This window comes from Lepisosteus oculatus, chromosome 6, assembly GCF_040954835.1.
Source record: "Lepisosteus oculatus isolate fLepOcu1 chromosome 6, fLepOcu1.hap2, whole genome shotgun sequence".
In the NCBI taxonomy this organism is placed as follows: domain Eukaryota; kingdom Metazoa; phylum Chordata; class Actinopteri; order Semionotiformes; family Lepisosteidae; genus Lepisosteus; species Lepisosteus oculatus.
In genome coordinates this window covers 50,081,733-50,141,477 of record NC_090701.1, presented here as the reverse complement: position 1 = coordinate 50,141,477, position 59,745 = coordinate 50,081,733, and the positions used below count along the sequence as shown (strand labels likewise).

The 59,745-nt window shown below is 38.7% G+C and overlaps 1 protein-coding gene and 1 long non-coding RNA gene across 5 annotated transcripts; one reads left to right on the top strand and one right to left on the bottom strand.

Annotated features, from left to right (window-relative positions):
* Window positions 1-5,748: 5,748 nt before the first annotated feature.
* rab2a (RAB2A, member RAS oncogene family) lies at window positions 5,749-44,610 on the bottom strand. The gene is made up of 8 exons (XM_006633908.3): window positions 44,407-44,610; window positions 24,889-24,960; window positions 24,457-24,524; window positions 17,558-17,640; window positions 16,982-17,074; window positions 16,529-16,640; window positions 11,166-11,234; window positions 5,749-7,032 (listed from the first exon to the last, which is right to left on the bottom strand). The coding sequence occupies exons 1-8, from the start codon at window positions 44,450-44,452 to the stop codon at window positions 6,937-6,939; spliced, it is 639 nt and encodes a 212-aa protein (XP_006633971.2). The 5' UTR covers window positions 44,453-44,610; the 3' UTR covers window positions 5,749-6,936.
* Window positions 44,611-44,641: 31 nt separating this feature from the next.
* LOC107078137 (uncharacterized) lies at window positions 44,642-53,934 on the top strand. Of its 4 annotated transcripts, none has more exons than XR_011189932.1 (3): window positions 44,642-44,728; window positions 46,976-47,431; window positions 53,432-53,934. It is a non-coding gene; the product is annotated as an uncharacterized lncRNA (long non-coding RNA). The 4 variants fall into 4 exon arrangements; XR_001479122.2 differs by having other exon boundaries at window positions 46,976-47,439; XR_011189931.1 differs by lacking the exon at window positions 53,432-53,934 and adding an exon at window positions 47,543-50,062.
* Window positions 53,935-59,745: the final 5,811 nt, after the last annotated feature.

Below are 59,745 nucleotides of genomic sequence, written 5' to 3'. Positions count from 1 at the left end.
CCAGACAGAGCCCATGTAAAGCTGACTCCTGTGACAGACGCCTTATCAGTCGCAGGGGTTCCCTGCTCTGTGTTTACTGGTTGAGTTAATCCCACCCAGTCCCTAGAAAGCCATGCCACTGTTAGTGAGTGGTATAGTATGCAGCTGGACTAGTGATGTTCAGGACACAGGGCTCATCATATACAGTGGAAAAAGGTTCTCAGTAGTAAGCACAACTCATTATTCCTGGCTCCACATTATTTTCTAAGCTACGTGTTCCAGAAATACAGAGATCATAAGAAAGGTCACACACAAGAGAAGGCCATTTGGCCTGTCTAGCCTGTTTGGTAGTAAATTAATTGTAATTAATTGATCAAAGGATCTCATCCAGCCGTGTCTTGAAAGAAACTGAGATATTAGCTTTAACAGCATGGCTGGGTAGCTTGTTCAATACTTCCACAACCCTTGACAGAGCAATCTATGACAGAAAAATAGCATGATTGAAAAGACTAGAGGTCTGAGTGACTTTGAAAGAGCTATCATCACAGGGGCTCTGACTAGTGAGGTCGTCAATAGCGAAGATCTTTGATGTATCAGGAAAGGCAAAGAACACTTTCTGCCAGGTGTACAGAAATCCACAAATAGGAGCATGTGTGGGCGGAAAGGACAAAGTGTAGGACAGGGACAAACGCATATTGATTCAACATGTGCAAGGCAGTATGGAGTTGATGGAAAGCATCTGTAATGTTCTTGGTCCATAGCAACAAAAACTGTGTGCGGTGAAGAAGTGGTTCCTAATAACAGGGCCAGTCAATACATAAACACATATACAAAAACAATATATTGTCTTTGCACCGTGAATAGTTCTGCACCAACAATACTGTCCCTCAACCTGTTTGCCTCAATATTTCTGCCCCTCTTTATATTACCAACTTTATAAAGCCTAATGCCAATTTCATTGTCTGTTTGAGATGCAGTGACATATGGAGGAAAATATTGAGTTCCAAAAGAAATTAACCATATTCCAGATCAGCCCTAGTTATAATCCTCTGTCACTGAACTGAAAAAAAAAATTACAGGAACAATCATTATGAACCTCAGCTATTTACCTTCGCTGATTTATTACAAACATGGAAAGTAATTAAGAATGCTGTATAGCTATGGGAATTGTGGCCTGGTAAAACAGTGCATTTCATAATGAAGCAGATATTCAAACACACACCGGAGAATGGTTTCTGTTCGTGTGGTACACTCTCGACATCATCAGGTCTATTGGCTGGTGCATGTTTAACCCAACATGCTCAACTTGACTGTAGTGGACATCATTCCAACCTTGATGACATAACAGTTGTAAAGCATTGGTTTCCCTGATGAAGCACGTGTAGCACAGCTGACACTCTGTTGAGAAAGTGGAGGTGGCTTGGGGAATACATCAGTGTTGCCTTTGTTGTATACAATAAATAAATCATTGGGCTGGGGTGGGTCTTCTATCTCGTTGTGAAGAATCATCTCTTAGAGACAGTAGGTGCCATTGTCATTCACGATGACAAAAATAAGACAAGCACACAGTGGAGGTGCCCAGATCCATGTGAATGACATTCAAAGATCTGCAGTTGTGCCACCTCTTTCTGGTCTATATCCATGTTTTCTAGAATGATAATGATAATGGCCTACTTATGCATTCCTGGCACAGAAGAATGCCCAAAACAGCAGACTGACACCGCAGCTCAGTCTAACCAGCACAAAATATCTAGATGTAGGCTGATACAGTTCCTTAAGGCCTGTAGCCAGAGTCCAGCTGCATCAGATAGTGTTTAACAGCTTTAACAATGTATGATGCTCCCCTGTTTGGAAGCACATTTCACTTTATTAGTCAATCCTGTGCAGCCTGACATGGCTAGTACTAAACAACACACCCACTATCTGGCCAGTTTGATCTCGGCGCAGTGCTAGCAGTTGCCAAAAACACTTATAACCTGCTGCATAGTGTTTTGGCACAAATAATTTATAGACTTATTTCACATGAAAAATTCATGTTTAGAGTGGAATGTAATGTTTTGAGTTTAGAACATCAGCCCCTGAAAGGTGCACATGGTAATTTCCCAAATGGGTTGTGCACTTTGTGTACAACTGCTGCAGTGGATTAAAATATTTCTTTTTCATAGGTCCTCTGGACTAATAAAAATCATTAGATTAAAACATAGAACCCTTAAATGAAATATTGTATTGCAATGCAATATTCTCCGTCTTATGTTTAATTGTTCCTGAACTTTATAATATAAAAAAACTTTAAAATCAACTGTACGTATTCATAATTTTGCATTCATAACCTGTATTGTCAAAACAAATAAATTACTACTTTGATTAAAACTGACCTCCAAAATCATAAACACTATTTGAATTGCTACAGGAATCTCCCCATTTACTACAGGTTGAGGACAAAAATAAATAGCAACATAAAGTTAATTAATAGGGCACTGGACCATCATGTGAAACCAGTACGTCCTGTATGCACCTTGGCATAGACTCTACCACCGTCTAGTATTCTGCAGCAAAATGCAACGCCATTATTTCACATGAAAGTGAATCAAATCACACCTGGTTGATGGAGGTGGAAAACACTGCCTTGGGCACCATCCCATAAATTTTAGACTGAGTACAGATCTGGTGAATGAGAAGGCCATGATATAAGGATACCATCACTGTCATGCTCATCAAACTCTTTAGCGACCAAGTGTGCTTTAACGCCTCTCTTGGCAGTAAAGAAGAGCTGCAACATGGGGTGAATGTAAACACTCTGTATCACGAAGGAGTGATCAGCATTGACCTTCTAGCAGAATGAGTGCACCCCACTCAAACACCAGAAACCTTCACCAGTGGAACCACTGTTGAGTCCTTTAGGGTGACATGACATGTGCTCTTGTGCGTTTGTTGAGAACAAACTGAAGGATGATTCATCAGACTATATCACGTTTCTCCGCTACTAAGAATCCACTGCCTGTGCTCTTTCCACCACTGGATTCACAAAACGTGCACTGCCAGGTGTGATGAGTGGTTTGCGCACTGTAACATGCCTATGGCATCCTGCTCTGTGGGGGTCCTGACAGATTGGTTTTGATTAATCTGGCTGCTCAGATCACAGGCTGAAATTTGCAGTCCATGGATTGCTAGTTCCTCTTCTGCTTTGCCTTGCGCTTTTAATGTATATATATATATCGTGATCTTGGAGTATGCGCTTTTGCCCACTGTTGCCCATCAATAACGACATCTTTCCTTTGGAGTTCCAGGCTGACATCACCTTAGACACCATTGCTCAGGAAACCAGCAAGTTGACCTATCTTGGTAACTGAAGCTCCTTCGCAACTCACCTCAACACCTCTTACCTCTTTCAAAGTCACTGGAGTCTCTTGCAGCCATACTAGTTGCAATATGTTGTTGTACAGCATTGTTATACACGAAGCTAAGCATTCTGGTATGTTATTTGCTTAATTAATGCAGGAGCCACACCCATGTGGAAGCCTATGCATTCAGTAAACCCTTTTTCCCCCAGGGTGTTTGTATTAGTGCTCAGTTCCTACACTTACTTTCTGAAAAATCCATATGGCTTTGGGTTTTATGTAGAATGAGCACAGTCACGAATTTCTGAGCCTCTTGGTTTGTCACGGATGTGTAATTTATTCATTAATGAGCAGTGTTTTTGCCATTTTACAGATACATTTACTGTGGGCGAGCATTATCTGTAAACTTTAATTACTAGGGGATTTTTTAATAAATATCAAGTAGCGAGTATGTTGGTTATAACTTTGTTACCCCATAGATCAGCTTTAATTGGAATGGTTTTATTAGTATCTTGACATTTCAGACTGAAAAAACAACTCTTTTGAATTTCACTGGACCCTAAATACCATCTATTAACCTTGCTACCCTTTTTACTTTGGTTGGACAGCAACTTGATAACCAATATGTTCAGAATTATTTAATTTTAATGAAAGTAACTGTAGATCCCGGTCACTAATTCTTCTGGACAGAATGGATGAGAAGGATTTTGCCTACAGCAGGAAAATGTGCAATCACAGAGCATTCTTCTAGTTCCTCACCTGCAAATAGCTCACAAAGTGATTTTCCAAGAAAGGGTTTAAAAGGATCAGATCTTACTAGCATTTTGAGCATTCAGAAGACAACACTGGCATTTCAAAGATCAATATTCCCCTTTATTTCTAATTATATTGAGAAAATCAACTGCAGAAGGGCTCTACAGAAGAACCATTGGTCCTTCCTTCTACATTTCGGTGTGAATTTACTCTTTATTTGTTCTTTTGCAGCCAATGCAGTATTAGGAATATAGCATGACACATTCAAACGTTAATGTTAATTAAAATAATTATTTTAAATACATAGAAATGTATTAGGCCAGGGAAGTCAGGTGCCACAGTGGTACTACTACGTATATACTGCTTGGTCACAGGTCTTGGGCCTTAGACGTTGAGGCATCTTCAGTTTGAAACTTGCAATATTCTCTCTGCTTGGGAGGGCCAGGTTTTTTCCCATCTCCCAGAAACATGTTGGCTAGGTTCATTAGCGTCCTCTCAAGCTGCCCTCGTGTGTACTCTCATGCATGCCACGTGATGGCCTGGCCCCTTGTCTAGGGGGTAGCTCTGGCCTGGTGCTTTCTGGGATCAGGTCTTTCTGAAGGATGGATTCATCTAAATTGCATCCAAAAGATTGGCATACAATATTTATTCTGTAAGCAAGTATTCAAGATGCTTAAGCAGCACAATGTACTGTACAATATAATTAAATATTAAAAGTAGCAGAACCATTTAGGGACTAACAATGTGAAAATGTATCCATATAATATTATCAAAGCAATGTTATCTTCTGCTACTGTCCATTTTTCTAATCCCCTGCTTTGTGAACAGGTGGCATAATTATTTCTCAACAATACCATTGGATTTTTTTCCCCCACTCAACATTCATAACATTTTCTTCTAACGCAATTACAGAGAGTAATATAAATTAACAAGAACTGGAATCTTAATCAACAAGACTCACCCCAGGAGGTTTTCAATTAAATTAGTACTCAATATCAAGAAATAGCATTGCTCTCAATGTTACAGTGAACAAGGTGTAATTGGCTTAAGGCATCTTGGATGACTTCCAAGGAAAATACCCCATGAGCATAAACAGAAAAATGGAATTAAGCACACTCCTGTACAGAATCACAGTGGTGCAATCATTCCTCTTACCTTCTTATTTAATCTGATAATGACAATGTTTAGGGACACCATACTCAAATGTGTTGGTAAAATCTTTTTCTTTCTGGCATCCCAATTCAATTTACAAATAGCAGGTGCAATCCTCTAAGAATATACAATACCACATTTGACGAGGGAAATATTACTCTGAATGTGTGTATAAACAAGTTGGAGAAACCTTCTATGGTATATTTGTGCCAATATATAATGGTAAGATTTAGCTTCTGACAAACTGCCTAAAATGTAATCCCATAATATAAAGCATGATTAAAACAGACATTTTGCACTTAAATTACTTTACTTGCATGTTTTTACATCTTAAGCCATGACAGGGAAATGTATTTATACATATGTCTGGATAGTGATCACTACCACTTGAGCCAAAGAAGCAGAACTCCTAGGGGTAGAAGTAGAAACGGTTTATAAAGGGGAAAAAACAAGCAAAAGAAAGGATACAGCCACATGTCATTTTTTCCCCACTTTGCCATCAAAATGAATATATATCAGGTTTGAATCTGTTGAACCACAGGAATTTATTTGTTTATTGTAACATGTCATTTTAAGAAGAACCAACACAGCAAATAAAGTTGAGGGTCACAAAGATACTCCAGTTTTGGCTCTTATCACACCCCTTTAACAATAGACAAGATGTTCACCATGTATCTTTAAAACAAAACCAACTTTCAAATAAAACAAACCTCTACACAACCACTTAAGACATCTAAATCAATGTTGATCTGGACTCAAAACCGTCTTGCAGATAAAACTGAAAATGAAAACTGACAATATACCATTATATCAATATTACATAGTTTGTTTTGCTGTATAACTGAAAATAACTGAATTCTTTTAAGGCAAACAGCTGATCCATTTCTGGAGGGGAGGTGATCCATTTCTGGAGATGTGGTTGAAAAACACCGAGAAACAAAATAATTTGGCATTAAAATAGATGAAGAATATTGAGCCAATGTTGCTATACACTGAGCAGTATGGGGATTATGGGAGAGATGAGGGAGAGGCAGATGGCAAGACAAAAAAATAGTCAAACAGGATTAAAAATTTGTGTCAAAGCAGGTTTTGAACTATAGCAATACTGTTGCAGTTTCAAGCTCTAATTGTACAGTATAGAATTTCAGCAAATTCAGTAAAGAACTCTAGCTTGGTCGTTATACACCAGAGCAAGTAATTATAACTATATACACAGAAGTGAATGATAAATACAGAATTAAAACAGTCCTGCTTTCTTGTCTTCTTCACTAAATGGCTGTCCGCTCTAATACAGTCCTACATTTTTCTTTAGAACTTCAGGTAACCACAGTAGCCAGGGACTTTAACCACATAAACTGATTAAAATACTAAGATGACCTTGTAGTGTTTTAATACAATTCAGCTTGAAGTCAAAAAGGGCACAGACAACGTAACAAAAAATAAAATAAAAAAAACATAAATCACGACAACCGACCAAGAAATCAAATGTAAATAGATATGGATACAATCCTCAAAACCCGGTCTTTTAAGCAAAAGTTAACCATCTCTGCTGGAGCCCAGACAGACTTCAAAGTTTTACAGGGATTGTGAAGGACTTGGGCGTCTCTCCTGATGAACAGCCATCTAGTAATGAGTGGATTGAGGGGTTGGGCTGGAGTGGGGAGGTTAAGAAAAGGTTAGTAGGCCCAACCAGTCAAGTAGAAAGTTAGAAGGCTCAGCAGCATCCTCCTCCTGCCTGCTGTCCTCCCTGGTTGCCTGCAAGTGTTGCATTGGTTGCAGCATGCTGGGGTCCTATCTTTATGCCGTTTGCCTGGAAAGACACACAAGGAATAGGTCAGCAATTCCAGAGACTAACGGGAATTCTGTTTCCAGGTGTTCCTCAATGGGAGTGCAGTAGTCAAGTGAGCTGTAGTGTTCTTAGAAGAGATTTCAACTGGAACACAGGAGGTAAGGGATAAAGCAAGGTTACAGCAAAAGCTCAAAAACTGAAACGGTCTTTTACTCCAAAATATACCAATTAGAGTCATGTAATCTTCTGTGTTTAGTGTAAAAAGCCCAAGAGATGCAAACCAGCCACATTAAGACTTAAATCAAAACCACGAGCCTTATATAAAAATGAAATTCTGCATTTAACTTGGAATTCAAATGAGGTCACTACTTAGGTCAACATAAAGCCCCACGTTCTTAATTTCAAAACATGTGCCAAAGAAATGCCACTCTGCATGTATGAGGCAACACAATTCACAGCACGTAGCCACAAATAACCACTCAAGTGTCCATCTGAACAACTTCATTGCATTATGTTATTACCCAACTATTTAAGACACCAAGCTAACATAAAATGCTAAGGATAGTTAAATTTGCCGAAACTGAAAAAATAAAGAACTTGGTTCTAAATTACAGCGACTGACTTAAAAATACTAATTGTATTGTTCATCTAATTTAATTTAAAAAAAACCTTTCTACTCTCATTACAACAAAGTATCAAGGTGAGGGGCTATAAACTAGTGGTGGTGGAGGGGAGTCCCCATTACCTATAAAGTGCTTTGATTGGAGTGTGTAATCTATACTGTGTAAATGTAAGGAATTATTATTAAATATAAATAACATTTAATATCGAATAATAAAAAATGTACATTTCTGTTTAAACTGTGAAAACTGTCAGATGATGCTCATTGCAACCTCAATATATTATAATATATTACTTACCCTACACTGCTTAACCTAACTGTGTTACCTTGACAATTAAAGTATACAGTACATATATATGAACTATAAATAACAGTTTAGTTACATATAAAACAAACATTGAAGTCATTGATGTGACAATACTATGCAAATGCTCATAAAACCTGAGGTAATATTACCTCAAGCCTATAATAATTTATATTATTCTTGTAAATCGTCCTGTTGGATGTGAACCTGACCCTTTATTGGCCTGCAGGGACTTAAAGGTTCTGCCAGTAGGAAAGGTCTGTAAACACTGAATCTGGGCTTCTGTCTTGGCGGGACTGCAAAGCAACGTCAAAAGACATCAGACTGCAAAATCGGGTCTCGAGTTCAGGTCCCAAAGAGCAAGATGTGAACCATGTGCCACTAAGAACACAGAATCTTGGTCACATTCAAGGTGTCTACTCTGCAAAATGTTCCTTTGAAAATTTTTGAAGCTAAATTATCACTCTATGAATGAACGTCACAACCAAAATGTAGCCTTGAAAAATTTGGAAAACAATTTATGTACACCTTGTATAAAACAATCATTTGACATCCTATTATCAGAATATTCAACAAAGGAATCCTGACAGGTGTCTCTGCACCTACAGTATGCTGAAGGTACCCATGTCTTATTTTTTTTTTTTAAAAGGGACCATTTCTACAATGTAGGAGCACAAAAAATCAAGCCATAAAAGGTTAAGTTACACAATTTTACTTCATTACTTTTTTAATTACATTAGTTTCACTAATTAAAACAATGATTTATTTATATTTACGTGGGTGTCAAACATCAAACATCACATGGCTATGATGCGTACTATACACAAAGTAAAGATAGATGGATTCATAAAATAAAATCTGTTGCAGTTACCAACTGGAGACAGATTAAAAACCAATTACTGAGCTAAAAAAAATAAAAAATAATGGAGTGTATAATGGCAGATTTATTTATGATAATAGATGCAAACTAAAATAAAATCTGAGGGTTATGCCCAGTCTTCACAGGCACTAATACATTTTGTTTTTTGGGAGAAGATATACAGGGGAAGGGCACAAGAGTGTTCCATGTCATCAATAATTTCAGAAATCCCCAAAGACATGGCAGCTGGCCAAGAACCCACACACACCACGAGCAGCTCTTTCATTTCTCAAGCATGCACGTCTGTCCTAACACAGACTCCCTCAAGTGGATTCCGGTTAAAATACAGCAGCTCACCAGAAGGAACACGGTAGTTACTGAAATTAAGCTCTTAAGGAAACTTTGCGTCACAGTAAATCTCATATTTATAATGTCTGGCAGGGCTTCTACTACAGCAGTAGCCTTGGGGTTTCTGGCATTACCTCTACGTTGACATCAGCTGATGTGGTTTTGACTCTGTGCCTTGACATTTCTTCCTAATAAAAAGCATGCCCAATAGCTAAATAGGTCTCACCTCCCCAAGTTAGCAGTAACCTCCAGAGGGAGCAGGAAGCAGTGACTTGGCTACTTGCCAGGTGAAGGTAGACTGGTGGCTTTTTACACAGTTATGTGAAGTGAGATACTCTTTAACACACCGCACGCTTATCTGAAAGAGTCACTTTCACTTTTTCACCTAAAAAGAATCAGCTCAGATCAAACCCTTCACACCAGCCCTTGATCTTGAGATTTTTAAAAATGAATCGTACTTCCAAATTGTATGTGCTCAAATATCCAGGGCAGACAGACTTCAGATGTTTTGGTTCATATTTTATAATATTAGCACTTCAGTGTACCTCCTTCCCCCAGTATGACTGATATGCTTACCATACCAAAAAGAAAATCACTGCTCCTCTGTCTCCAAATTTTGTCCCATACACCTTGTTGTTTGTTACCTTTGCAGATCAATTCTGAACAATTAACACATCTGCGAATGAAATCCTCTCCAAATGTGTGTGAATATCATGTGTTCAGAAGACAGAATGTGATTTATTACATATCACATCCATCCCCGAGCTGTGCATTTTTCAGATACAGAGAGGCAAAATAATGAGATCAATACATTTGTAAAGTTCACTAACACTTTGAACTGCACTTTAAAATGCAGAAAGGAATTCACCAGAAATATGCCGGATAAATATGATCCCATAGTATCATCCAACTTATGCTTCATCACGTAGTATAAAAAAAAACTTAATTATGAGTAAACCTAATAAAGGAACAAGTAAAGGTTTATTATATCAAGGTGAGAACCCAAAGAAGGCTACACAGCTAAAACTGTTTGTCTTTTCTTTTCTGCATGGAATAAACCTTTACTTGTTCCTTTGCAGCCCATGCATGATGACACAGCTCCCTACTTGATCTATTATTCCTAATAAAAGCAACATTGTTGGCTTGAGGACTATCTTGTTGGTTTTGATGCTCATCAAACCTCACACTCAAATGTCAGATATGACACAAAGAAGTCCTGGAAAATTGGGAAAACGGAAGGATATTGTTTTCCAAAGCAGTCATATGGTAGTGAAAAAACAGATGTGCTAAAATGGTAGTGACAAAGGTTTTTTTTTTTTGTTCGGAGGAGCAACTTTTCTTTACACAGTAGACAAGCTTGTTCACGACAATGAAATTATAATTAAATGCTGCTGTTCCCGTTCCTCGAAATTCTCAATCAGTAGCTGCAAATCGTTAACTTAGAAATCATTAGGACAAGTGGCAAATGAGAACTATTTTTCAAAGTCTTCTAAGAGTAAGAAAAGGAGCAGGCACTGTCTCTTCACACAAAGGGTGTGGAAACGACTTAGCCAGACATGGTCTCGGCGTCCATGCTTTCGCTTTTTCAGTGGCGATAACCACTGCTTTTTAAAATGTAAAGTGATTGGACAAACAATGAGCAAACAAACTCTAGGAAAAATTATCAATATGTAAATTGGACTTTCCCAAAATACAAAAAACAGAATGACTGTGAAATTATTTCCCATAGACCTAATGAAGAAGAAAATGTTAATGTTGGTGAAATAAAATAATGACTCCTGGAAAATTAATGAACAACGATAAGGCTGACTTAAAATTAGACTAAACATTAAACTTAGAAAATTAGACAGAACATATGTCTTATCTAGTAAAATTAAGGCAACTGGTTATTTAAAAAAGCAACGTGCTAACATTACTGCTGTACATCTGATTAAGAGGAATTACTGAAAAATAAAGCCACTTGGGTTAAGGAATTTGCCATACATGAACAGAATTACAGCACTCATTTGTATGAAACATACCTCATTATTAATATCGAAGACACCTTCTTGAATCTTCTCATAAATCTCCTTGGCTGTGTTAATAAATGCCTAAAACATAAGGGAAGAAACGTGATTAGAACATATAATCAAACAAACAGAAGGCAGAAATGACTCAGGCGTCACAAATAGCTCTTAAAAAGATTATGCTACTGACCTAAATAACTCTGGCTATAAGAAGAAAGTTCAGGATGGATAAATGCAACATCATGGCTTACTCTTAGTCACGTCTGCTTCCTATTGCATTGCTGCAAGTGCATGTTGTGCCACCAGAAGTAATTACAAAACAGGAACCGACTTCACTGTGTAATAAAAGCAACTCGACTAGAACATGTAAAGTGTAAATTAAACCGTGCAGTAAAGCAGATTCCCCGAACCACTGCACCTAGTGTCAATTAGATACCATTTAAAAAGAACAAACAGAAAAGCTCAGCTGAATGACAGCAACAAATATGGATTTTCCTGGGTTCATGTACAAAGACTAGTTACACCTTCCTCTCCTGACCTCCTATGCTTTATTGGTATGCACTGCGATAGAAAGAAAATAGCACAGTTCATCAAGAGAAATAAATGGGGCTTCTTTTCAGTCTTACCCTGGAAGCATTTAACTGCTGAACTTGCCACCAGAGCTTTGTTTCCTAATTAACAGGACTGATATGTTTTCACCTATAAAGGCCTTACAGCTCCCCAGAGTAATCAATCTACTGCAGCTCAATTACTGCACCAAGCACGCAGCACAGTCAGTGAAGGAGACTTAAACGACTGCGGCAGACACAGGAAGATATGAATATGCATAAACTCTAAGTGGGTGATCGAAACATCATACAGGGTCAGGAGAATTCACAGCAAACTAATGAGATGAATTAATCACTGAGGGTGTTCGGGGCTCTTCCAGAAATGAACACACTTTCAAACAGTTTCAGATCTTAAGTATGTGAGATTGGCTGGCTTTCAGCCAAAGCTAAATTGATTCTTTCTTTTCACACTCTAAAACATTAACAGCACACATAAGAGGGATTCCCTAACTTATAGTACACCTGTTATCAAAGAAGATGATTCACTCAACTGATTTAATCTGCCTGATCTACAGTTTATATTCCTTTAAGACTACAGCTTTCTATAGCGAAAACGACCTCTTGGCCATACAAAATCCAAAACATTAAGCATCTAACTGTTAAAGATTCTAATAAACATGCATTTATCTTGTGCTATGTAAAATACTTGTATTTGGTTATCAGTCACATAGTTGGACTTCAATGCGCAATTTATAACTTCCAGCTTGAGCTCACAAATAAGCAAAGTGTAAAGGCTTTAACTGCACATTCTGAAAAAGTAACCAAATGTTGACTGTAAACTACTTGTTTTGCATTACGTCCTACACACATCCTGATATTTAAAAATATTTTCCATATACCTGACTTTTAGTGACAAATGTCTGAACTACTACTTTCCCCAGACAAGTAGGCAGTGTGTAGAAACATTTTCAGGACTATGGGATAAAGATGGGATCAGTGCTTTTGAAAACAAGGGACTGTTCGTATAGAGTCGTTTTAAAAGTTAACGGCAACATTTTAAAATGTTTATTTTGGGCTTAGAAAAAATCATCATTTAGGAGTGCATTTCAAACACAATGAAAGTAAAATGTACATAGTAACTGTTAAACCTCTAATTTACATCACAAAATAGACAACATTTCCAGGTATGTGCTGTGTCATATTACCATCATTGTCCGTAATTCAGACAAAACTTCAGATGACATGTCACAGCCGTATGTCATTGTAAACCAGCAGGCTTCGTTTAGTTTTAGCAAGTTTCGTTTATTTTGTCCGTTTTGAGTCGAGCGGCTCAACATGAACGACACGATGTGTCACTAATTTTGTGCAGGGACAGGCAAGATGAAATTCTATTTCGTCAAACTGCTAGTGGAGAATAAAATATTTTTAAAAAAACATCTGCCGACATTTACTTAGCCCATTGGAAAAGAAGCATCAACAGACAGCATTTTGACGCTGAACTGTGTAACCAGTGAGTGACATCATGCAAAGGTGTCCCATCACCCTTTTTATAACAGAGCACACTTGAAGTCCACACCTGCGCTACGTCACAGAAGTGAGGACTTGGAGGAAGGGTTTAGGGCCTTACTTGCTAACTCTACATGCAGATTACGTTGGAACATTTCTGTTGTGAAACGTCTGCTGCACAGCCTGTACATATTCGCTCGTACATCATATTACATTAGTCATTACAGTGAAGAGTGAGCAGGAAGGGCCGCATCACGTAACAATTTGTGGGAACTCGAATGAAAGTTTGTGACAATATGGCAACTTACAGTACTTTCAGAAAGTTCACGATTTTGTGCATCACTAAATTAATTTTGTCACCGAGATTTAATAACCGGTCTGAGAAATTGGAACTGCAGTTCCCCTTTGAAAGAAATGTACACAACTGCACAAATCCTCTATAAAACGTTATATGTCTAAAACTGCATTAGAAAAATTTCCAAAGACTTGGACACTGTATTGTATTGCTAGAGTGTCTGTCATTTGTCGGTCATGTTAAAATTATGTATAAAATATAAAACTACTGTCCATTTTGAGGAAAGTCAAGAACATCCTTTGGTTGATTATTTTTGCAAAGATGATGTATTTCCAGCTTTGTTCCATGCTGGACTGCAGTAAACCAGAGACTACCAGAGTGAAAACTCTTAAAAAAAAAAACTTATATAAAAGTGTGTATAAGAAAAACTCCTTCTAAACATCCCCACTTTATTTGTTGTGGTAACTTAATAATGCCTTACATCCTAGTGTTGACAGCGCTCACAGCAACCACTGGAAAGGCACATGTTCAAATGAGGCTGGAGCTGTGTCATTTTCCACTTTGAGAGGATATGCTGAAAACCGAACTTTTACAGCCTGCTGCATTATTAAACAGTGTTTCCAAGAGTGCAGGATGCACTGTTCACCTCCATATTATGTTAATGCAAACCCTACCCGGCTTGTGTGAGCCGAATGAATGAAAGTATAAATAACACTCGAACGTTTAGATATGAGGGCAGACTGCAAAGATGAATCTGACAGTTTCCCGTTTCCCTGCTGTGAGACTGAAGTGTGGGGCTAGTTGCTGTAAACGGGTAATCAGTGTTGAGGAAACGTGCTGGGAAAAAAAGACTTCTGTTCCAGAAGAGGAAATTGACTCCGATAGGAAGGGAGCCTAGGGTTTGCGTTGTCCATTTTCTGCGAATGATTAAGATTTCTATCTACGTTGGGATTTTTACACTTGCACTACACTTCAAACTCAGAAGCAGTCAAGCTAACCGCCCACCTACCTTGTTACTCAAGATACTCAGCCTGATAACATTTCTGATGGACAAAAAAAATACTTTTCCAAAGTATACAGCAAAAGCCTTGGTGCGAGTTTTTATGAACTCTGAAGTGAACAGCCTCCTCTCTGAACCGAGTTTGAGCGGAGGAGGAAAGTTAATGTCTGCTACCATCTAGTGGCAAATTGTGTCTTCGCAACAATTTTCAGGTCTACATATTTAAATATTGTCATCCTTGAATACCCATGAACAGGGACTACGAAATCCCTGGCTTACAAGCTCCGATGCTGGTTTTAAATTATATGTCACCATATATTAGGCTAAATGTTACAAAAGGCGACAGTAATTGGTTTAATGTTGAAGTATTCTCCACTGGAAGGTCTTCTACCTGACTGGCTTGTAACGTTGTAGTATGTCTTTCAGATTTTTGCTCGATGTCCTTCATGATTAAAAATCTTAAATTTAAAAAGCAGACAGAAGGTGGAAAGTACCAGATTCTGCCAACTAAGAAATCCCCAAATACCCATACTGAGCCGAGTACAGTTCTCTCCACACTTTTCCCAATTTTAATAATGTGCATGAAATAATGCCCGAGGGAAAATACCCCAACACTTTGCTGTGGGTTTTGAGCCATAATATATACTCGCTTTTGGGTTTTTTTTACCCGTTGGACAATGCATCCTTTTTACCGTTAAGACTGAAATGGATTTCTAAAGAAACAGAAATGCCTTCAAGAACAGCGGGCAAGCCCACACATTTAGCTCACACTCCTTATATCTGAAATACTGGGCAGCAGTGTCCAGCAACTGGCTTGCAGAAAATTCTAGAAGTTTCTTTTGGTTATCTCTGCTGTTTAGTAATGTGCACAAAAAATATTTCCAGTGGAAATAGTGCAGATAAAAGAAAGTGAACTGGAGTTATGGCAGTAAAGAAGACATGAGCACTGTACACTTGGTTAAAGAGTGCTGTTGAAAAAACTACAAGCAAAATTACTTAGCTAAGCACCTTTACCACAACACACTACTGAAAGTGAATTTTTATGTAAAAGCTACATAGACTGGGTTTCACCATTTTGATATTTTTCCCATGATGTCATCATTTATTTTTCTGGCTAAATACATTTACAATACATTTATGGACAAAATTAGTCCATATTTGTATTAGAAGCAGCTCACAGAGTACATTTAGGGGTCAACACAAGTGCTACAAAATGTGTAGCTATGCATCTATCAATACGGCAATAGTGCCCATTATAATAATAGGCCACTGGGAACTCCTCTAGTTCTAGTTTAAATGCAAAGCCCATGGAAAGATAGACCTAAAAATAATTCAACAGATAACAAAAGACCAAAGCACTAACAATTCTGAAAATTCAGTTTCTATAAATTCAGGCAATGGCTCAAATGAATGGAGGAATGAATTAATTTGATATACAGATGCTCCTACTTGACCTCATTGTGGCTTCAGTTTCCTATATTGTGTTGTTGTGCTGTTAGAAGTACTGAGAAATAAGTTTCCCCCCCACTCTGAAGCATGCCTACTATTTACGAGAACTATCCTTGTGGCTACTTTCATGCAGATCTGTTTTCTAGTAAGTCTCAAGTAGACATCTGTAAAATACTAAGGAACCCTTGACTTAAATGAAAAGGGTATATTTACAGGAATAGCCTGTAGGTTGATAAGCTACCTAGTTATCTCTTGACAAGTTGTACACATATATATTACTTTTACTTTTAAAAAACCTACACTAACTTTCATAGAGTGTAGGAGTTTGAGAATGATGTTGACTCTTTGATAACTTTGTGGTAAAAGGATTGATTCATGCTATTGTGGTTCTTTATTCCTCAGAAGAAAAAAAAACAAGAATGATGTAATACTACTAAATTCCCTTTATTGTCTGGGAGAAGAAAGCGGCTACTAATTAAGAAAAAATAAAGTTTTCACGTTTATAAATGGAAAAATAAAAACGTAACTCTTCACCTATTATTTGCAACTTAGAAAAAACAACCAACATCGTGATTTTTACCTCTTCTACATTGGAAGCTGTTTTAGCAGAAGTTTCCATAAAGATAAGACCATGTTCTCTGGCAAAAGCCTCCCCTTCTTCCTTTTTCACTTCTCTCCGTGACTCCAAATCACTAAAACAGGGAACAGAGAGCCGTTTTTGAAAGACACTATGGTACAGCAAAACATTTCAAATATAAGAAAGGTTACAAGTGAGAAGAGGTGATGTGGTCCATCTAGCCCATGCGGTCGCTAACAGTTAATGGATCCAAAACTGTCTTCATTCACTACAAAGTCAAATTTATAAGATGCTATTTCCTCACAGATTAGAAGGAAGATCATGCCACTCCAAGGTTTAACAGCAAAAATTATTACGAACCTCACCAAATATCCAGACAGTGCATGATTAATCAAAAGATTAAGTAAAATAAATCTGTACAGCTTTTTTTAATAACTCTCAAACAAACTGCAATACCTCTTGTTTCCAATGAGCATGATGACCATATTGGAGTTGGAATGTTGGCGTGCATCTTCTAACCAGGTTGTCAAGTGGTTGAAGGTGTCCCTTCTGTTACAATTCAATACAGAACAGACATCAAAAGGTAGAGAAAATCCCAAATTACACAGTTCTTTTACTTTTAACACTACATTATATTTAATGGCAGCAGCTGGAAGAAAAATAAGCTTAACTACAGGTTAAGAAAACGCAAGCATAATCTGTACCACATAAAGCATTAAATGCTTTGTAAAAACAAAAAAATACCAGGAGAATTTCATCTTTCCAAATGACGCGTGTTCAATGGTACAAAAAGACAGCAGAAACAGAGCCATGCTACATAAAGCTAGGCTTGGAAACTATACAATCATTTGTAAAAAAGGGAAAACTAAAACACTAATACACAAATTTCATGGCAGACTATAAAATGATCCCATACCTCGGAACGCATAGGAGGTGGATTCTTTCAAAGTAATAAAAATTAAATCTTCCACATTTCTCTTGTATGAAGAGCATGAAAGAACTTAAAACTGACATCCACAAATGCAGTCTTACCTTGTGATATCATACACCAAGAGAGCTCCAGCAGCACCCCTGTAGTAGGACCTAGTGATGGACCGGAAAGACTCTTGTCCGGCCTGAAAGACAATTTATGAAACGTTAAGTCCTGAACAGCAACAGCCAAAAGAGGGGGGAAAAAAAGTCAGCATCTTTCCCCAACAGTTGTCTCTTAAACTCAAAACAGAAACTCATCCCTTTGCCTTTCAACAAATGCAGATGCGCGCTGCTTACTGACACTGAAGAAGGGCAGCAACACATGAAGGCCACTGTTGTGCCTTGTCATTCTCTCCCCACAAAAAGCCCTCTCAACTCTCCCAGGCAAATCCTTGACAACCCAATTTACTGAATGGCCTTACAATACATGAATCATTATCGCAGCGCAGAATGGACTCCTAGCAACTACACTCTGAAGGAGCCTCTGAAAGCAAGCAAATAAGCCAGAGCTGCACATTTGAATTCAATATCCCACTCCCTGGGCAGCTGTTGACATTAGAATAAATAAAGCCCATTGTAAATAAATGATGAATGACACTTTTATGCCCACCATCTGCCAGAGCAGAGGTTGCAGGAAGGCCAAGGATGACAACTTGGCATGTTGCATCACCCGTAGCTCCCATCACTCATCCACAAATTTTTCTGTGGTTAACCGCGTTCGCAGAGACAAAATCATACGAGTCTCATTTCAAAAACATATCAAGCACAGATGGGTGTGGATGCATATATTCTAAAACGTTATATTTTATACCAGTGTTAAAGAATGTTCATCAAAATCTAAATCGTGCTTCACGAGATCCGCATTTTGATTCTCAACACGCATTCCAAAAACCAGGTGAAACTAGCAAAAAAAAAAATCTTAGGATTGGATGACAAAGAAAACTACATATATATCAACGGAATTTTACCCTTAATAATGTGTGATAATTTACAGCATGCATGCAATTAGGGTTTTCCCAAAGTGCTCATAGTGTAGTCACCAGTGACTAATGTTACTGTCAAGTGATTCAGTCACTTTAGAAGGTACAGTATGTATAAAGAATTCTCGACAATGAAAAATATTAGGTACACATTAAACCTAAATAAGCTACTCTGTCTACATTGATTCAATTAAAAACATTTAATTTGATGTCTGTGCTCCAAATTTACCCTAGTTTTAAGGCAGTTTTTTTAATATACCTTTCCAGGTTTTAGAACTACAAAAAGAACCATTGATTGTACATTAAATTCAGAACTTAACCCATGTTTTATTATGGAAATAAAAACTCTAGACACAAATTATGAAAACAAATGGGAGAATGACTGTCAATGTTGTTTTGAAAATTCTTAGCTCTTCATGGTTGAATCCATGCTTGAAATTCACTACCTGACTGAGGGATCTTATAGAGACTGGTGCTTTATTCCAAGATCATGTGAACCACTATTATTGCATGCTGACAAAAGCCAGTCAACTAATCACGTAGCTTTTTCAGGTTTTAACAGCAAAAGATTTGCATCTTTCTTAACCGTGACTTTTCTTCCACATTATTTACTTCTTTCTTGGTGTTTTTTTGCTAACAGTATGAAGAGAAGTTTGTTTATGTAACATATATACAGTATTAATTGCGAGTTCAAACTGTAATGGCTGCAAGCTTTAAAGCATAAAAAAGTGTGAAAACTGAATATCTTTCCAAAGCACATATTGCTTGGGTCCCCTTATCAACTCTGGAAATCTGGAAGTTTCAACCTTAGTTTTGGTATTAATGATGGCTATATTTAAGATCACTTAAAACATGATCTTCAAAGGTATCTTTTCATCTCCATAACACTGCACATATTCATACACCTCTCCCACTGCGATACAGAAAAGCTAATATATACCCTTAAGTAAAGTTTAAAGTAATAGAAATGTAATTTTCTATATGCAAAATTTGGCAATGGGAACAGGAGGTATACAGGCTGTGTGATTAGCGATCAACATCACTTCAACAGCTTGAGGGACTAGTAACAGCACTTGTGCTAAGTAAGAAGCAGCTTGTCTCGTGTTATAACAGGACAGTTTTAGAGCTTTATCTAGGAAACTGAATCAGCAAAAGGCAAAATTCATTTTGTCGCTTGCCAAAAACCAGTGAAAATGCAGAACATTATTTGTGACGGTCGGTAGGTAACATAAAACAGTAAAATATCTTTTAGAGCTACTGCAACAGCTACCAGTTCAAATCAAGAACGATATCTTGCCATTCACATCAACGAATAAAGGAATTCCTCCACTCCACTGAAGCACATTTGTTTTTCTCTGATAGCATAATTACAAGGCCCTTAACACCATGTACACACATCTCCTTTGGAGACAGTGATCATAGGTGCAGTTGCAGTGAGACTAATGGTGTCACAGTCGCTGAGGGGGCTTTTGAATTGAGGAGTTCAGAGGATGAGTGAACACAATTTGCACTTTCAACTTTTTCCACACTAGAAACATCCCTATCAAACTAGATCTGTGACAAAGAAGAGTACTGGCATTGGACAGAAGTAGAGAACTTCAGGGTGAGCGATGCAATAGCATCACCAATGCACAGGATCTGACCTGCCAGCTGTTTAACACCTCTACTTTATACTGTGTTTATTAACGTTAATGCAGATAAATTGCTACCAATCTCCTTTTATGATTTTGCTATTTCTTACATTTGCTTCAAGAAAGCAGAGATATTATATCTACGATCCTGATAATCATTTTAATTGTATAATCTTTACAAAGATATTATCAGAAAAATGACTGTGATTTGTAGCAGGTACACCAATATTTTATTAAACAAATATGACATGTAAATTCAATATGCTGATTAACAAGGGCTGATCAGCAGCAATCTACTGAGAAAGTCACATTTTAGTAGCGTGTGGACAGTGTTTGAAGTAATACATTACTTCCAATGTATTACTTCTTGACACCTGAAGAAGGCTCCACGGCCGAAACGTTGTGTTCTCTTTCTTCTTTTTTTCAGCATGGAATAAACCTATTACTTGTTCCGTAATACATTACTGTATTGTTGCATGCTTTTTCCCAGGTTTAAGATGATCTCTTGTGGGATTCTGTCCCATTCCTCTTGTAGAAACTGACAAGCATTTGCCTGCTCACAGGTTTCCGAGCCCTACCTGCTACACCATTGTCCCAGTTCATCCCACAAATCGAAGATGGAAATCTAAGATGGAAGTCTGGTGAATAACTGTCAGATTCTAGAGCTGTTACACAAACAGTTTGAGGATGTGCTCTGTTCTGCTGGAAAGCTTCCATGTCTGGATGAGCAAGTGGGGGCCCCTTGCCTATCTCTGTAGCTCCAGACAGTCAGGTTGCCATCAATCACTGAAAGTGGAGTCACTCCTAGCCAAGACCTTCATTGGTCTGCTGTACACAACAATTAGTGCATCATTTTGCAAGGGGCACCCTTTCTAGGGCCCTATGAACGTTCTTCACAAAAACCTTGATTCATCAATGAAAAGGACTTGGTTCTACTGCTGGATTGACCACACTGAATATTGGTCCCTTTCCGCTTTATTTCCTTCTTTTCACCAGGCTTGACATTAAACAAGTTAAATAACCTCATCACATGCCCTAGTGATTTTCTCACTAATGAGGTAATTTAGTGCTGACAGAACAGTCAGTAGTTGCTTTAGTGCATCATGATCAATCATGAATCAAAATACTGGCAAAAACAACTTCCAAATGTATTATTCTAAAACATACACGTATAAAGTGGTTTCTTTCAAAACTCAGTATACTTCTAGAGGCAATAAATATCTGCAAGGGGTTTTAAATCAAGAATTACAATACATCTTATTATACTCTTTTAATATTGCCCACCCTGCTCGGTATATTTAAACTCAAAACAGCTTTTTATTACATATGTTACAGAGTTGAATTAATGGTTCAGATATGAAATTACCTGTAATTTCTCAGCAAATTACAATATTATAATTAATATTATTCAAAGGACAAGTCAAACTGCTGGTTCAGAAGTGTATGCTAGTGAAGGCTTCTAATTCATGGGTATTCTTGGAAAGCTTAATAACATGTAAATTAGAAGCAGAGTATGGGAAAATGTTTAATCACATTATATTCAGTGATGTGGGGTGAACGTAGTAGACCTTAACTTCACAAACATATTAAATACCCAGGAGTACAGTCTAGTATTAATTTAAACAACTAAGGAAAGACTGAGCTGAGCCTTGCATTTCATTCCTTAATGAGCTACTAAATAAAATTATTATCCCTTCTTTTAATGCTTGTATTTCCTACATGTGGGCCTGTAGGCCTGTCTCCAAGACTAACAGATTCTGTGGTTCAAGCTCTGTGGGGTCTCAATGATGAAGACAGCTGGGAGCCTCACCTGCCTTAACATGCTTCTTTGACACCTCTGTTTCCTAAAAAATGAATTATTTACAGGCCAGTACATGCAAGAACATTCATCCCACATTGAGTCTCCTGATAAAAAAAGCCTGTTCATATTCAATATATTCATATTTTGAACACAATGTCTATGCCTAAAGACCCCAAGGTACGAGTGTGTCACACTCCACAGCTCTTAGCTTCTTCATAGCTTCCCTTGTGTACTTGTTTAGGCTGAGATGCTTTTTATTTTGTTAACGTGGGACACCTTTAATTGCTACTGTCTAGTCAAATCTATCATAATTTCGGAACACCAACAAATGACATTTGTCAGCTGTGGAGCATGTGAAGAAGATTAGCAAACTACAAGAGAGGGTGGTGGATTCTCATCATCTTTTTTAGTTTTAGTTTTCATTCTAGCCGAGTTTAAAATTTGAAGATTGTCTGGGATTTATCTGTAAACAAAAGACAGCAATAACACAAGCAGGCCGAGAAAGAAAATCCTCATTTACCTCACAAAACATACATGGGATTTAAAGACAAATAACTGATTGACCATAAATAACAAAGGAGATATATGTGATTCCAAAGTCCTTTTCCTATTGCTCTGACTAGCACAGACTCTCCCATTTTGTGATAAAGGACATCAACATGTATATTTATTTTGAGATTCGGTTGAACTCTCTTTGTAAGGAAAACAGAACATGGAGGCATTTGGCTACTGAAAATGTATCCCTGAAGGATAAAAGTCCACTCCTGAGAATGTTCAGTACTTTTATGAATGGTTCACTTAGTTTTATACAGAGAAGAAAAAATACGGAGAACATATTTAGTCAATCAAGTATTGTTGTACAGACATTAATTAAATGTGTAAGTGACAACCTCTCTTTCTCCATCACATCCTAAGTCTGCTTGAGTAATAGAGCTTGAATAAAGAATTCATCCACTTCATAAACCTCCTCAGCCTTTGGGATTCAACACTGCATATCAATAATATGATCTTAAATTTCTCTTTAAACAATCGCTGTAATTTTGTGTGATTGGGGATTCATTCTTGGCTAGCTAAACTAGCTGCATAAATAATGCCTAACTTTTATTTCAGGAAATTTTTGACGGCACTACATACTTTGTCTCCACCTGCAGGCCAATTTGAGTCTTTACGGACCATCACAAACGGTGATACAACACTTAGCCTCAAACCCGCTAACATATCATTCTTAACTTAGTGACTTGTATCTGCTGTGCAGGATTTAACTGTCCAAAACTGAAAGTCACAGCATAAGTTACTGGGTTAACTGGTGACAACATGTTGTTCAAATTCCACAAAGAAGCAAGTTTTAGCAGTGGAATTTATCAACAAACCTTGATTTTGATTTTGTTTAAGATTTGATGGTCTTTGGGAAATTAATGCAGAACAAAATGGTGACTTATAATGCTACCCCTTTATTCACATTAGCGTGTTTTATTAAGAGATATATTTCAAACCTATGCTTCTTCTCTATTCTCTGGGACGGTGACGCTGTAAACCACCTTCAAATTATTACTATTGACCGGTTTTGCCAATACAATTTAGAGTACATGTAAAAAAACACCAATAATTTTAATCTAGTTTCACCTTTGTATTTGGAGTAATAAGATATGGAAATAGATTTATCAAAAATTATGGCTTCAATGTATTGTGCTGAAGAAGTACATTTAACCAGTAATAGCAGAGGCACTGTTACACAAAGGGTTGTGGAAGCAGGGAACAAGTCACCCAGCCATGCTGTCGAAGCAAGTTTCTTGAAAGAAATGTCTGTTCAAGATCCACAAATGGATGAGCCAATAGCAACCAAACAAGCAGGATATGTCAACTATACTCCACCTTATAACCTTGTAAACTTTCTTTTAAAATTAAATCAGCTAAGATTGAACTAAACCGTAGAACAGGGTTTCCCTAGACTAATTCTGAGGCAGCAATCTTTTCTGGCTTGTGTTCTCATACTTGAAGCCTAAATGCAACCAACAGTTTTTTGCATGTAACTTTTTCGGCCTCCTAAAAACCTACGCACAGTCTTTAAATACACACCTATTTTCAGAGTTGAACTTTCTTTAATTACTTCACTTATATAGCTTGGTGCTTAGTAGGAACAAAACAAAAACTCTATATTGAGTACATAAATTTTAAGATGTTCTATTTCTACATTTTAACTTGCCAACAAGCTTTTAGTGCAGAGGAAGATCTTATTTCAAGGAGAAGGACACTAATTCCCTTTAAAGTACTTTACATAGTACTAAAAACCAAGGAGCTGTTATAAATGCTGAATGATTTACTTATGATTGAAACTGGCTGGATAGAAAGTGAAAATCCATTACTGTTCATTCCTAATCTGTGGTTAAACAACAAACGCTGTGTATCTTTTTGAGGCTGTTTACCCCAGTAGAATGGATTTTGGGAAAGATATGGTCTAACTTGTTTCCAACTTTTATGCATAGTACAGATTAACCATTTGTCCTGCGTTAACATAATACAAAGTCAGAAGAAAAAAAGAATACTTACGGTATCCCAGATTTGAAGTTTTATCTGTTTTCCATCAATAGTGATCATTCTTGCTCCAAATTCTACACCTATTTGATAAAGTATTTGAAAGAAATTAATTAAAAACTTGAAATTACAATACTAGTCAAATTAAAGATTCTGCACGTCAGAGAATGTGAATAAAGTATTCTCTATATTACCAAGTTTATTTAAAACTAAAAATAATATTTAAAAATAACCTGTCTTCAGTTGTCACTCAGGTTCAGTTATCATGTAATCAAACCGTAATAATTTGCTATTCGATTTATAAAAACTATTAGGTATATTTTATATTGTCACATAAAAAACAATACGTATTTAATAAGAATAACATTTCAAAAAGCATCAAAAATGTAAGACACACCAGAACTCAATCACCATTTAAACCCCCCCAAAAAAATCTAAAAATCTTACCAATAGTGAGGTCATGCACAGGTTGAAACCTCTTATCTGTGAACTGTAGTAATAAACATGATTTCCCCACTCCTGGAAAATAAGATCATAGCATGCATCAGAAACATCGCACAACAAAATCTGAGACCCCTGTGAAGAACGAGCAGATAAGAAAATGAGACTAAAAATACAAGTGCTTCTCAATTTTCCAAGACAAATATGTGTTCCTCTTGAAATGTTTACATTGTCAAGCTTCTCCCATTTCTTATCAAACTATTTCGGGAGACAAGGACTTAAGACCTTCTAGAGGAAGAGAAATAAATACACTCAAATGTGAATGAACAGAAATAACACTGGCCAGCCTATTGGAAAGCCAAACAAAACTGCAGCATCTTTCTAATTGAAGAGAACTAGAAGGCACATGGTGCCACAGCAGCACTTACAGCCAGGGTTTATTAGGAGCAGTATGGTAACACATGCTTCTAGCTTTCACAGAGTAAGTGGTTAGGAAAGAAATGGAATTCATCCTCCACTCAGGACGAACAGATGCTGCTCACTGCTCCAATAATTAATTAGGGCTGAACCTCAGAAGAAATATCCTGTGGAAGATTCTGAATGCAGTGGGCTGATCCCAGCTAGGGGCGAGCATCGACAAAGAAAGTCATTTTTAAAGGAGAATTGTAGAATAGGGAATTCGCTGAAAACCTTCAAATGAAATTCACAGAGATTGTCAAAACAAGAACTCAAGAAAAACTAAATAAGTAAAGGCATTTAGAAGTAAATGCTTATGTCTAAATGCCGGGAGTATTAGGAACAGAAAATAATTTAAAGGCCCAGAATTAGCATATAATTACACGTGGATAAAAGGCACTATGACAAAATATGCCGCTAGTAGTAGATGGCATTCTAAAGAGAAGAGGAAGCTGGAAATTCAGGTATAACACGATATACCAAACAGAGCATTCAGGCACAGGAAGATAACCCTGGTGAATTAAGAGTCTCTATCTTTCCAGAATTTGACTTAGAAAAACACTGAAAAGGTTCAGTCTCAAGAGTACATCACAGAATATCAAATTCAGATATGAATGAAAATTTCATTATTTTCATTATTCCTATTTAATTAAATCAGAAATGCATACTGAGAGGCAATAAAACAAATGAGTATTGGGATCAATGTGTTAAGGACACTGTAATCATGGGAGACTTTAATTTGCTCACACGGACTGAGAAACATTTACCCAGGTGCAGGTGAAACTCAATCACAGCAAATGATTCCAACCTTCAACATTTTGTCAGAAAACCTATTGAAGGGAATGCATGCATTTGTTTAGCGTTTTCAAATGCAGATTCCATCTGGTCAAAGATGAATAAGATATTCCTTAAAGTACATTTTGAAACACTGAATAAAGTCTAAAATAAAGGTTTTAAAATGTGGGAAAGCAGACCGAGAAGATATGAAAGAGTTTAGAAGTAAAATGGAATTGAATGGATATGGAAAACAGAATCGATTTAGGTTTTAATCTTTTATAAGGAATTTTTAAATTGCAGGCACTGGGCATTCAAGGTAATACATGTATTTTGACTGAAAACTGGCTAATGGATGAAAAATAGAGAATCCATATATGGTATGGATGTGCCCATTTGGGTGATGTAATAAGTAGAGCATCACAGGGATTTGTAATTGAATCACTGCTCTTTTTAATTCATATCAATTATCTAGATTCTGGTATAGTTAGCAGACTAGTCAGGTTTACAGAATATTTTAAACTAGTAGGATCAGTAAACACTATGCAAGAGGTCAAGGAAATATCTGGCTGATGATTTAGTTTAGGCAAGTGCACATTATTATAATGTTTAATAATGTTTATAATGTTTCTTTATTAGCCCTATACAATTTCTTGCATTAGGAATTCATCTTTTCGCATACCCCAGCTTTTCTCCATGAAGACACAGACACACAGACAGGGAGAGAAGCTTGGGGTCAGAGCGCAGGGTCAGCCATTGCACAGCACCCCTGGAGCAGTTGGGGTTAAGGGCCTTGCTCAGGGGCCCAACGGAGTAAGATTCCTCTGCCGGCCGCGGGATTTGAACCGGCAACCTTCCAGCCACAGGCGCAGATCCTGAGCCACAGAGCCACCACTCCGCCCCGATATAGTAAGTAGGTGGTAAAGTACAAATAAGACAGTAAACACAGCTTCATGAACTTACACATCACATGTTTATTCTGATACCTTTATCATCTTCTAGACAATATGTGTAAGCAATAAAATGGCAAACATTGCTAGTAAATACCATCATACAATAATAAGTGTAGAATTTGAATTAAGGGATGATACAAATCATACTGTATCATAGTATACAAAGTTCATTTAAGAGTGTATAATTTTCCTGAGTAGATGTCTAGATGCATTCTGTGGCTTAAAGGAAAGTCCTCTCCTGACAGACCTAAAACACTGGATCTTTTCACCTCGAAAACAGAAGACTACGAGAAGACCTGATCCTAGCACTCAAAAGGCATTGAATAATCAATTTTTCTTCAGAATCACTGAAACAAGAACCATTAAAATGGAATGTGAGGCACATGCTCATGCAAAAGATTATAGAAATTTGGAACAATCTACCAGCCCATCTAAGAGCACAACAGGAACAGAATTAACTCATCTCATGTACAGCCGTTCTGATCCAGTCTCACTTCTGAAGCTGATATCCTGGCATCCATCAAGAAATGGATCAATTAACTATTAGCAAGCAAACAAGATAGGCTGACTGGCCTCCCATCATTTGCAACGTTTCTTATGTTCTTATCCATTGCAGCACAGCATATGATTAATTGATTTCTATACTTGTTCAGTGGGGTTAGGTGCTTCGATTCCACAAGGCAGTCGATACCATGCTGAAAAATTACTTGTGGCTTAAGAGTGTTTTGAACCCAACAGAAACAGAAAAAGTTAGCAATCGTAATTTTTTATTATCAAGAATATCACTACAGGCCATTCAGTAGTGAGCTGAACTTAACTCGTCGATGGTGATCCGATATTTAAATTGTTTCAGATCAACAAGGAGGAAAACATGCAGAATCAGAGGGCATGCTACATTGCCGGCTTATCACTCAAAGAAGGATTATACTTCAACCACTCCCTTAGGTAAGCAATGACCAATGTTTCAAAACCACACCCTCGCAATGCAACAAGAATAGTTTCAAACACACTTTGAATATGGCCCACATACATGTCTCCCAGGTCATACATTATTAGGGGAAATTCATAATTCAATTCATTCACGTCATAATTTTCCACTATATTCAACACACTTTGCTTAAAATTGAATACATTCCATTTAAAAAGAAACGGCAAAAACAACTTTTTCGGTGTTAAGAAACTGAACTATAAATTCTAATATGTATATAGAAAATGGAGAAGTCTCATATTCCTGATTTTAGTGAATGGTCACATCTTATTAATGGTAAACGGACCTCACACCTACCCTAGCACTGCAGGGAGTAAACAATCAACCCATGTGTGTTAGTCCTGATCTGTTCAATCTAGCACATCAAATGTTTATAAAAATAAACTGATAATGCAGATAAACGTTCCTATTACGTTTTTAACATTCAAAATGGCATTAGAAAAGATGATAGTCACCCCTAAATTCCTTTCCTTCTTTAGCACTCCCTTCCCTTCCCCCCTCTTTTCTAATTCTGTGCCTTCAAGTAAACTTTACTTATCAAAGGTCTTTAATTATAGATAATGTGATTAGAGATACACAATCCTGCACACCTGAAGGGGAAGGAACTGAACTTTTCTCAGTTGCATTTTACTCATGTTCCAGGAAGAGGGCAATGGAATAAACGCACTTCCAAGACTTCTTTTCAGCTTTGCGTTTAACTGTGCAAGGTGCCCAGGTTTTTAGTTAAATGAAAAATGGATCATGATTTTGTCCGGGAGGACAACTTATATGTGTGCAATATGTAATAAGTGCATCAGAATGAAAGTTCAATACAAGTACTGCAAGCTTCAGTTAAGGTGGATAAACAATCATTTTGTTTGTATTTAATGGTGATCCTGGAAATCTAGTTGGCTCAATGTGACAGAAATCAAGCTCTATTAAAATGTGCCCATAGTGGTATTAACAATACATGAACTAAATGAAAAATATCCGGCTAACTGTTCCATTTAAAAGAGTAATATCTTTACTCTTCAGTTCCACCCCAAAAAAAAACACTGAAAAGAACTTAATTGTTAACAAATTAAGATGCATATTTAATCCCAAAAGATCCCTAAAGAGTGCTTTAGAAACAGGCGAGGACACACTTCAATGGCGGCAGTCATCACAAGCCAGAAACCCCATCGCAGATCAGATCAGATGGAGACATGAGATACTGCTTCACCAACTGAATTAAGCAGGAACATGAGGGCGGCCATACTGTGCAGGCCCAATATGGAATGGATCCAGGACGGTGAGTTTAAAAAACTCACAGAATCCTTATGATAAAGTAGTCAGGAGCCGAGTTTAACACCTCTACAGCACAATGTTCCAGGGCACCTCACTGGGGAATTGAATCTGAAAATCCAAAAGGAAGAGAATCCCGTATACTGATCCACAACACCACTTACAGAAGGTCTGGCAGTCTACCACCCCAGTACTGCCAGGCTCTTATGGGCTGCCTCGTGGATGAGATCTGTGGATCAAATAGCTATTAACTACCATATGGACTATATGGGCCAAATGGCCTCCTCTCATTTGTAGCTGTTTGCAATGCAGCACTTTCTCACCATCTGCAGTAACCAGTTGCGCACAGCTGTGTATCACGCCTTACCATGCCTGGAAGCTGTTACTAGAAACAGTATTTGGCTGATGAACAAGAAGGAAAATAAGTTAAACCAATTCAACAAAATCATAAAAAGAACATTTAATTCAATAAACTGGCATTGATATAGCTCATGTTTTGTCCACCTACTTGCTTGTCAATCTGTTCAATACTTAGAGGAGTCTTGCTTATATGACGATTTCTTTCTGTATCGAACACTTAACCTTACATAGTTCAAAATAAGTGGATGAATGACCAGCTATAAACATGTTAAAAAGTGGAGCTCCTGGGTTATTTTGAATGGTAATGCCAGAAATTAAAAGAAATAGTAATGTACATGTCTTATATTGCCCTAGAACACAGCAACACAGTAGATTAGACATGTAATCAATCCTACTATAAAATGCAAAAACCTAAAATGCTTTAACTATAAATACATTTAATAAAAATGTAAACATTTATAAACTTACAGCTTTCATCTATACACAACTATAAACTTCATGTACTTTATATCAAGCATAGTAGTCTTGTCTCACTATTTCAGAACACGTGCTTTGTATACATATATTCCATCATGTTCCTTTAAAGTCACTGTTCTTGACAATGTTCTCCAGCTTGACAGCATGAGATTGCATACAAATTATTATCCTACAACATATTTCTTTATTGTACCAGAAATGGCCACTTATATTTATTTATAACACATTTGTAATGAAGACCTGGAGAACATTCATAGAGCAGGGTCTGCATAAAGTGCCTTGATGAAAGGTAGACAGCAGCATCACACCAGGGATTTAAACCCGTGACCCTTAGGTCTGGAATCTAGAATCCTCACCACTGCAGCACGTAAAATGTAGATGCTTTAATCATTTATATGCATAGATGCTATTTTTCAATATAAAAAAATAGGAACTTTAACCATTTCTTTTGTATGCGATTTTATGGCATTTTAGGTGCATTAAACGAAGTATTAAGATGCATTCACTGGCAAAAAAATGGTTTCAGGTTTATCCACTGATGTTTACTATGCAGACAAACAGTAAAGACAGTAAAACACCTCCAGGCTGTTCTAGTGGTCTCCAACAGCAACAGCTGTTGCTAAGCAGGGGCTCAAATCACTGCGCTTGAGGAAAAAAAAAAACACATACGTCACTATTGTATTTGGCCAACGAGCCACATGATTGTTTAAGATGACTTTAATGGTGGTGAAGGGTAACGAAAAGAGACAACGTTTCGGCTGTGGAGCCTTCTGAAGAAGGCTCCATAGCTGAAACATGCTTCCTTTCTTCTCTTTTCAGCATGGAATAAGCCTGTTACTGGTTCCTTTATAGCTTATGCATGCTGACACAGCTACACACCTGAACTACTCTTCTAATGATTACTTAATTCAAGACAAAGAATACCAAAAGAAAATCAAAGTATGTGTAGCTTGAAGCCGAATGGCAACATCACAGCAGCAACATAAAGAAAACTAAATCGAACGGTATGAATTATGAATGGAAAGGAATAAAAATAATTCACTGCTTGTTTTTTTTTTTTACAAATAATCACCTACTGCTTTTAAATACATGCTAGTTTAGCCTGAATTTACTTAAAGTTAAGACAAAGCTAACAAAATGCTAAATACAGTGCGGATTCTTGGTTGAGTCTGGAGTCCTGAAATTCTACCAAATCAGCTTTCTTTCCCAGAGAAGGATGGACTAAAACACTAATCACGGTGGATGTGATGATCAGAGATATCCAACGCCAAGCTTTTAAATTTGTTATTGAACCAGATGATTCAGTTGAGAAAAACTCTGGGACTGATGACCCAGAGAGCACCCATTTATGCAGCAGGGTATTTGGAGCAATCTAAGTAACGCAAGAATACAACAGCAGCACCCCCAGGGATTTGAAATACAGGTGACCGTACAGACGACATTTATGATTCAATGCTTTTTTATTCCCATTTTAACTTTTTTCATGTGTCATTTTAAAAGTGTTCGGTTACAGTGTATGTGACCATGCAAATCACTATTACATAGGAAATATAGAGTAAAACAGTCAGACTTATACATATTTTAAAGACAACGTAATATAAAATAGTCTTATCAAGAATCTACAATTGAATTGAAGAGAATATCAGACATTACATGCAGAGATGATAAGCATACTCTCTGAAGTATGCAAAGGTACAAGCAAAGGTTTATTTTATGGTGAAAAGAAAAGAGTTTCAGCTGTGGAGGTGTGAAAGTTGTATGTAGGCCTTCATACTGTAGCGCCCTCATCAGGCGGTGATGGGCACCGAGCGGACAGGCAACGGGGCTGGTGATGACTGCCCCAAGAGAGCATGCTGGGATATATGGGAACCTATGTGGAATAGTTGGGAAGAAGCAGGGACATTGTTAACTCCTGGGACTTGGAGGGAAAGACATGGGTTTGTGTATATGTCATCTGAGTGTACATGCGTGACTGTCCCATGTTTTCCCATCCTGGTCTGTGGTCTCCCGTTCCCACCCAGAACTGCCTGGCTTCTGTTAGTCAGGTATCTCACCTTCACTAAATAGCTTATATCCTTGCTTGCAGGCAAGAACAGTCCTTTAAAGAATGGCAAAACTGTTTTCTACATGGTGGCTTGGTAGCCAAGTATCTGTGCCAATAGCTGTGGTTCACATCCCACAGCCAGCAGGGGAATTCTACTCCATTGGGCCCCTGAGCAAGGCCCTTAACTCCGAGTGCCATATAAATGGCTGACAGTGTGCTCTGTCCCCAAGCTTCTTTCCCTGTCTGTGCACTCCCTGTCATGGAGAGCAACATGGGTGTGTGAAAAGAAATCCCTGATACAATTTCAGCCAATAAAGTGATCTAATAAAAGAGCACTTCCATTACCACTCTTCTGTGGTACTCTGTAGGTATGCTAAGTTCCTTCTCAACCAATTTTCTATCATTGTCATAGGGCTAAATGAGTACACAGGATGTTTAACCTTGATTGAATGACTAATGCAGAGGTGTCAAACATGCAGCCAGCAGACCAGGTCTGGTAATTCACACCTTTTCGGAGTCTGCATAGCCCACACACCAGGCAGGCATCCATGGTGAGGTTATTGTATCATCTTGCACGCACAGTGCCCCGTGTGCTTCCCCACCTCTATTCAAATGCTATGCCCTTATTTGATGCTACAGATACTAATTTGGCAGGGGCATGTCTTTGCACAAAAATGCTGGAACAAACACTGATAGGTGCACACACCCTTCCTCCAAACGTCAGAGCGACATCAGCTTCTGAACCACCACTGGTTTCACCAAAACTGTATGTAATGAGTTTTAATGATCTGAAAGGGATGCTTGTAAACATAGAAATAAGGGCCTTTTAATAATGTTATTAAAGACAAAAATAAACAAGGTCATGAGAAGGGGAGAAATTTAATTTTTTGGTAGAAATGTTGCAAAGAAACGGTAGGTGGCTTAGGCGAAAAAGCAACAGCAAAAGACAAGTGGAATCCACTGCTGTTTATCACGGAGATCTAGCAAAATATTACAAGATGTGGTGAGCTGCTTTTGCCTGATCAGAGAAAAACAGTCACTGAAGCTGTAGCTTATTTCACTAGCCCTTCACAGAGCTGCCGAAAGTTAGTGCTCTCCAGGGTCAGCAACCAGTCGGAACAGGCGAGCCAAGAGGTAGCTCACACTCTTGGTTTTACGATTTGCACGCCAGTTACTCACTATTTTTTTAATGTCAGTACTAGCCCTTACTTACATTTTTATTAATAAAAAAATTGATATAAAAAAATGGAGAATTAAAGATGTATTATAATTTAATATGTACATCTTAGAATTTAGTGTCATCTTTGGCCTTGGTTTCCTTTGCTGACACTTAAGCAGCACCCAAGCCTTTGAGTGTTCAGTTGTTAACCAGCTACAGGAGGGACAAAAAACGGACTTCATGCATAAAAAAAGACATGTTCACAGAAATCTGTTGATCCAAATGCTGGAAAAAAATCCAATAGCGGTCTTTTAGATATCAGTGGTTTTAAAACGGTCATTTCCGCACACAGGTATTGAAACATTGCATCTTAAAAGTTAATAGATAAAAGATAGAAAAGTAATTTGTGAAAGAATTGACAAATCACTCTCAACAAAATGAACGAAGTTTGACATCTCCAGATGGTTTTGTTAAGACCGTCTAAGAATATCAAACTTCAACCTAACTTTACTGCGGTTCATTACAAAGTCCTCAACGCCCATCCGCTGAAACACTGAAAAATCAATGTCGATGGTATGAAGGCTGTCTGGTTTAATCAGGAAAGAAAACAATCGCACCATAACATTGGAAAACCTGAAATCAAAATGCAAAACCCAATTTTCATTGCAGTTTGACCTTTTCCTGAGAAAAAGATCTTGATTCCATCAAGACAGTCCACAAAACATGCCAAAACCTTCCCACGTCTTTACAGTATTTCACTTTACACGTTCACAAGTGTGAAAAATGCTATTAGCGGCACAGATTGCGAGTTTTTGTGAAAACAATAGGCTAGCCCCATTAAAAATAATACGGTAAATAAACAAAATGAAATTAAATGTTTTTTTTCTGTGCCAAACAGCTTTCATCAGGAAGCATGTTGTAGAGAATTACAGAAGTGTCAAGTATAGTTTATCATTTTTATCACTTAATTTTGTACCTAATTAGACATTTACTGCATGTCATTAAAAATCCCTTTACATGCCAATTTCCTGACCTCTGGTTTTATCTGTTCCTCAAGCAGAGTTCATAAGTAAATTTGAGTAAAAAGGGAAAATAAAAACTGAAAACACTGCAAAAGGCCTCTCTGTAAGTTATACAATGTATCTGGATCACCACAGCAAATGAGTTAGTCACTCCCGACTTATGGTATTATATATTACTGTGAAGCAGGCACTTCCTTCGTTCCTTAAATCCTTAGGAAAAAAATGCCACGTACGGTACCAGAATTTTTTTAACACAAAAACAGTAAAGCATATGAAAAACATTTTCACATATTTATGGGTACAAAGAAGTGCTGCATCATGGGTGACGGTGATCACTCTGTATCATTAACTAGCGATCAATATTGGCCTCCTAAGGAAATGAGTATATCCAAATCATACCTAGAAAATGTGCCCCAGAAACACCAGAAAACTTCACCGGTAGAACCAAACACTCAGGGCTGGAGAGTTCTTTAGATCGGTGCTACATCTGCACTTATCCGTTTGTTGAGAACATGGTGAAGAATGATTCATGTGTCTATATCACATTTCTCTACCACTGGATTCGCAAAATGTTCACTGATGAGTGATGAGTGGTTTACGTACTGTAACATGCCTATGGCATCCTGCTCTGTTGGGGGTTCTGACAGATTGGTTTTGATTCATCCTGCTGCTCACATCACAGGCTGAAATTTGCAGTTTATGGATCGCCAGTTCCTCTTCTGCTTTGCCTTGCACTTTTAATTAATGTATAGATATAGTAATCCTGGAATACGCACTTCTGCCCACTGTTGCCAATAGCTAATGATGCCTTTTCCTCGAAGTTCCAAGTTGACGTCACCCTAGACACTGATGCTCACAAAACCATCAAGCTGAGCTATGCTGGTCACTGAAGTTCCTGCCAAACGTACCCCAGGAAGCAAACTGAAGTTCTTCGGGCCCTGGAAGCACAGGACGACGGCGCCGGAGAGTCTCAAGCTCTGCACAATGCCCCCCAGAATACTGGGGGTTTCCTTCCAGAGCCAGGACAACGAGACCAACAACTGGACTGAGAGGATCGCCAGGGTGAACGCCAAGCTGGGTCTGTGGAAAACGCGGTCGCTGTCCTACACGGGGAAAGTGATGGTGTTGAAAGCAGATGTCCTGCCGGCTTTGGTTTACCTGGCGGTGGTGTACCCGCTGCCGGCCAGACTCAGGCGGGCGCTGCAAGGGATGGTGTTCGGCTTCGTCTGGGGCGGCAGGTACGAGTACATCACGAGAAACCGGATGTGTCAGCCGGTCGAGGAAGAGGGTCGAGATGTCCCACATTTCCCCCTGAAACTCGACTGCATCTTTTACTGCAACCTCTGTTGGGCGCTGCGGGAGCCCATCAGCCACAAGTACCAGTACTTTGTCAGGCTGTGGCTCTCCGTCCCAATGAGGCACTTGGTCCAGTGGTCAAACACTGGGCCCAAGGCAGAGAGGCGACCGAAGTTCTACACCCACGCTGTCAAGTGGAGCAGGAGGTACGAGGCCACGAGACAGCCAGAGCTCTGCACCAACCACAGAGCTCTGTACAAGGAGGTGAGGGGGCATCTGGTCGCCGACGAAAGGCTGCGAGTTCCCAGACAAGTCTGGGAAAGGACGCAGCCTAAAGAACTGGACAACGAACTGAAGGACCTCAACTGGATGGCCGTACACAAGAGACTGGCTACCAGAGAGGTCCTCTACAGACACTCGCTTACCAGGAACCCGCATTGCCCCTGGGACACGTGTTTCGTCGAGGAGACTCAGGAGCACGTGTTCTGGAGCTGCCCCTTCGCTAAGGCGGTGTGGGGCAGAATGGACAACATCATGCAACTCCTGGGGACGGGTGCGGTGCTCAGTTACCAGTACGTTCTGCTGGGGCTGGCACCTACCGGACTGGAAAGGGGGACGCAGTTCCTGATGTGGCTGCTGCTGTCCCTCACAAAGAAAGGCCTGTGGGAGGCGAGGAACAATCTCATCCGGCACAACATCGAGTGGGGAGCGAGAGAGCTGGAAGAGAGGATCCTGGCGGACCTCAGGAGGAGGATGAAGCGCGACGTTGCTAAATGGGGTTTCCCCACGGCAAAGGAGCGCTGGAAAGGCCTATGGACCCTGTACAGGGATTAATGGTTTACAGCAAGCGGTAGGGTTTGGAGGGACTCTCATAATAGCGCAAATCCGCCCACCCTTGCAAGGATTGATAACGGACAATCACCGCCGTTCCGCCGTTGTTTTAATTATGTGGAGTGATAATGTGTGAGATGTTTTCTTTTTGAGATGTGTTTGTATTCGGAATAAAGTATATTTTATAAGAAAAAAAAAATCCCTGAAAGTCATTGAGGTATCCTCTTGCAGCCATGCTAGCCATAATCATGAGCAAAAAGGCCTGTCTAGCATTTCTATACAGGACCCTAAGAATGCTGGGGTGCCATTTGTTTAATTAACATACGAGCCATACCTGTGTGAAAGCCGTGCTTTAAATATACTTAATGTCCAGCATTTACTCTGGTGCTTACTTATTTGTCTTCTACTTGTATGGAGACATTTTAGGAGTTTTACAGAAGCAAAGACATCAAATGAAAGAGTAGCCTGCACATCCAACTGACCTGAACACAGCTGATACAAAATTTCCAAAAACATGCACTGTAAAAAAAAAAAGTGCACACAGTTTAATCATTTTGTCCTCACATATGTCTTCCCAATGTAGTTTTCTTGAAATGTACTGTAGATACCACATGATATAGCTGATTCTGTTTTATGGGTACAGATGTATTCATATCTAAATGTAAGGTTAAAAAGGCCCCGGGCTTTATTACACTGCATATTTTCTACTTTACCTAGTTTATCAGAAGTAAAATACCATGGCAACAGGCCATATAAAACACTTTCCCTTCTAAGTCGAAGTTTGCACTGTTTAACCTTTACACAATCCTAAAAAATAAAAGAAAAACATTACATGATGTTATGCAATATTATGAATATTACAAAAAATGAAAAATGCGTCAAAATATTACAAAAAATTCAAGCTAGAGACTGCTCTAGTCAACATTCTATGTAAATATCTTCTCAGCAGTACAATTTACTAATGGCACAGGAATAGACCAATGCAAGGGGGACGTTGAAGTTAGGTCATATTCTAGAAGAAAATGTCAATAAGCCTGCATCCCTGTTGTCTTAGCTGCTACATACCACATGGGCAGTACACAAATGACATATAAAATGCTCATTATGTACATACCTGTGGTTCTTTGCATAGCAAAGGGATTCCTGGAAATTTCTATGCAACTCAAAAATGGATTATTAAAATCTGTTTCCCCATAAGAATAGGGGGTGTTCCGTATATACTCCCACCCAGAGGACTTGAAACCCCAAAGATATACTAACTTAAGTTGTTTACGTACTGAAGTTGTACAGAAAAGCATTTTTAATTACATATTTGCCAGTTTCATGTAAAATGTGAAGACTGTTTATTGTCACAAGGCTTATAGATGTGTGACATGGACTATGTTTGGTCCTTCAATTGACTGTGAGCTTTTTACATGCCATTTTTTTAAATTAACACTTTTTCCATTTTAGGTATTTAGCTGATTAGTTATTGACTGTCATTTATTGAATGTTATTATTTTAGTTTAAAATGTATTAAAGCTGTCTTCATTTTTTTAAACCTGACCTTAAATGAATGTTTTACTGACAAAATTATTTGCTATTTACACGGTAGCTTACTTTTTTTCAGGGTTTTTCTGACCTAGTAATTTTATATAACATAAACATATGGTACAGACACTTAGATGAAGAAATTTCACGGACGTACTTAGTAAGAACGAGATGATGAGAAATGAGCAGTGATTGGAAGAACATTGAGACAGATTACCCAGCTGCCTGTGTGTCACCCAAGTGACATTTTTCACCCTGAAGTGTAACACGTACTGTCTCAGACACTTTGTCAAGCTGCCTCCTGCTGACTATGCTCAAGAGTGTTAAAGTGAGAACTTACTCAGCTTTACATGTTCAACCTGTATTCTTGTGCTGCATTAAACCGGAATCCTGCAGATTAAAAGCTTGGACAGCAAACCGAATGCTGCTTCTACAGTTGAACTTGAACTTTATTGCCATATGTAACCGGTACTGGTACAATGGAATTCTTACTTACAGAAAGTCTCTCGATTGTTAAACAAGCGTAAAAAAACAAGACAAAGTACAAACAGTGCATCAAGACAATGTACAAAACCAATAGACAATGTGCAAGTAAACATGTAGACAGTTTGAATGTAAACAATAGACGTGTAAACAATGACTGGAGATGTGCAATAGATAAGAAATATTTTTACACTAATATGAGAGCATTTTTCTCCCTTTATTAGAACTACAACTGTAATGTAATCTAAGAGTAGCATTATAAAATTAAATCATCCCAACAGTTCATTCTGAATCTTGAACAAGTAATACCGAAGATTCCTCAGCCAGATAATGTCTACAAATATATCATTTATTTATACTGTACAGTATGCAGTGTAAATCTGAACCTAAAATGTGCCTGTCTCCACGCAGTAAGACAAGCACAATGACAAGATTTAATGAACAACAGAAGCACTGCTTCCACTGCTTAAAGGTCCAGGATTCGATTCTGGGTTCATGCCCGTCTTTGTGTGGAATAGGCATGTTCGTCCTGTGATCACTAGGTTACTGTAACCATTACATACATATACTATATAATCAAAAACTTTAAGTATTGGATACTTCCATGTTTGTACAGATATTAAATCTTCTTAGTGCAGTTTCTAATGTGTATTCTCTCTCAACCATACTTAAGGAGAGAGAGAACAGAGGAGACAGATAAGTGTATTTCAAGTTTAAGACAACAGATCAGTGAGGGAACGCAAGTAAAATACATAATATTCAATATCAGGGACATTCCAGTAATCAGGCTATCACTCTCGAAACTGACTGCAGAATAGTCAAAACTTTCAATCCATCCTTCAGTTTCTTCTGCCCAATGGAAACCTACAATACAATAAGGCTCTAGAAAAAAAAAGGTAGTTTCACTAGAGCACTTTCCCCTACTAAAGTTTCTACCAGGGAGTGTGTTAATTGCCAGTGAAAGTGACAGTTTGACTCAAGCTGTTTTGTTCCCTACAAATGTATTGTTTAGAAAACAAAGTGTCACATTTTAAAAGATTATATACTGTAATCACAAACTTACAGAGAGCCTCTTTTGAACAGACCCAATAAAAGCACCAGGTCCAACCTTATCTGCAATCTTCCACACGTTGATAGTACGCCTGGACGTTGCTGTTTAGTCAAAACCATACACACAGTATGTATACAGCTCAGCTACCTGGCTCAGAACCAGTCTGTTATGAAAATGTCCCTCCATAATTAGAACATGCACATCCTGAATAGTGAGTTTTTACAATACCAATAAAATTAGTAGTTACATAAACATACTACATGACATGACTGTTTTGGAGTTAGTCACACGAATAAATTCTCTTCACATGAGTGAAGAGAAACCCGGGTTAAGCATATTTACTCACATGCTTGAATCCCTGCTCATGTTGTCTTTCTATGAATGTGCTTTATTGAGGAAACAGGGTAGGATGCATGGTGCAGCACACATTTTAAGAAGGTATGACAAATCAATTGTAACAAGGCTCTGTGCACTCCATAATGAATACTGTAGCAGTCACTAGTATGCATCGGGTCTCTAATTTAGGTTTTGAACAAAACCTGAAATGCAGTTTTTCTTTTCACAGCAGTGCAAAGTGGATTATTAAACACTAAAATGCCATAAGAAATTTTTTAAAAAGTAACCTGGGAAAATCAACCACACCATGCTAACACATGCTAATTCTAAATTAAGCCCTCTGACTATTCCTAATATCACTCTAAATAAAAGTTCAGTTTAAAAGCAACATTAGTTTTGGATTTGCTGGTTTTATCTTAATTGGTTTATGCAGATTTACTTATTATACAACAGAGATACCCTACATATCTTCAGCAAAATACCCCAATATCATCACATGCTCCCAGGTAATAAATCCCTAAAGGCAGATTCAAGGCACACAGCAGTCTGTACAGTGAATGTCCTAGACGATATTGAGGAGCTCTGCAGTACCTACCCCTCTACTCTTAACACTCCCACACACATAAGTATATATACTGTACAAACTGATCACAACAGAATACCTTTGAAGGTTTCAAATGAAAACAAGATGTATCCAAAAAAGAGTCATGTAAAGCCAGAGAGAAAAAGAACAGAGAAATCTGGTCTCCATGTTAAGATGTAGAGGCAAGACATTAGTTCTTCCGTGTGGTCATCCAGGAAGCCCAGAGTAAGCAAGACTGGCTTCCAGCAGCTCCCATGCTGCTAACTGATGAGCAAAGGCGTCCCTGTGGTAAAAATCACTCCCATCTGGCTGAGAGCAAATGTACTGGTAGCAGCAGCGATTATGACACTATGGCTGCCACGCCTCGTAACTGTGTAGTTTTTTCTAGCTATTGTAGTGGGCTTCTGTGAAAATGCCAGACTGCTGCTCTTAACAATTAATCTTCCTGTGGTCCTGCTGTGTACAAATGATTCAAATAGCAGCAGAGTCACAGAGTTCCAAAGGTGTGGAGACCTTCCGTTAAGAATAATTATTCTTGCCACTTTGTTTTTCCAACTAAACAAGATTTGGTAAGTAGAAGTTTCTAGGTAAGTAATGTAGTAAAATAAGACTGGGCAGTGTTATTGTTTCATGTAACTACAAAGCCTTTTAATTAGTTACTATGGATCTTTTGTTTTAATAAAAAGTCACATCTACAAGATTCCTGACAGCTTTCAATATAGAGTGGTTAAAAACTTGAAAACTTTAATTTTACCAAACCCATGAGCAAGATACCAAGTGAGAAAGGAATGTGATTTGCTCTCAATGTGGCTCCTAATAATCGGAGAAAATATACAACTTCAATTTGAATGAAGAACTTTTAATAACTCAATGCATATTCATCTCTTGAAATTGTTATAATTACTACATAAAATTATTCTTGTCTATAGGCTACATTTCATGTCGAAGAGGATATTTTACATGGTAGAATTTTGTACAGATCACACCTTCCTTATCATTTATTATTTAAATAAAATTCCAATAAACGCCTGAAAAACTATTTTGTCTGATTTTCAGATGCTAAATAAGACTGTGATAAGGGGCGGTTTTATTATGGAAGTTGTATGGAGGAAGTCTGGAAGCAGCGCGTGATGAAACATGAGCTGAACTTGTGAAAATGTTCGGCCTCTTTTTTTTAAAGTATTCAAGCTCATTTCTTGAAACAGTATTTTAAAGCCTATTGAAAGAGTTTTTTAAAGAAAAGAGAGACTACTGAAACTTTTTCTAATGAATATCGAATTGGCAAAGGGCATGACCTCAGGACTTCAGTCTTAAATCTAGATTTAACTTTTCTAAAACAAATCAAAACTACATTTTCCTTTCTCTGCCTGCGTCCTCATCTTGTCCGATTCTCTGTCGCTCTGCCTCTCATTCCTCCTCCCTCTCCTCCTCTGGATCCAAGACAGTCACCACCGAGCTTCAGTTTCACGGTCGTCTCTTCCTCCTCTAAAATATTACACGCCACATCCTTTAAAACACACGCTGTCCCACAGAGCTTGCACTACTTCTCCCATTACAGCCAAGAAGTAAACGAGACTCACTGCAAAGGCTTGTCTGCCAGTCTGGCAGACACGTTCCAACCCAAGAGAGACTTAAAGTTGGTCATTGCACTGATCAAAGACTACTACTGGCTCCAGAATTCTACCAGGATCATTTGCCTTTAAATACAGATGCACAGCAGCATGCGTTACCAGCCCTTTCTTCAGCACACCGCCCTCGTTAAGGGCATGGAATGCCCTGCAGGGAAACCTGGAGGACATGCGCTAAGTCAAATCCTTTCTGCCGGTTACTATGGAAGACACTGAGCAACAGGAGCGCACCAGCTCTCCACACCCTTGCTGGAGTGCAGTCCCAGATGGATATTCCACATTGCATGAGCTTTGAACTGCAGTACACAGTACACCCACCACATTTCTACCCTCTGTGCAATATCACATGCAACATCTGAACCATTGCATTATAAAATAAGTATTAGGGAGCTGTACCAATTCAGCCTTGCTGACACAGGCCTTGTGTCAATGTCTGCAGTTACCATTTTGAGGTTAGGCCATTTAAATGACTCAATAACATTTAACTGTGAGGCACAACTTTGGTACTTCTCAGCAAACACAGAAAAATAAGACTAGGAAAGAGGGTGCTATGACAGGCAATAACATTTCGTTGAAGACCTGGGTTTAGCCATGTGTGAAAAATAAGTGGCGTTGTTGGATTGAGCAGGGGACACTTGTATGTGAGTTTACTTCATAAACCAAAGTTTGAGACCACAGCAGCTAATTACTTCACATGTACATCTTGTGAGAAACACAATCCGATAACTTCTCAGGACTCTGGGAAAAATAATTTTAAAATCTACAGCAAAATTAAAGACAACATTTATATTGGTAATGTATGAAACCTGCATTTATATTGTTGTGCAAAGGGTAGCAGTTAAATCAAAATTCTGCAAATACTGACCTGGACATTACTATTTTGACTGGTATGATAAAGAGTTTATAACCGATTAATAAACCAACATCATAACCACACGTACTGCCACCAGGAATGCAGCTCACTGATGTATAAAGTAAATGATTAAATAATTAAATATAATACTATTCTAAGTCACTTAAAACTTATTCTACCAAGTGGCAAAATTAGTACTGAATTAATTCATTTAGGACATGGTGAGGATAACAGGCTGTGCGCAAGTTTTACTTCAATCTTCCTATGTGCCAGTCTATAAAATAAATACATTCTTAAAAAACGTTCTTTCCTTATTTCCAGATAATAACGTCCATGTCTATAAAGAATAGTTTTGTATCTATATTTTAAGCAAATTCGCAAAACGTTGATTTGCAGGGGATGACATATGCGAAGATTATTTTTGAAGCGGATCTGTAGGTTTAAATTAGTCGGATGCCATCTAGGAAAGTATGTTATAACCTGTGATGCTGAGATGGTAAGTGCGTTAAGAGAGGGTTTCACAACGAACAAGAGAGCAAACTAACACGGGCTTTCCTCCCCGTTTCAGCTAACAGAAATATAGCTGAAGAAGGCTGAAACCCGGTCAAGGTGTCGCACACCGCCTAAGCAACCCAAAAGATGAAAGGGCATCTTTATCACGAAATGACCAGGGTCTAGCGAAGGCCCGGACTTTTGTCAAGCCAGCATATGCGAAACAACCCACGGAGCTCCCCTGACAGCTAGGAGAACTGCAAGGCCAGTTTTTTTATTATTTTCCTCCAACCTCCGATTATACTATTTATTCCCCGCAGGTGGAACAGTGTGTTGCAGGTGAGCTGGCATGCACAAATATAACCCCCCCATCACCACCTAGGCCTACAAAAAAAACCTGTCGCCGATGATTTACATAACCGAAAAGCAGAGTCAACCCGAAGGCTGACAGTCTGCAAAACCGCTGAAAACGCCATTTTCCCCCCCAAAGCGAAAACATTTCCTTCCCCTGCAGACGTTAACACGACGACGGGCAGCCGGCGATCTGCGGGCGGACTCGTCCAACAGTTGCCCGTCTAGCCCCCCAGAGAGGGCCGGCGCATCTTGCTACACGGGTCCGTCTTCGCCGGAGCCATTTTCGGGGAAAGGGTTATTTGGTGTTTGCAATGCAATTAGCCCCCACCTCCCCTCCACCCTCGCCGCAATCGCAATGGAAAGACACAAGCAGGCCGGTGCCGAGGCGGCTGCTGTCAATTCACCTGCCAAATGGCAATTATGTCACCTTAGATCAGTTATTTTAACGGGGGGGGAAGAAACTAAGCAGCCCTCCCACCCTAGCGTTCCTGTGCTTTTACCACGTCATTGACTCCAACACTGCGGAAATAAGAGAGAGACGTAAATGTCTCTCTCTCTCTTTTCCTACGCCGTCACACAGCGGCTGCTCACCCGTGTCTCCGATAATGATGTATTTGAAGAGATACGCGTATGCCATGGCCGCTGGGATGCTGTTTCTGCCCGGGTCTTGTGCTTTGCTCCCTCGCTGTGTTACTCGTTCAAGCTGTGGAGAGAGGAAGTGGCGGGGAAAAAGCCTGTGCTTTCTCTCAGTCTCACTCCGCTTCACCAGCCTCTTTCTCTTCGGCGACCAGAAGGAACAATAAACACCTCCGAGCTCCGGGCTGCCCACGTCACACGTTCCGCCTTCGCCACGCACGCAGAACACGCTCACATTGCTGCGCCCGGAAGTGCTGACATTGCTGCGCCCGAACCCGTATGTTAAGACGAGCGCCGACTGTCTGCTGTCTCTGTAGCCGTGCCGGCGCTAGTGCGCTGAGAATCTGTTTCACTGCTTTTTTGTTTAATTCTACATACTTACCCGCTTTGTTACTGACATCGCGTATGCCAAAGGTACAACACACAAAAATCCTATTCGAAATACAAGATGTATTTATCATGTGCCTTGTTGTTGAAATTAATTTGGCAATGCTTGAGTATTGGAATAATTCACCTATTACAGAGAGTTTAGACATACCAAAAAAGGCACGCAGGTTTTAAAACTTTACTTTTTGCCCTGTTCAAGGTTGGAAAGGTGTTCAGCAAAAAATGCTGAAATGTGTAAGAAAAGAATTCGTGATGTTAGGGATGAAGTCTGCATGTACTTCACAAACAAGACGTTTTAAAGTTTGTAGTCTCTGCAAACTTCCAAAAGTTCATTTGGAAGTGCCCAATGGAAAAAAAAACTGCCTGCTTCCACAAAAACTTAAAATAAAGTATGATATTAGAAACTATACTGGTAACATTAATGATTGCACAGCTTTGACAGTATTAGTGAATTAAAGAAGTCACAGGATTTTGTCATGCTGTCATGATAATATACATTTACTGTTGTGCTATAAGTTCTATAAAATTCTTCATTTCTACTGAGTAAAAATAATTCTGTGATATTTGATCAAATGCTTCTAACTTTTAAAGAATTTTCACAGGCTGACTCCTTAAGGGTGAGATTTACAGCTCCACAGTGTGAGATTCTGTAGAAAAAGCTAGTGCTGAAACCTATTCAGCTTCTGGGGTGAAACGATTACCTGTTCCAGTGCCCTGAATATTAATTATTTTTTTAATATTCACTTTAATTTCACTTTACTTGCAGGGAAGGTGTATATGAGTGCAATTTATGAAATTTAAGGACCTATGCCTGTGATTGTGAGATGACTTCAGAATGTGTGTTTCATTCTGGATATATGAGAAATCAGAGTCCTGGCACTTTGAGCTGTGCTTCTAGAAAAAATGGTAAACACATCCAGAACATGTATCTTATCTTATCTAAAGATGTAAGTTAGGATTTATTTGGGTTTTGAACCAGACACAAAGCGTTTGAGCAGGAGATAAATGGTTTCACACATAAATGTAACTAAATAATCTAAACAAAATTTAATAGAAGTAATAAACAACAGTGGTCAGATTTGGTATTCAAATGTTCAAACCGGGGAGAAACTTTGTTAAGCAGTTTACCCAACTGCATTGCTGAAAAGCCTTTTATCACCCCAAATTCAGACACAATTTGACTATGCCTCTGATTCTCCACTAGTTCTCAGACTATACTAGCTTATCCTGTCCTGCCATGTTCTCGGGAACTTAGCACAAACTGATCAAGTGCCTCACATTTGTTTATCTCAGTTCAAAAATACTGAGAGCATGGCACACACGGATGTAAAACCTCTAATCAAGCTTGCCAGGCACAATATCATGTCATGGCACACATTATTCCCTAAGCCTGTCTCACTATAAAAGGAGCAGTGGGTAGTTCTTGTTTTCAACCTGATTTTAGATGAAATAATACACCACATCAGGTTGCAAAATCTGGGCTTAGCCTTTTATGGTGTAGGAGATAATCCATGCCAATCATTTCTCCCTAAAAATAAGTTTCCTCGGACCTCCATCCCCATACAGCATTTTTCTGGGTGCTGCAACTTCCCAGACACCCTCAATAGCTGATTATCCCATTTTGGCCGCAACCTAAAACCGCCACTACTTGGGATCTTTGGAGTCTTCAATTAAGGCAACTGGAGTGTGATCCCGACTTGGGCACCACTCATTGATTGTGGCTGGGGACCATGTCTATCCGAAAAAGCATCCCAGCACGCTCTTTTTCCCACCCTCTTGCCCAATGCAGCCCATGTCCTGCCTGCCAGGGCTGTAGCTAATCCCTGTCATTGTAGTTCTGGCTGTTGGAGTTTGCACTGAGTCTCTGCACAACTCGCCTATCATGCGGGCTGCTTTTTTTATATTGCATGCCATTGCGATCAGTGTAGCACCAGCTGTTTCGCCATGACTTCTCCTCACCCGTGGGCTACCTTGGTGTTCTCACAGGATACACCTTTAGCTGTATCCTTCTGTGGTGTTGATCATGGCTGTCTGTACTATTCCTCTTTCCCTGAATCTCAGTTCTCTTTCATGAGGATCTCTACTAGACTTTCTAATTTGTCTGTTTTTTTTTCATTTTTCTCGTCTTGGCTTGAAGCTCTTAACCCTGCCATTGGTCACCAGAGAGACCTGGATTTCCCGGATTGTGTCGTCTGCATAGGGTCCTGGAAGAATGCTTTCGTTACAGTTCCATTCCTCATCAACAGTAGAAAGCCGAAAAAGTCCTGGCCAGCTAATCTCACCCTACTGTCATGGTCACACAGCTCCTTGTGCATCTTGCATTGCAGAATCCCAGTTACAGCAAGAGACAGAGTGACAGCCAATAAGGTCAACCAGAAGCGTAAGCCTAATGTGATGGAGTCAGCAAACACAGTCTGGGCTGGGGCAGTCATGAGGAGTGAAGGGGACGGAAAGGGGATTGGCTTGGCACCTGTCCCAGCAGCGCTTAAAGTAGTGGGAAAGGCCATTGACGCCACAACCTTTCTCTTCACAAACCCAGAGGAGGAAGCCATTGCCCTGTCATTGATGACACCTGTCCCTGAGACTCCATCAGGTAATGAAGTAAGTCACCTGCACAACGACACTGAATTCCCCGTATTCTCTGTATCACTGTGTATTACTCTATTTACTGTATTGCTCTGTATTACTCTGTATATGCCAGCAGCCATATCACCCTGCAACTCACATCTGGCAGCCCACTGAAGCTCAGCAGGTGTGAGCCTGGTCAGTACCTGCCAGCCAGGCGGAGTGCTGGCACTGTGGCTAAGGATCTGCACCTGTGGCTGGAAGGTTGCCGGTTCAAATCCTGCAACCGGCAGAGGAATCTAACTCCATTGGGCCCCTGAACAAGGCCCTTAACCCCAGGTGCTATAGGGGTGCTATACAATCTGACCCCAAGCTTCTCTCTCCCTGTCTGTATCTTATGGAGAGCAAGCTGGGGTATGTGAAAAGACAAATTCCTAACGCAGGAAATTGTATATGGCTAATAAAGTGATCTTATCTTATCTTACCTGGATGAGAGACCTCCTGGGAAAACCTAAGGTTGCTTCTGGAAGAGGTGTTAGTGGGGCCAGCAGGGGGCGCTTACTCTGTGGTCTACGTGGGTCTTAATGCCCCAGTATAGTGACGGGGAAACTATACTGTAAAAAGGCGCTGTCCTTCGGATGAGACTTAAAACTGAGGTCCTGACTCTCTGTGGTCATTAAAAATCCCAGGGCGTTTCTTGAAAAGAGTAGGGGTATAACCAAAATCCCCATCTATGAACTGGCTTCATCACTCTGTTCTCCTCAGTGTGTGGTGAGTGTTCTGGCGCACTATGGCTGCCGTTGCATCATCCAGGCGGGACTGGACATAGGTGGTGGTGGAGGAGAGTACCCATTATCCGTAAAGTGCTTTGAGTTATGTATCAAGAAAAGCGCTATATAAGTGTAAGCAATTATTATTATTATAGTTGGCTAGTGACACGACCCGGAACTGAATCCATGATCACAGAGTTCAGCTGTATTAAAAATAATGGAATTTCTTAGTGCCTTAAAAAGATTGTGTTGATTGGGAATGTACATGTATATTTGTATGTATTTCTGTTTCTATAGTATATTTTGTAATGTCTGTAATCACAGATAATCAGAGACCAAAAATAGAATTCTGGGTCACATTTTGCAGGGACCAAAATAGCAGGAAATACAGAACCAGTCTGCATGTGTGAGAAAAAAACACAAATGTATTCCACGTTCCAGGACTAAGAGAAAATTCCAAAGCTATAAAATGCAAATGGTATCAGAGAAAGCCTTCAGAGGACTTCCTCTCTTAACCTTAAGCTGTGGGTTAGTAGAGGAATGAGAAAATACAGGAAGGTAAGCGAAACATAAAAGGAAGATTTGTAAGATGAAAGGACTTGTAAAGTTAAAAGGAAAGTAAAGAAGTAGGTATAAGAGGAAACAGAAAAGGAAAAGAAGAGGTATGATAACCAAACCATATAACAGTTATCTATTTCTCATATTTTGGATACTGTATATTCAGAAGAAGAGACTTTTGATGTGTTAAAATCATTTAAGTCGTTAAATATGGACGTAAATGTAACTCAAATGTGTTGTTCCATGTTGGGTTGAACTAAGAGATAAAGAATGTTTTGTGTTAATTGAGATGAAAGTGTTGGGGCAGTTTTCAAAATGTCTGCCACTGGCTGTTAACAGAAGAAGGACACTAATCTTCAACTAACACATCCAGAAATAGAAATTGGGGAATTTTCAGAATGAAGTAGACTATGTATACAACATACACAGTAATGCTGGATTTGTGTTATGTTTTTTGGGCTGAAACCCAGGTCTTAACAAACTTCGATGCATCTATCAATCAGGAAATATAGATTACAACTGAAAAATCCAGTGCTTCCGTTCCAAGGAAGACACCTCTAGCAAACTAACAGCTGTCATGAAAACTGGGATTTGTAATTTGAGATTGTTGACTGGGCAGACATTTTGAAGTGAATGCAGGGATAATAGTTTTTTTTTCTACTTTGCAATCAAATACAATTTCAGTTTAAGGTGGTGGTGCTTCTTTCTCCCTAAAGGATTTTGCGAGTATTGTAGCCTTTTTTATTGTATAGATTGTGTTATTTAAGGGGCTTACACGGATAACATTGCATAAAACACAAAATTTGCTTTTGCTTTTAAAAGCATTCTTGCTGTTGTATTTGATTGTGACATTTACAAACTCATCATACAATATGCACAAGGGAGAAAAATAACTCAGAACAGCTTTATTAAATTCTGGCGGCCACAGATGTTTCCATCTTCTGAGCTACTGAAATGGCCATCACATGTTCACATGCACAGATGTGCTTTTCAGTATTAAGTGTGCTTAATATTGTTATCAGAATTGTTTTTAGGGAATTTCTGCATGTTTATCAGTTTAAATGTTCAAATGGTTCTGCAAGTTAAAAAGACTGCTGCACGACAGTAACCTTAGTAAATCAAAATCACCTGAAGCTACAGAATTTTTTGAAAAATATCAATGTTGCATTTTGTGGATAAAGCCGTAGATTTACTGGCAACCTCTCTTGTTGCGTTGTCTTGCTACATTAGTATTTTTGGTGCTGTATATACAGTATATTTATATCTTTGATCTATCAGCAGCAGCAGATTCTAAGCAATAAATAAAATTATCAATAAAATGATTTTCATGATGTAGTTTGACAACTTCTTGTAGCATACAGCAACATGTCAATGCAGTCTCTGAGGTGTTAATCCAGAGTAGTATATAAAGAGATACTTCCCATCTTCCCAGATTAAAAGATGGAGTGATCCCTCCACTCATTTTCTAATCACCCTATCCAGTACAGGGTCACAGTCCTAGGCTGTTGGATCCACCAGAGTCACCAGTGCACCCACAGACCAGCACAAAACAGTAAGATTACATAGCTACAGTTGTTATTCTGGTACTACAATTAACTTTAAGGTATCACCTTCTACATCAAGAAAATAACTTGAAAAAGAAACATATTCACAAGGGGCACACACACAAAAATTAACTCTACAGTTCCAAGTAACCAAAATGAAAGATTCCATGGGAAACTCCATCCAGGCCTCATACTCTCTCTGTAACGTTCCAAAACTTCCAAGAGACCACTCTTCCGAATCAGACATAAACAAAAGGGGTTCAAGTAGGTAGCTGCGTCAGCATGCGCAGACTGCAAAGGAAGTAAAGGTTTATTCCAGGCTGAAAAGAGAAGAAAAGAAACACAACGTTTCGGCTGTGGAGCCTTCTTCAGGAACCTTGTCTCAGTCCCCAAGACGCTGGACAACCCAGGTTGACCTTAACCGCTTTTACCGCAGAATCTGGCTCGGAGCACATTTTACTGATGACTCCTCTTCACCGGCAGCTGATAATAACCTGGTTAACGATGCCATTAAAATCAATCCTAAACAGAGCTGTTGGACTCCCCCCTCAGGCTGTTTTCTGTCAGTAGATCATTCATTGATCAATGGAACAATCAAGCTCCCAAGACCCTTTCCACACCCAGAAATCACAGGTCTAACACCTGAAGAAGGCTCCACAGCTGAAACATTGTGTTTCGTTTCTTCTCTTTTCAGCCTGGAATAAACCTTTACTTGCTCCTTCACAAGCAAACGGGGCTTCACCTAAGTAACGGACTATATGCAAGTTAATCACTGTCCCAGCTTCCCTTTCTCCTTTGTCTTTCCTGTCTGTCCCTTTGATCCAGGCTCAGTTCCAGGGTGCTCGGCTCACCCACACATCTAAGGTGTCACCTCTGATTGGCAGGTGTCTGGGCAAATAGCGTGTCTCTTAATCTCTGTTGTACTGTTTGCACTAGAAAGGCAGGAAGGAGAGGGAAGCAGACAGACAGACACACACACAAAAATCACCATACCTGACAAAAGCTCTGGCCATTGCATGCATAATGGATTGGACAGCTCCCAGATCACTTCCCTACACCCTCCTTTGTCTCCCTTGAAGCACAGAACAGATTTGTCCTGTGAGTCAGTAAAACAAAACAGGACCCTGAATGGTTGAACAAGACATTAACTGCCAATACCAGATAAAAGAACTTGAAATGAAATGATTAAAAATAGCACTTGTAACATGTTTCAGTTCGGCTCAGTTTGTCTGTCATTTGTACAAGTGCAATGCAATACTTACTTGCATCATTGTACTTGGATTGCTTTCCAATACAAAGACATTAAAGAAACACCATCTATCTTAAACACAGAACAACAGCAGTAGCAACAACGAAGTAAAAAAAACACTCAACTTAAAACTCAGCACAAGCACTAAATACTGTCTCTGAATGTTTTATGGGGATTATGGAACTATTGTCCAAGAATGGACGGTGGAAATGAATTTAAAATAAACAATTAAAAGTTTTTTCAGTACCTGAACAGCATAAAAACTGTAAAGGACGAATTAGTGTCCTGGACAATAATGAAAATAGTCTAAAAACAATGAAAAGGAAAAGATCGAAGTACTAAATGAGTATTTCACTCAGGATTCACTAAGAAAAAAGTCTATAACATATTTCAGGCAGTGGAAGATCAACATTCTTCATTAAATAGTATCAACATGGAAGAGACAGCAGTGTTTTAGGTACTAGAAGTACTCGAGATAAATAAATATCCAGAGTACATCGGTATCCTAATTATTGGACTTAAAGTAATAAGACATACAGTACATACTGCAGACCATTTATGCAATGTCTCCTTTGGTAAAGCGGAGCTCGTCCATAAATAGATTGACAAAACTAAACTTAGTAATTTTTTTGATAAAAATTGGGAAATTTGGCCAGGACACCAGGTCGACACCCCGACTCTTTTCAAGAAATGCCCTGGGATTTTTAATGACCTCAAACAGTCAGGTCTCATCCGAAGGACAGCACCTTTTTACAGTACAGACTCTTAGGAAACGAGGAGCTAAAAGAGATGTTTATATTGATGCATCGTTTACATTTTCTTGACAGTGTGGGGAAGCAATACAAGAGGCAATGTTGACATATATAGTAAAAAGTGAAATCTTTGAATCAATGAACTGTTTGTTATGTTCAAATGGTAGAATGCACTAGTAAGCTCGTGTAATGGAGAAATCTGAGTTATCTTTGTCAGTTTACACCACTGGTGGGCAATTTAGACAGAAAAAAGTGTGGGAATTTGCAAGCAGGGTAAACAAAGGGATTTGATTGGATTAGTTTAGAGAAGAGCAGCCAGTTAAATGCTGGGACTCAGTGGAATGCCTACACTACACTGAACTCTGTCGAGTCTAGTCTTTAGGGCCTGTTCCCAAAGATGACCTTTGTTGTTTCAATTTTCTCCTTGTAGAGAGTGTATCGCATTACGAAGGCGAGCTTGGAATTCTTCTTTTATGCAGCATTAAATGGATATGCTGTCTGCTTTACATAAAAAGACTTGTGCAATGTTTTCAGATATACTGTAAATGTAATTTTAGCTAAGTACGTTGCATTCCAGAACACATTTTTACACACCTGGTTTAATTAAGAGAATTATCTTTTAATTGTCTTTGAGTGATGGGACTCGTGCAGATCCAAGTCGATGATTTGATTGAGCACTTTTACAGTAATGGAATACACATGGAAATCAATTACTTGCTATAGAAATTAGTATCACATGGGAGTGAAACGATGAAAATAAATGATCACCCATTATGATATACATGCTTTGTTAATAAAGTTACTTTATAATCCATGCCCCTGACAGCACTCCGCAATAAATTGTTCCATTATTCACCGTGGTTAATTGGCATCTTAAAAAATGGTTAATCTAAGGACTATCATTATTGATAGTCTTTATAGAGCAGATGATCAGCTGGGTGCCTTTTACTATGTATTACATTCTGTTTAATTTTCTTGATGCATAGCCCAACATTATTTTTTCTCCTTCAGTGTACTGTCAATGCTGCCTGTTTAATGCTTCTGTTTTTCTTTTTTTCAGAGGCTTAAAATTATCGCGGAATAACTTTTTGAATTTTTGACACCTGGAGAAGGTTTCACAGCAGAAACATTGTGTTTTCTCTCTTCTCTTTTCAGCATGGAATCAACTTATTACCTGTTCCGTTGCAGACTACGCATGCTGACGCAGCTACGCATCTGAACTTTTGAATGACGTATGGCTATGATTTCTCTAATCATTGCACCAGGAGACACACAACAAAAGTCAGTTGAAATTGATATTTAAACAGACTGAAAAAAACTCGCTACTCACAAGGTTCAGCGAGAAAAGAAAACTAAAAGCTATCAGAAAGACTAATTGGCACAATGAAGAAGCATCCTGTGTAATATAGCTATAGTTTCTAAAGTGAGAGTTCTAACCCTGGTTCTGGAGAGCTGCAGTCCAGCAGTTTGTTTATAAAGACAGCTTTAAAAGATCGACAAGCAAGAGGTGGAAATTACAGCATGTGTTTTCGCTAAATAAGAATAATACATAGTATCGATTACAATATAATGAATGCAAACAACGGAATATAAACACTCTACCTCTTCTGTAAATTAATTGCTTTTAATAAAAATACATTTTTTATCAGCAACAAAAACTTTATATATGTCTCAATTTTCAGTAACGTTTTTGTTACCTTGAGAATGGGGTTTTGTCTTTGTCCCTGCTGCAATAGTGAAGCTAGCTTGCTGAAATGCACGGAAGCGTCACTAGGGGGAGCAATCTACCGAGAAGACAGAAAGTTCCTCCAGCATTATTCAGTATTTCGCCAGGTGCCTAATTTCCCACAGCTCTCGATGTAACAGAAGGTGCTGAGTGGCGGGCCTTCAGCTGAAAAGAAAGACAAACAGCTTTTTTGAAGTCAAATTAGCTTGCTATATATGGAACATCATTTCAACATACACAATTGTGTATGTGTATTTACTCCAATACAAATACTTGCCAATGAACGTAAAAAAAAATTGTTTAGTCTTTTTCATACCCAAGAACAGAGCAGATCTCTCATTGTTCAAATGCTCCTGTAATTATATACATTTTATTGTTCCTATTTCAGCTTTTTCTCCACCAATTATTTTGCCAACAATTACCTACCCAGTTTGGAAATGCCAGTTTTGTTTTTTCAAGTCTTGGCTCAGAGGTTTAGACACTTTGTCACCTTTGAGCCAATTATCTTTCCTAACAGGCCACAGGCAAGCATCTTTACTATTAAGCCACCTGGAAGCCCCAGTTACTACTGCGCTGGTTTGACCATGCTGCACAGACTGCTTTGAAACAAGAGACTTGTCTCATTCCAGCTTGCCAACAATGGCAAATCCTAAATTAGTTTTGAAGAACAGCATCACAGTGGTGTACACTCACATACTTGGTATTCAGGTGGTGCTGTTATCCTTGGATGAGAATTTCCTATCAATATCCCACTATGATGTCAGGGGAAGCTGTAGGAAGTGCTGCCTTTTAAAAATGAATTGAATAATTTCTTATCCAATTCGGGGTCATTGTGGCATGGAGCCTATCCCAACAAGCACTGGGTGCAAAGCAGGACACACCCTGGATGGGACGCCAGTCTGTCACAGGACACCCACAGACACAAACGCCCACACAGTCACACCAGGGCAAATTTCCCAGAAGCCAGTTAACCTACCAGCATGTCTTTGGACTTTGGTGGTCTTTGGAGGATACCTAAGCACCCGGAAGAAACCCACCTGAACATGGGGAGAACATACAAACTCCACACAGATAGCACCCCACAAATGGAACCCAGGGCCCCAGTATTGTGAGGCAGCAATGTTAACCATTGTGCCACCCTGCCAACTCCTCTGTTACTATATTAAATCATCCAGAACTTTACTAAAGTTATTTTAAATTGATAAAACTGTCCAACGGTATTACAATCCTTCAAAAAACAGGAAAGGAATGATTTTAAGTACTGACGATTGCTCATTGCTTGCTCAAAGGAGCAAATGTGCTGCTGGCTATGATGACTGTGGGAATAAAATAAATCTGAGAATGATTACATGTGATGTCTTCTTCTAGAATTATTCTCTCCATGTTCAGCTTCTTTTTTGTTCTACCAGATTTGCTCTCGAAAAACTCCCAGGTTTATTAGTCCCTTACAATAAAGATGCTTCCGTAAAGTTACCTTTTAGAACTTGTCTGTGTAATTATAAAACTCAGAGTCGACCTAAAAAACACTATCCATTGATTATATGCTTTTTGTGTATTTTATATAATGCCTTTCCATGTCCATGTTTAAAGAATCAGCATCTGATGAGCTCTGAGAACTTGTCAATTAGTCCAGTTAATTGAATAATTAATGGAGCTGGCCAGATTTCATTGCAGGAACAGAAAAAGGTGTAGACAAGGATGCAGGCTGGAGACCCCTGCTTTTTGATGACATTCGGTTGCCAATGGTATGGCAGTTAGCACTGCTGTCTCACTGCTCCAGACTCCTGGGTGTGATTCTGTCGGTCTGGGTTGTGTGGAGGCTGCATGTTGCTCCCAAGTTCGCATGGTTTTATGATAGATGCTCCAGTGTCCTGCTTCTGCGAACACCTGCTGGCCCTGTTACAGCAGACTAGAAGGCTGTTCATAGACAGGCCTTCTGTATGCTGTCAGTCCTCCTGGGTTAAGCCCCGGCTTGATGATGTTCTGAGTGTGTGATGATGGATGAGTGTGTGAGGATTTTGGAAAAAGCGAGACATCATCTTGCAAGATTGAAACTTATCAGTCTGTGTTTCATCAGTTTCATCTATGATAAAACCCATTTTATTCAATTGAGGACTAAACTAACCTTCCAAGCCTATTTGCTTAGTTCAACTCCAGTTTTGGAAAGGCCAAGCTTTTAATTGGTTAATTGATTGTAATGAGCTGGACCAATTTAACACTTTTTCACTATTCCCTAGGTATGGAGAATACTATAAAAAGACAGTTAAAACCTGGCCAGTTGTGGCCTAAGACTAGATTTGGGCTCCCACGTGCTCTGCTCTAGCTGAAATGTCATGCTTTTTCATCCTATCATTTCATTTTTAAAGCCATAAGATATAGAGTAACTGACTTGCACTGTTTAATCAAGATAAACCATATGAAGCACTACGGAATAAATGCCTTGAGTAAAAAGCAATGGAAACAGGCTTTAAGCTCTGTATTATTACCATTGCCACTTGGGGTTCTCTGCTGCAAAATCAATTACAAGTAAATTGTGTTTAAAGACTTTAATTAAACAACATTTGAAAAGATGTGGGTGAAAATTGACACTATATCCATAAAACCCACCAGAACACAGCCAAGCTGCAGTGATGCAGCCTCTGGAGAATGATAAACAATAACGCTCAAAACATACATATACAGATAGATGCGAATGCTAGTAGAATTTTTAAAAAGCAAAGGGCTTAATTAGTAGAAGCAAAGAGAAAAGCCATTTCCAGGGGCTGTTTTAATGTGCCAGTGCCTCTCAAACAGCCTTGCACTTTCAATACCGCTGTTGAAATGCTGAGAATCTGAAATGCTGCTCTCTTATTTGCTTATACAATAATTCATAGTAATAAAGCTTAGTATAGTCATATTAGCTTACAGAAGACAGAAAGAAATGAATGCAATCCTTACTGATGAAAATAATCCAATCGAATATTTTATACCCACTTAGATGTGCATTTACTTTTGGAATAAATATGTGCATTCGTGACTATTATACATATAACACTGTATTGTATGGAAGATTCATATTGCCATTTTTTAAAGTTGCCAACTCTGTCCATAGCCATACACCAAATACATGTTCCTAATTTGGGTTAGAGTGGTTGAATTAACAATGTGAAAGTGCCTTGGCCTGAAATCTGATATTCCTGGAAGACTTACATTGATGAGATGTAACTTCTTGTTTGATTTGTAAATTATGATAGAACAGTGATATTTATGCACTTGTACCAGTGAGTAGACATTTCATTGCATGGTACTTATCAGGGCCATAAAACCAACAAGCACAATTTACTATTACATTATAGTTTGAGTCCGATACCTTAAATAACACAATCTAGGTCTCTTCAACATATCCAGAAAACAACTCACTAAGTATATACATGTAAAATCTGTGCCCTAGCTTTTATTCTAAGAAGTGCAGTTCTCACAGTTTATCAAAATAGTCTCTTGTTGGTTGTTCTGGTTTTATTGTGGTTTGGTCTATTAAATATAGAAGTCTATGATATATAGAAGCATTACTGATTTTCTTATAATAAGTACAAATCATTACAGGTCTATTAGTAATATTGTAGTGTGCAGTAGAGAAATATTGAATCTGTGTCTTAAAGGAATTGACACATAACCTCAGCACTAAATCATACAGAACAGGGAAAAGTTTTGTCTGATGTTTTTTTCTGGTCTTGGTATTTGCCAAGAAGAAACAAGTAAAATATAAATATTTTGGAATCAGACATAGAAATAAGCTTTAAGAAGATGAAAAATAACAATATTTTAAGTAAAGCATAATATAATTGTATACCAGAGAAAATAGCATACTCCCAAAAACACATTAATATATGTCACAAAGAGCAAAGGTCAGGTCATTTTGAAACCGAATGTCCTTAGTATTGCTCCTATTTTTAGTGAACAGACAGTCGAGAACAATGTGACCTAATTAAAACGATTTCAGCAGAGATTAAGCTTTTTAATATGCTTTCCTGTTTAAATTAACAAGATAACAGACTAAGAATGGCACATTTTAACTTCTTTCTGGGGTATTATTAGTCACTTCCTTGACTTTTAAACATTGAAAAGTTGACTTTTACAATTTTTCAGTAAAGCAGTTTGTATTCCAGGAATTGCATTTGAAAACAAAATCCAGTATTTTACACATGCAGTCAATTAATGATAGTTATTTTGTTTATCTGTTCTCTGTCTTTTATTATAGTTTCATGACTCCATTGTTAATGGTACAGTTTCATACTTTTTCATACTACATTAACTATTATCTATATGAAAATTTTGCATACTCCTTGTCACCTGACACAACATTGGTCTCTATAACCAGGTTATAACATTTTTAAAAGGAATTTGAGTTAGGTAAATTATACAATATCATCCATGTTTTCTAATTTTCATCCATATATGTTCTAACCACTTAACCAACAGTAACATGGCAGGATAGACCCTGGATGGGACACCAGTCCATCTCAGGGCATATGTAGACACACATACTCACAACACAGCCAGTTTTCCCAGAAGTCAATTATCCTACCAGTACGTCATTGGACTGTGAGAGGAATCTGCAGCATCCTGTATCATTTTAATAAAATATTATTATAATATTAAACTTAATTCAGATCAAGTATCGATTTCTTTACTTAATCCAGAGTCTTGTTCCTTCACGTGCCTTGGCATGGTTGTTACTGGTAAAAACCGGCGTGAGTTGTTTTCATTTCCTCTGGGAAAGGAGGGAATTTGGGAAGAACTGCTATGCACCCATTTGGCTTAAGCTACAAAGTCAGAGCATGCACCAACTGAGACTTGGTTTGGCAGCAGTCACTGAGTTATTCTAATGGCAGCAAATAGTGTCTCCGAAAAAATCCAAGGGCACTCATTGACTCACGCCCTCCTCAACAGGCAAGTTCTAGGGATAGGGATATTGCAAAGTGGAATTGGATTTGTGGAGAAAAATGAAACCAGCACAGGGAGGACCTGGAAGCAAAAAATCACAAGGAGGAGGAGAAAACCGCAGCACTCAAAGGACACCCACATGATCATGGGGGAAAACATACAAACTCCCAGTAGATAGCACTGCAGGTCTGGAATTGAATTGCTATAGCAATGCTAACTGCTGTGCCACTGTGTCACCCTTGTTCCTAGTTCCTTGCTTTTCCATTAATCCTGCATTGTTTATTTACTCAATTTTGAATCAGCAGTTCTTCTAAGACCCATCAATGACTCCCATGATGCTCAGGAGTGAATGAGACTCGCTGCAAACTCTATTATGCCTGACTGGAGAGACAGTGCCAAGTGTAAAAGTGGCAACTCGGCTAGTGATGTCACTGTTAGTCACAGTGGTCTCTGTGTGCTGAAAAGTCGAGAGAGACAATGAGCCCCTCTCTTGCCCATGGAAGCACTCTGCTCGTTGTGTGCCGGTGAGTGGGGGATGCCTGTCACAGTCAATGAGTAACACGGCCCCTGCTCAGCTATCCAACTCACTATGTCTGGGCCATAGGGTTCAAGCTCTGCTCTGAGTGGGAACTGTAATGGAGGCCAGTCTTGACTCCCGTGAAGTGCGTAGTTTAGGACCCTATGCAGACGGTATTATCCAGAAGCGACTGGAGTAGGATACCGGGGAAAAAACGGCAGGATCAGGACAGGATGACAGACAGGGGGGCGTGACGACAGTGATCCAGTGCTCAAGGGGCGTGGCGCAGGCGAACAAGTCCAA

Bases quoted from the DNA above. Each gene is read 5' to 3' on its own strand.
- rab2a (XM_006633908.3), bottom strand. From the start codon at position 44,452: ATGGCATACGCGTATCTCTTCAAATACATCATTATCGGAGACACGG. The intron at 17,641-24,456 runs GTAAGTATTCTT...ATTGTCTTTCAG, and splicing joins AACTTCAAATCTGGGATACC to GCCGGACAAGAGTCTTTCCG. The intron at 16,641-16,981 runs GTATTGCAGTTT...TCCCTGTTTTAG, and splicing joins ATGCTCATTGGAAACAAGAG to TGATTTGGAGTCACGGAGAG.